The 55,601-nt window shown below is 40.9% G+C and overlaps 3 protein-coding genes and 1 long non-coding RNA gene across 4 annotated transcripts; 3 read left to right on the top strand and 1 right to left on the bottom strand.

Annotated features, from left to right (window-relative positions):
* The first annotated feature begins 17,709 nt into the window (after positions 1–17,709).
* On the top strand, positions 17,710–20,377 carry LOC110773183 (rac-like GTP-binding protein RAC2). The gene is made up of 7 exons (XM_021977686.2): positions 17,710–18,136; positions 18,227–18,314; positions 18,822–18,931; positions 19,038–19,101; positions 19,259–19,323; positions 19,443–19,508; positions 20,011–20,377. The coding sequence occupies exons 1-7, from the start codon at positions 18,038–18,040 to the stop codon at positions 20,107–20,109; spliced, it is 591 nt and encodes a 196-aa protein (XP_021833378.1). The 5' UTR covers positions 17,710–18,037; the 3' UTR covers positions 20,110–20,377.
* Positions 20,378–25,924: 5,547 nt separating this feature from the next.
* Positions 25,925–28,470, top strand: LOC148295664 (uncharacterized). Its single transcript, XR_015834769.1, has 3 exons — positions 25,925–27,239; positions 27,842–27,906; positions 28,057–28,470. It is a non-coding gene; the product is annotated as an uncharacterized LOC148295664 (long non-coding RNA).
* A 9,771-nt stretch (positions 28,471–38,241) lies between these two features.
* Positions 38,242–42,687, bottom strand: LOC148295665 (putative F-box protein At1g67623). The gene is made up of 2 exons (XM_088250561.1): positions 42,514–42,687; positions 38,242–38,862 (listed from the first exon to the last, which is right to left on the bottom strand). Exons 1-2 carry the CDS (start codon positions 42,685–42,687, stop codon positions 38,242–38,244), a joined length of 795 nt encoding a protein of 264 aa, XP_088106687.1.
* A 10,011-nt stretch (positions 42,688–52,698) lies between these two features.
* Positions 52,699–53,412, top strand: LOC148295666 (uncharacterized). Its single transcript, XM_088250562.1, has one exon. It carries the CDS (start codon positions 52,699–52,701, stop codon positions 53,410–53,412), a length of 714 nt encoding a protein of 237 aa, XP_088106688.1.
* Positions 53,413–55,601: the final 2,189 nt, after the last annotated feature.

A 55,601-nucleotide genomic window follows, 5' to 3' on the forward strand; every position in this document is an offset into this window, starting at 1 on the left:
CAGCAACTTCAAGGGCTTACAACTTGGGCTTCTCTTAATCAAATTAGGACTTTAAACACTCGAAATTGAAGTTCAGAATGTCTTCTTTCCAGCCATATATCATTTGGGCCAATCCAAGGTCGGAGGAGGAAGTTAAGGCCAAAACAAATTGCTAACTCATTTTGCGCGCTGATAAAATCCATCCTGAGCATGGCACTGTGTTTGCTAGGTAATAGACTCCATATTTATCCAATGGGGCTGAATTTTGGATATGTTATAGTACACACCCATTGGAACAACTTTCATGAAGAATGTTGCATCATCCGAGCTATGTAGGTTGCTGAAACAAAGCTTGCAATATGACCTACGAAACTGGACTGGCAGGGGGCTGTAGCCAAAATTGAGTTTGTCTTTAAGCTCTTCATCCATTCATCCAAATTAGGCCCTAACATGCATGGATTGCATCATTTACTATCCAAAGCCCTCATTATTACCTAAAGCTCAATGAACTGAAAGATAAACACAAAAAGGATTAAAAGCACAAGTTTAACTCAAAAACATAACCAAATCATAAGCTAGAAGGGTACAAAATGATATACAATTATGAACCGATCAAATACCCCCAAACCTAGATTTTGCTAGTCCTCGAGCAAAACAACACAAAACAAAGTTAAAAACAAAACAAGAAGTTAACTAGACCACTTTCGTAGGTAACTCGATTGCATTGAGCGAATGCAACAAGCCTTTAAACCTCTAGGCATCCCTAGTAGGAGGAGTTGTGTCTCCTGAGGGTTTAACAGTTACGATACCCACAAACGTTTTTCTAACTCTACAAAACAAAATGGTTAGAAAACTTATTAGATTTGTTAGTTCTTAAGCAAAACCAAAACCAAAAACAAACATAAAAATAAAAACAAAACACAAAACACAAAAAAAACAAAATCAAAATAAAAACTCAAAACAATCTTTCCGAACATTTTGTGAAGAGAAATGACTCATGCACATGACTTAAACGTTTTGACAATAAAAGCTCAATTTTAGACATTATTCACAAAGCGGCAAAGTTCAAAACATAATATGCTCAAAGTGTAGTAGTGTGATAGCCAAATGCAACAAATTCCCCAATCTTAGTTTCCACACAATTTCAAAAACCATACCAAGCACAAATGCAACTTCAAATCTCACCAAAGTTGTCCTCTCACAAATGAATCACTCAGAAGAGGGCTACAATGCAACACTCAGTTATAGACATGGGATTAGAGTTAAATCATAAGGTACTTAACTCAAAAATAGGAAGATGAAGAACTTGCATTAATATGATCTCAAGAAGGAGGCCAAACACTTAAAAGTAGAAAAATGAATGCAATTCAACCACATGACATTTAAGATCAATTTAGGTCTTTATTATAGGTTGTAATGGGGCCAAGGGTGTAAGGTGAGTGAGAAATGAAAGGTATGGATAATACAAAGTCCAAGGAACTCACAATGTAAGAGCATAAAAAAAATTGTTTAGAAGACTTCGAATCATCACGATTAGATTTTTTTTCTTTTACATGATCAAAACTCCTTATACCTTCATTTACAATGATTTAAACTCCTTTCCAAACACCAATGAAACCCAAAAACAAAATTTCATTCAACTACCATTTAATCATAACTTTTTTCTTTTCTTTTCTTTCACCAATTGTGTGATTTTCTTTTTTTTTTCTTTTTTTTTCTTCTATGTAATATCCCTTCCCAAACTTAGCATGAAAAACACATCCGAATTAGAGCTCATGAGTTCCTTAGAAAGGTAAATATTTATTTTTCGGGCTAAGGCGAGGAAATATAATTGGTAAAATGAAAGAAAAGGTTTACATGTAGGCTCAAAATGGTTAACAATGGAAAATCATGCTTAAGCATGCATAAGGTTAGCTTGAAAGGCACAAACGATCCAAAGAAGGCCTTAATATCATTTCTTTAAATGTCATGAAATCAAATTGCATAAGAATGAATGACTTTTAAGTGTTCAACCAAATCAATGAATAATGAGATCAAACAACAACTTTGATGACAAGAAAATAAGAGTATGTGTATAACACTCATGAAATGAAGCACAAGGCTCAAAAGCTCACATTTATGGTTATATAAGTCTAATTTATGCTTGATACAATTCTTTGGGTCATGCAAATCCTTTAATTGGAGAATTATGAAACAAATGGCAAGTGCAAAGAAGGTTTCGAACATATCATGCTAGAACGATGCCAAATTAATCAATTAATTAATTTTTTTTTTTTTTTACAATAAAAATTTACAAGGAAAAAAAATAAATAATAAATAAAATTCAATTTTCATTTAAGTCATGCAAACATTTATCACAATCTCATCAAATGTGTTCGGAAAGTGAATAAAATCAAAATCAAAATAAAAGCAAGACTTAACAAAATAAAATAAAAATAAAAACAAGCAAATAAAAAAAAAATTAAATAAAATTAAGGAAAAACCAATTTTACATGCTAAACTCCAATACCCCCAAACCTAGAAATGAACATTGTCCTCAATGTTTAAAAATTAGGAACAAGCAATGTCATAATAAGAAATGAAAGGTACTAAAGTAAATATAAACCACACAAAAAAAAAAACACAAATAAAATAATTACAAAAATAAAAATTACAAAACAAACAAACAAATAAACAAAAAAGAAAAAAAATGAAACAGTAAAACACTCGAAACAGAAAGCCCTAAACAGACAAAACAGTAAGCCCTAAACAGACAGTCTTACGCAAACCAAAACCCAAACAATTGAAAGCCCAACCCAAAAGAAAGTTAACCCACCTTGAAACCTAAACAACGGTGAAAACCCGACCCACAATGAAATCCGAAGCCCACACGTTTTTTTATTATTATTTTTTATTTTTAAGAGAACATGGGTCATGATGTCTCGGTTCAGTGTAAGGGACCAACTGACAGGGCGAGACACGTGTTGACGCGTAGAGGCGCCGCAGACTCCACAAGCAAAAATTACGGGCTCATGGAAAGGCGCGAAGACTTTACTGAACGCGTTCGTTCAGAAAAGACACGTCGTGATAAATGAGTTGGGTATGGTTGGAAGGCGAGAAGGTTGTGGGACTCAAGGAATGCTGGAGATTCAGAAAATGCTCAGATGCTGTAATGGCTAGGGTTTGTCAAAGACTAAGTCTATAAGAAAGGGTGAAAAAAAAACGAAAACTCAGAAACACACAAAAGAGAAAAGAAAGAAAGAAGAAAAGAGAGTGAGAAATCAAATGGCCTCTAACTACCCATTTTCGTTGGATCTCAACCTAGCTCCACCGACTCAGACACGAGGCCAAGCAGCGGCACCAGTATGGATGCCCTACTTTGCTTCCGCACGGGGGCCTGTGACAGTAACTGACTCAATACTCCTGGACAACGATGTTGCCATTGGAGTGGCTAGAAATTTAGTGACTCCTAAAGATATACGTGTTCTGGGGACAAGGGATGACAACCGGGTCGTGAGCGATGCCCTGGCACTGAGCGTGCAGAGTACAGCAACAGTCGCAAGTTTGGGTCATCGCCTACTTGCGAAGTCCCATGAGGTAGAGGTGCTCAAAGCTCAGTTGGCGGCGGAGCGAAGTATGGTTGAAGATTGTCAGAGTGCTATAAAAAGCTTGAAAAGGGAAAGGTCAAGGATAGTGGAGGTGAATCGACACCAGCTAGAAGTATTGCGGGACGAGAATAAAAACCTATCAAAGATGGTAGAGTTGTATTCTCGCGACATGCGAAAGCAGCTGGAGGACCTAGACCGACCGGGTAAACGCAAACAAGCAGATCGCGAGAGTAGTTACGCTCAAGCTAAGATTGCGATCTTTGGGAGCTCAAGTGGTGAGCCCCAAGAGGCTGTGCATGAAGCCCAGGAAGAGGACAGCCAGAGGGCCAAACTCAAAGCTCCAATGGTCGAGACACCGAGCACTGTGAAGAAATGACTTCTACTGCATTATTGATGTTTTTATTTTAATTTATTTTATTTTTTTTGGTTGTTTTTGTCTTTATTTTGTTTTGGAAATAAAAGAGTAAATTTGCAGAAGGAAAAAGAAAACGGAAAAGAAAGCACACTTTCCAAACTTAAATCAAACGAAGACGACAAACGGAAATGGAAGCACAGTTCCCTAACTAAAATAAAATAAAGATGATAGCCGAAAGGGAAAGGCAAAAACACAAAGCTCTAGAAAATGAAAGTAACGGGCAAAACAATAAAACACCAGAAAACACGGAAAAAAGAAAAGTAAAGTGAAAGTAAAGGTGCTCCCCCTTGAAGCGATTAGGTCGAGCATGCCCGGGAAATCCGAAATGGTGTTGGCACCTTCATCAGCATATGTCTATTTAAAGCACGCCTCTACAAGCGGATGATACCCAGCATTTCTTCCTGCAAACTCAAGGAAAAACATCAAAAAATCCAGAAACAAAAAAAATGGCATCCTCATGCACTCACCTTGATGATCTCGACCTTGAGCTGTCCCTTGCACCTCCGAATGCCCAGATAAGGGCTCCTCCAAACCGTGTCTTCCCAAACTCCATATATCATCACGGTACGGCCTCAAACTTTGCTGAGGCAATACCGAACTTTTCTGAGGCACTGCCGAACAGAGCAGTGCTGCTAGGAGGCATGATTAGCAGCAAGCTCACTCCGACAGATCATCTGCATGTGGCACAGAGGTCTGACAAGGCAGCGGTAGAGGAGTCCCACAATTTAACTGTGCTCCACGCGGTCTCCGCTACCAATTTGGGCATGCGCCTACTAGCGAGGACAAGGGAGTGTGCCGCGATGAGCGAGGAAATAGCTTCCTTGAAGGCTATGGTGGCGGACTTGCAGAAGCGGCTCTACTGTGCCAATCAGCACGTGGAAGCACTGCAAAGAAAAAATGAGGACCATGTGGAGCTGCTGCAGATTCTACAAGTGCGAGAAAATAGAGGCAAGCCATGAAGATGAAGATGAAGATGAAGAAGTTGTTTTTATTTTTAATTTACTTGAATGTTTTTTTTTTTTGTTTTTTTTTGTTTTTTTTTTTTGTTTTTTGTTTTTTTTTTTTGTTTTTTGTTTTTTTTTTAAACTTTTTATCTTTTTGAATGCAATGTTTGAATAAAAATGTGTTTTTAACACTCAGAAATAAACTAATTAACCACACCACGTAAATAAATAAACTAACCTAATAAAACAACAAAAAAAACATAAAAGAAAACAAAGAAGTTCCAAATTGCAATTTACAAGGAAAAATAAAAACCCAAATTTCAATTTTCAATTTTTTTTTATTTTTATATTTATTATTATTGTTTTTAAAACACACAAATATACAAGCAACTCACGGATGACCAGTTAAGGGCCTCAGAAAACACAGCCAGGGGATCCGGGAAGGTTGGAGGGGTCACAATGGTCCCGCTTAAAACCCAAACTTCTTAGACACCGAAGGTGTCGCCTATAGAACTCCTAGACACTGTATTGACGGAAGTGCTCACTGGAGTTACCATAAGTCAGCTCATATGAAAAATCTTTTTAAAATTTTTAAGATAAGAAACAAAAACAAATTAAGATAAAATGGAACAACAAACCATAAACGAAAATGAACTAAGTACTCTAAACAAATTCAAACAAACAACATAAATTGTTGTACTAAAAGAAACAAACCAAGAAACCAAAGAAAAAAAAAACAAACAGCACTTTCTATCACCCGTTTATCACAATTTGGACAGATTCGTTTCTATGTTTTTCAGCTTCGACCTCTGTTCAGTTTTTAGGCTATAACTTTCCAACCGTAAGTCCAAATTTCATGTTCTTTATATGGTTGGATTCAGCACAGAAAAACAAAGAACTCAACGCGTACCAAAAGGTAAAAACAATGACGGAAATAAACATAATTCAAAGAAGAGAAAGGATTGAAATGCTCCCCCTTGAAGCGATTAGGTCGAATGTGATGCATTTGGAGGTCGCGACTTCTCCCACTACTCCACACTTCCTATCTTTGAAGTTGCCATCTCTCTCCATTTTTATTGAGCTATTTACATTGCTAAAACAAACACATACAAAAACTTGAAACGGAATTAAAGGATTACAAAATATATAAAAAAAAAACTAAAAATGAAAGGGAAAAATCAACACAAGTCCAATTCCATGCTTCAAAGCAACAAGCACCAATGGGTTGTGTAAGCTGGGACTTAAACCCAGTTCTCTTGCTTGTTGGGCAATTGTCCTTTTCTGTTGGACTACAAACACAACTTGTCCATTAACGTCATTAACTTTAAAACTTGAAATTGTCTAGTTAAGAAAAAAAAATAAAGTAGGAAAGCCAAATAGAATCAAACAATGTTACCGATCCCCGGCAACGGCGCCAAAAACTTGTTGTGTAGATACAGCTGCACCAAAATGGATTCAGTTGCATCCTCAACTTGTGATACTCGCAAGTGCACGAGCCGTTTGGTAGTATAGCATATGTAAGTGCGAGGTCGATCCCACGAGGATTGGTGATTGAATGATCCAATTCATTTTTCCTACACAAAACAGAAATGAAAAAGAAAGGAAATAAATAAAACAAGGAAGAAAGAAATAACTAACTCAAGCAGATAAGTTCCCAAGTTCAATTAGATTAATGGATTGATTCTAGCTAAAGTATGATTAAGCCATGGTGTTTGGTCATAACCTTGTGTTCCTAATTCCCTAATTTGATCATTTGTTGTCTAACCTAAAATTAAGCATTAGGAACCCATTAAGCATAGAAGAACAATTTAAACAACCAAGCATGTATCTAATCCCTGTTGTCGAATGTCCATACATACTCTTCCTATTCATAGTTCAATTCGAATTAAAGCATGGTGTCTACTCTTAATTCAAACCAAGATAGCTAACATGCAAGCCTAAATGGTGATCAATCATTCAAACTAGCATATTAACTTATAAGCATAATGAATAAGAACAAAAACCATAATTGAAACTTGGAAACTAATCAAACTTGAAACTAAAGAAAAGAATGTACATTACAAGAAAAATAAATTACAACTAAGAAAACATTAAAGAAAGCTAGAATTGAGAACTAGAAAGCAAAACTAAGAGAATTTGAGGGAGAGAAGGGAAGGGAGCTCTAGAGAAGTGTTTGAGAGCTCCCCCCCTTGGGGTGTGTTTACAAGCTTGGGAAACCTCACTATATATAGGCCTAAGGAAGCTGAAAATCTGAATTAAGTATGGCTAATGCATACAACACTTGTTTTATAAAATCTGAAATGGTTGATGCACTTCACTAATGCATACAACACTTCCATTATAAAATCTGAAATGGTTGATGCACTTCACTAATAAATCCCACCAGCAGCCCTAGCTCATCTTCATGTCACCATGACCAAGCTTCCAACCAGAAATGATAGCTCATACCTAGCTCACCATGACCAAGCATCCAACCAGCACATGCTGAGGTCAGCATGACCAGCAACTTCAAGGGCTTACAACTTGGGCTTCTCTTAATCAAATTAGGACTTTAAACACTCGAAATTGAAGTTCAGAATGTCTTCTTTCCAGCCATATATCATTTGGGCCAATCCAAGGTCGGAGGAGGAAGTTAAGGCCAAAACAAATTGCTAACTCATTTTGCGCGCTGATAAAATCCATCCTGAGCATGGCACTGTGTTTGCTAGGTAACAGACTCCATATTTATCCAATGGGGCTGAATTTTGGATATGTTATAGTACACACCCATTGGAACAACTTTCATGAAGAATGTTGCATCATCCGAGCTATGTAGGTTGCTGAAACAAAGCTTGCAATATGACCTACGAAACTGGACTGGCAGGGGGCTGTAGCCAAAATTGAGTTTGTCTTTAAGCTCTTCATCCATTCATCCAAATTAGGCCCTAACATGCATGGATTGCATCATTTACTATCCAAAGCCCTCATTATTACCTAAAGCTCAATGAACTGAAAGATAAACACAAAAAGGATTAAAAGCACAAGTTTAACTCAAAAACATAACCAAATCATAAGCTAGAAGGGTACAAAATGATATACAATTATGAGCCGATCAATTGCCGTGCCACGCAATTCGGCAGATAAACCTCAGCCCCGGCCTTGGAAAGGCCGCAGTGGAGGTCGCGTGCGACCAGGAAGGAGCCCCAGATCTCCTTCAAATCATTCTCTGTTTCACCATCAGGGATCACAGAGAGGTTGTGCGCCAGAAATAGTGGAAAGGAGCGAGTGAGACACACGCAGAACTGCGACCCAGTCCTCTCGGCCAACTCATAGAAGAATTTGAAGCAGAAGGCCGTTGCGTTGTGCTTCCTGGGGGCCCTAGCGAGTTCATTAACCAGCGGCTCAGTATCTGCAATTGTAGCCGCCCCCCTCAGTTCTGGAAAGTAGGCTTGAAGCCAAAACTGAAAGGTCCAGAGTGGACTGCCGTGCTTCAGCTTCATCCTGTCAGTAACGACGTCATGAAGCGTACGGTAGATGTGGCCAAGGAGGAATGGCCGAGCGCCAGCCTTCTGCCCTGCGCAAGATAGTCGGCCAGATGGGCAAACTCCAAGGTGACTTTGTTCGCCTAGGTGCAGAACACGAACTTGCATAGCCAGTATAGCAAGAACGCGGCATGCTCAACTTCGCCAAGAGGGGCGATGGCGTCGTCTTCGGCGCTATCCTCCACGCTGAAATTGTTGTAGAAGCTGAAGTAGTTGAGCATATTTTTTTCCTTAGCCCCGGGAAGCTTCGCGACCGTAGGCCAAGCGGCTTTGAAGCTCCTAGACCTTGGGAGCAATCAATGCGGCGTTCACTTCCACGCCGAGAGGTACACCAAGTTGTCTTTCAGGTGGACTGCTAGCCTCTCTGGCACGCCACCCTCCAGAGAAGGGTCAAGGACACAAGAATCACTGGCGACGCCGTCGTCATCGGTCCAAGGCATGATGATGTTGGGCAGAACCGAGCCTTGGATCTCTCAGCAAATGTCTTCAAACCCAGTTTGGAAGACTTGGGGCCGAGCTTCAACAGATGAAGAAGTGCTGGATGCCATTGAAACGGATTGAAGTCAAGTGTTTTGAAGAAAAGTTTGAAGGGAAAGCGATGAACACAAAGAACGCCGGAAAGCCGAAAACCCAGAAAAAGGTTTGAGAAAGTTCGTAAGCTTTCTGAGAAATAGAAGAAGCGACTAGAATCGTTGGTTACGAACAAAGAGCCACTGAGTAGGAAGAGAGGAGTTTGGAGAATTGGCGTTCGAGAAGATTGAAAAGTTGAGAGGGAGTTTTGGCAGAGTTTGGGCGTCTGAAAATTCTGAAAGCGTAAGAAAGAACGAAGAAAGCTGGGATTTTATATTGGCGCTCGAAGTCGAAACGAACAGGCGTGGCTCTCTCAAACGACGAAATGGCCTGATGAAACATTCGAACGCACGATGACGTGTCGAAGCCCTGGAGCCCGTCGTTTCAGTTGATGAGATGAAGCGACGGCTTGCGTGAATCGAGGCAATGATAGCCTAAAATACGTGCTTGCGTATTAAAAGCGCCGACTGACTTGCGCATTTAAGGCACCAACTGTCAGTCACTTCATAGGAATGCAAAGGATCTATCCCCTGGAATCCATTCGGCTTTCGTCCATGCTGCGACCGAAGAATCCGAGAATGTATGGGCAATGTTTGTGCCTAATAAATCTCGACCGAGGAAGCTGACCAAAGGAGACTGACCGAAGGAACTTCCTCTCGGCCCTAGCATCTATTTATGGCCGAACGTTACAGGTCATCGTTCGCTTCCTTTTGTTAAAAACAAAGGTAGGCTTATAATTCAAAGTCATCACGGCTGAGGACAAACTCCTCAGATATACGGCCAAAGTAGGAAAGTCAAGTGGCATCACCACGTAGCATTGAGGTCCCACGCTTCATTTAATGAAGTAATGCCTCTGATCACAGCAGAAAGCCCATGATCCATGTAGGAGCATTTAATGAGCCAAGAAAGAGGGGACGTGATTGAAGTCAAATATGGCGAGTAAAATCAGGGATTAGGTGCAAAAATCCCATGATTTTGTAAGACTAAGCCACCAACCATCAGACCAGGGCATTAAATGCTCCTCCAAGGCCCGAGACGCAGAGCCCACCATCAGAGCAGCGGCCGAGGTCTATGGGGGTCACACCACCATCCTTCACATTCCCAAATGTCGATTCGACTACCCACTAGCTCTGATCAACCTGACCATGCAGATTTTCAACCTCTTTGTCGTCTCAAGAACTTCCCTATAAATACCAGGCTCCAACTATGTTTGAAGGGTTCAACACCAAACACAAGCCTCCCACGGAGCAGATTATATTTTCCTGTCATTTACTTCTTGTCATTTACCTTCTTGTAATGTCAATTCAATACTTTTACTTGCTTTCTTAGGAGTAGTGGCAGTTTGTAGGAAAATTCATTCATCAATATATCATACTGTTCGGTTCATTTTTACACATGATTTTTCATGTTATTCACCCACTATTTTGAGTTAGTTCTTGACATTTTATAGCTTTTTACTTCCTTTTTGTGTTTTCTTAGATTTTACCTTGGTTGGAATGAAAATGAGCTAAAAGTGCATTATTGGTTATAAACTTTGTTTTTGTTCATTTTCGTAGGTCAACTTCTTGGCCTGGGATCAACATGCTCTGGTGCTCGGATGAGGTCATGATCTTCATGAGACTTGTTCCAATGGATGTTAACTACAACATATCCAAATTTGAGCTCCATTGGACAAGTATTGCCTATCCAACCAATCCAGCATGTTACCACAGCTCTGGAAATCCGGAATTGGCCAGCTTTTACCCCCATTGTGTCATCTTGATTATTCTTGTTACCATAACACTTGGTAACAAGAATTTACCTTAGTAGATGAGATATTTTCTGAAGCATTTGGCATCTTTGTGAGGACAAGGCTTCATCATTTGCAAGGGGACAAGAAGACAATGGGTGAAGACTTTGCATTAGAATACTAAAAGTAAAAGCTGGAAAGGAGGAGAGAGGGAAGCAAAAGGAGTGCAAAGAGCATCAGCCATTGCAATCAGAATCATTCCACAATTTGCAGAGATTTTGGAGCTGGAGATGAAGCTTGGAGCTAGGGAGCTCAAGGAGGAAGACAAGGGCAACAAAGCAAGAAGTGGAAGAGATTTCCACCATTGAAGATCTTGAGCTCCCATGTTCACAAAATCTGTAACTTCTTTCTAATTTTTTTTTGAGTTTGTATTTGGAATAAGTATGAGCAACTAAACTCCATAGCTAGGGCTTAGGTTGAAGCCCTAAACATGATTACCTTATTGTTTTGATGCTTGAGTGTATGAATTTCTAGATATTGTTGATGAATTCCAATTCACCAAATTAATCTATCCTTGATGTATGTTTTTCTTTGATTGATCACCTTTGAAAGCATGCTTCTTGAGATTGTTGGGATTATGTGTATCTTCATGTTATCCTAAGCAATAAATGGATGAAGTAAGAATCATCCATGTGAATTGGTTTCTTGAATACCTAATGTAAACACCATGCTATTAGGATTCTTGTGATGTTCATATTCTCTTTGAACTTAATGGGTTTTTCTTGTAATTGAATCAAAGTACTAAGCACACCTAGATTCGATTATAGGGAAGGCACAAGTATTGTAGCACTCGTACTGCACTTTACGTACATTAGAGAGAATCAATGCGTCTTGAGCCACTCGTACTGGTCTTGATTGCGAACATCTTCATCAATACATTTAGAGTTCATCACTTGAGTATTCATGAACTTGGGTAGAATTGTTTAGGGTGGATTCCGAAACCCTAGTGTTTGTTACTTGGTACTTTCACATTTAGATAATTCATCTCTGCCTTTCTCATTTAAATTCAAAGTCCATTTACTTTCATGCAATAGAAATAGGTCACTTGAAACAAATCAACCCCCCCCCCCCCCAATGTGTGTGTGAGTTGTGTGTTCGACACGTGGTGTGTCTTTGTTACTGAATTTTATTTGTTTCCGTAATTGTTTTGGACTTTTGGTCCACGTTGTGTTCTTTCATTTTCTGTGCTGATTCCAACCGTATAAAGAACGTGAAATTTGGATAAACGGTTGGAAAGTTATAGGCAAAACACTGGACAGAGGTCGAAACTGGAAAAACAGGGAAACGAATCTGCCCAAAACGACCGGTCGTCACTGTTCACGACCGGTCGCACTGTTCATTTTCACTGTTCACAGGCACTGTCCAAATGGTGATAAATAGGTGATAAAAGGGTGATAGAAAGTGCTGTTTCTGTTTTTCTTTAGTTTTCTTGTGTTGTTTCATTTCTTTTACATTTCTTTACTCATTTCTAGTTTCCATTTTGCATTTGTGCATTTGTGGTGTGTTAAATAAGTGTTCTTTACGTACTCAAATTAGAACTTATAGGAAGCCGACAAGTTCTTCGTGGGATCGACCCCGTACTTACATAATCTATACTTCGATAGATTCGTGCACTTGCGGGTATTTTTAATTGGTTGTTTGCACATTAATTTGTGTCCTTTTAGGAATGCAACACATACAACCCTTAATTTTCAAGGCGCCGGAGCACCATCTTTGTTACTCTTTCGTTCATCTCATATATCATACGACCGTTGCCACCTAGCGACGCGCCGGAGCACCACCTGAAAACCACCATCAGCTCCGCCATTAACGGCCTTGTAGCTCAGGCCGTGAACCTGACGACCGAGATCAGTTCCTCTCTCGGACACAATCGTTTGATTGGAAGTCGGACTCAAACAGACGCATCACTCATCTATCCATCCAATCAACTCATCCTCAAATGCACGATAAACCGTGCTGGCACACCCGCATCCAACCACACCATACCAAAGAAGGACGACCCGTGTTGACGCAAATCCACTCGGCCCGGATCACCAGGCCGTGAGATTTGCGAACGCCAACAATTTCACGGGATGTGTGACTCCCAATAACACAGGAAATAGCAGAAGAGGACAGCGTAGCAGTAAGCAAGATCATCAAAGCCTTGTGCCATTTGCATCTGCACTAGTGTACTGATCTGGACATGGCGTTAAGCCATCGACAAACCCTAGAATTCCATGGCCACTGAGCAAGAGCTCCATCTGAAAATTCCAGGTAACGTAGTTTGTATCATCGAGCTTAACTGTAATAGTGTTGCTAACACTGGGAATCAAAGAAGAAATTGGAGATTGAGGAAGAGCTAATTGTGTAGCAGTAACCATTGTCAACGAGAAGGCAAAGAAATCGAAGAAGAAATTGAAGAGTGTTGGAGAATAATAGAGAATTAGGGTTGAAGAAGGAAGAAGACAGCGGAATTGAGGATTGAGAAATAAGCGTTGGCCTTTGTGGCTCTTAATACCATGATAACACTAAAGAAATATGAGAATAGTTTCAGAGAATTGTAGAAGAAGAATAGGATTTTCTGTTATTATGTTTTTTCTAATAATGATCGTGTTACAATCACAGTTTATGTAACTCATTAGCCTAACTAACTCATAACAGACCTATAACAAAACTCTAAACTCAGCTAATCACAATATGACACTTGTCACCATATCATAGGTACAAGTGTCTGTAATACTCTATCAAGAAGAAGAAGAAAACAAAATTTGAAATTATTCATTATATATAGCCATTTCAAATATATATTTATCTAGTTATTTAAATCTCAAATATATTCTATTAGTTATTGTTTTAAACTAATTTAGCTTATCGAGGCACAAAGGAAAAACTAATGGCATTGTTTACTTATTTGGAATGGGTGATCTCTTACCCAACCCATTCCTTCTCTCTCCTACTCTTGACTTCCCCAATTTTTGCCTTTCGCCATTTCAAGTAAGTAATGATGTAGGATATGGGTGAATTGAGTATTTGGGTAATTTAGTGGAAGCAAAACAATGGAAAAACAGAAAATAGGTGGTAAAAGACGCCTTGACTTCACACCAAGGAGTCTCCAATCTCTAGAAAGTAAACTTGTCTTAATATCTCAAATCTCAACTCCATAATGAATTACATGATATGGGTATTTATAGCAAACTAAAACCTAGAGACAATAGGATTAAAAAAAAAAGAGATATTTAGTCAAATACCCATTCTTAGCACTAAAACTATAAATAAACCCTACACCATTTAATTTCTATAAACAAACCCAAAAAATAACAATTGGCCCTATTGAATTTAATTTTGATTATTAAATTACTTTTATGCTCTATTGAGTGTTTTGGGCTTTTTTATATGTTTTGGGTTGGGTTTGTTTTAAGAAATCAATGGTAGTTTTGTAATTTAAAAGAAGTTAAAAGCCTTTTGTTATGTTGTAAATGGGCTTTGGGTGTGTTTATAAAGTCCATTTCATATAGGGTATTTTTATAATTTGGGCTCCTATATTGGGTATAATAGTGAATCTCCCAAAAAAAATCCCTTGCTAAAATAGAAATTCTAATGTAAATAAAATAGGGAACTTGTAAATCCTACTAAAATATGGAAAACTTAAAAATCTTAATAAAATCTGGAAAACTTAGAGAACAAGTTAGAAACTAATCGCAGGAATAAAAAATTGCCTGATTTAAAGACCAAATTAAATGACTTCCTCTTCCATCTCTTTCTTTTGTAAACCCTAATGGGTTTGACAAAGATGTCCTCATCAAGTAAACATGCCATAACTTAGCCTATTGTCAAATCTAAATCTTTTTTTTATTTTAAAATCATTCCATCCAAGTGGAGTAGATTATTGTTGCTTCCCAATTAGATATAATCAACATGCTCTGTTATTTACTGTTTGTGAACTTTTCATTACTTCATTTTTGAATAAGTAAATGTATATAGATTTGACAAACAATCTACCGTTTACTTTAATGTCCCTCACAGTGTATAATTATATTTAATTGGTTTAATAATCCATATCATTCTAAGGGTTTACAGTGGTACATTTTGAGTGCATTACCCACCGTTGAGCTGGATCCCCCAACTATTTCCATGACTTTTGGTGTTAACGATTCTCCCTTAGCTGGCCGTGATGGTACCCACGTAAGTCATGATTTTTCCGTTTTGGTTTTTTTGCAATCAGTATATATATATACTATATATATTTTTTAATGCCCTTAATTTGCATTTAGCTATTTACTTATGTCACATTGATAGATGTATTCATTTTATTTTTCTCATTTTTGGTTTCAATTCATTATTGTATGAACAGAAAATCAGTACTTGCTTATCAGTCTACATGATCTGACATACTGATGTTGTTATAATTTGCAGCTCATCACTGGAGGAAAAATTCGTGATCGGCTATCAGCTGAAGCGGAAACCAATCTCGCCATTTCCAGGCTTATCAGAATCATATGAAGTTCAAGGGAGGGGAGAGCTTCAACTAGGTTTGTTCCTTTAAGTTCACAATTATTTTCGCAGTTTCTTGTTTTCTTCCAAGAGACAACTTGTCAACCATATATATATACGACGTTTTACTGACACGGCTCTCTTCACTCGCATCTCTACATTTCATTGTCAATTACGTTTAAACATATTCTCAGTTTCATGATGTGTAAAACAGGTATTTTAATTGAGAATATGAGGCCGGAAGGCTTTGAGCTGTCTGTCTCACCACCCAAAGTCATGTGAGGCACTGATTTTTGATTTATTGCTAAGTAAATGTGATTTTGTTTACGTATATATGGATTTCCTAAATCCAGGGCTTTTTATTATAAAGAAAAAGATAGAGGTTCTGGAAATATAATGGTGATAAGTTTAATTTAGTTTTTAGTTTTTATTTTCAAAGAGGGAGAAATGAGAGGATAGTGAGAAATAGAGATGATATACGTGTGCGATGGAGAATAAAATGTGGAAATTATAAATGATATATGTATGGGATGGAGAATAAAATGTGCAATGGTTCATACAATAATGGCATGTTTACTAATCCATAATTAGATTAGGAGAAATTGAATTGAATTGAGGAAGAGTTGGATTGAGGAGAATTAGATTTCGGATTCCTAATGAAGTTGTTTACTGAGGGGAGTTAGATTCCAGATTACTATTGAAGTTGTTTACTAAACCATATGGAATTGGGATAAGAGTGGTTCTAATTACTAAAATAACCTCATTGTTGGGTGAAAGTAGATGGCATATTTGGAATTTTGAAAATTGTGTGAGAATATAATGGGTAAAAAAGATGAATTCCTAATGGGTGAATTCTCCAGGAATTAGAATATCACCTCTCACCCAAGAATTGAATTCCTTAATAATCAGGAATTCTTTTCCTAATTTTGTGTGGGTCCCACTTACTTTTCAATTCCTTGATTTGAAGTAAACGCAAGAATTCTCCATAAGCGGAATTAATTCCTGATGAGAATTCCAATTCCTGATTAGTAAACACATCATAAAACTAAAAACCAAATTTTAAAAGAGAAGCTTTTTGTTCCCCCTTTATTTTCATTCTCTCTCTTTAATTTAGAAAATAAAATAATTGAAAACCAGAACATTACCGAATGGGTGCTAAGTTCCTCGTTATATTTACAGATTGTTGCAACTTTCTGGTTCCCGAACATTACAGAATGGTGCTAATTCGTAGTCACATTACTTATCATATGATGCTTTTATTTGTGCAGGTTACACCAAAGGCCATTCGTAAAAGCACGAGTAAACGGCAAAAGGAATAAATCTCGCCGTTCGTGCAGTTTTGTAACTTCATTAGGTAACGCTTAACTGGTCCACTATCTTATTGGGGCCCTTTCATGGCGTTTGGCGTTTGCCAAAATTTGCTCGAATCAATTGCATGGGACAGTGACTTGGAAAACAGTGCAGCAAATGCTTATATTATAGTGCTCTTAAGTGTGACTGGCATTGCGTATTGTCTATCGGGAATTGTTGCATTTGCATTAAGTCGAGAAAACGTGTGTTATTTGTGAAATATAGTTATGTATCTATATATATAAAGCAAAAGGTAGATAATGGTAAAACATTTAAAATATCAATAAAATATCTATAATACGAGAATAATAAGTTTGCACTCAAAGAAACACATATTCTTTGCAATGAAATATTATCACCATTTGACAAACACAAAAAAAAGAGTTCTGATTTTCTCACTCCTCTTTTATCAACTTACACTCCCTTTGTTAGAAATTGTATGTTTCCACTCCTCTTTTGTTCACTTACACTCTTTTTTTTGTTATAGTAAAAACTATTAAAAAACAAAAAGGAGTGTAAGTGGACAAAATGGAAGTGGGAAAATCACCACACACAAAAAAAAAATCAACATATATTGAAATATTCTCATCCTCAACTGACAGTGCGTGATTAGGATATTCAATTTCAACACATCTTAAGAGAAGCCAACTTTGCAATTGAAATTCTTTCTATTACCGGATATGACTTGGAGGAACATCTTTGGATGGATTGTGCGTGCCTCTTCAAGTTTGCCAGCTCTCCATTTGAATGTTTTTAGGTGGTGGAGTTACCTTTGTTTAAAAAAATTAAAAATTAAAAATTAAAAAGAAATTGTATTAATTTGTTAATACCATGTAGATAAACTTGAAAGTTAAAACCAAGTGGTGCTTTTCTCCATCAAAAGAATCCGAAGTCAAACATACAACAACAAAAAAAGTATTAAGCAATATTATTTTTTGTATAGGTAAGTAAGCAATGTTATATTTCCACAATACTCATGATTAAACCTCTCCCTTCTCCCATACTTAACCAACTAACACCAACACCAAACACCAAACTCCTCCTTTATTGGTCTTTAGCCTCTCTGGCCTCCCCTTAAAGAAACAGAAAAGCCAATGGCAATCATAGTAAAACAATAAAGCAGCAAAGCTAATGGAAGTGGGTGGTGTGGTGGTCCTCTCCTTATTAAATGTCACCTTGCCCTCCATTTCTATTCAAAATTCAAATTCAACCCAGCTCCCAGATCCCTAGCCTCCCTCTTCCTTCCTACTTCTCTTCTCTTTTCTCTAGTTGCTCCACTTAACATTTTTTTAACAGAGAAGCTTATAGTTGAGGAAGAGACACAGCCGAGAGGCTTGTGTCAATGGAAGCGGACAGAAAAGAGAGAAGGGTAATTTGGTAATTGAGAGCAGAGGGTGAGTGAAGCAAAGAAAATGAGCACAGCTAGATTCATCAAGTGTGTCACTGTTGGAGATGGAGCTGTTGGGAAGACATGCATGCTAATCTCTTACACCAGCAATACCTTCCCCACTGTAAGATTAAGCATGAATATATGCTAATCAATGTTTCATGGTTATTTATTTAAATTGTGATCTTTCCCATTTTTTTAATTTATTTTATAGGATTATGTGCCTACAGTGTTTGACAACTTTAGCGCTAATGTGGTGGTGGATGGCAGCACAGTTAACCTTGGATTATGGGACACTGCAGGTAATTAAGTAATTGCTTTGCTTCTGTATGTGGGTGCTTTTGTTCTTGAATTACTTGCTACTGTGGTGAAGAGATTATCAAGGTCATATGTACTTGTTGAAGTACTGACCTAAACTACAAAGAAAAAAAAAGACTAAGAATAAATTTCAATTGAGTTGCTGCAATGAATCATGCTAGATGCTCTTTCTGATTTCATAGAAATTACATAAGGATAGAGATTACAATGTTCTTTGTTCATATGCTTTGGCAGTTTCTGGCTCTGTCAATCACTATCTGGATTTTGCATAAATTAAGTGGTTTTAGTTTGATAACCTAACTGCTAAGAAAAAGAAAAGAAAGAAAACAAAAGAGAGATTGTTTAGTTTGAACATCTGATTTTTTGAACCCGTCAATTTTTGCATAAAATGATATGGTTAGTTTGACAAACTGACTAGAATACATCTGCAAAAAAGATTACTTGTATTTTCAATATGCACCTGCTTATTGTATGTGCTCTTCGGAATTCAGGACAGGAAGATTACAACAGGCTGAGGCCTCTGAGCTATAGAGGTGCTGATGTGTTCTTGTTGGCCTTCTCTCTCATCAGCAAAGCCAGCTACGAAAACATTGCCAAGAAGGTTTGTTTAACATTTCAATATTTTGATTTATTCTTTTACTTGTATTTTTGTACTCTCAGCCGTCAGAATCTAATATGCACATCAACTTTTATTGTTTAACACCCAGTGGATACCTGAGCTGAGGCATTATGCTCCAACAGTCCCCATTGTGCTTGTGGGAACCAAACTTGGTATGTGTTATTTATAGTAGATAAAAGTCATGAAAACCACAAAATGTGCGTATATTATTTATGTGTGAGTGTGTGCGCGTTTCTGTGTTTTTGGTTGCTTGTGTATGAGCACTAGAGTTTGATCTTGATGTAATTCTGATAGTAATTTTGGCTGCAGATTTGCGGGAGGACAAAGAGTATTTGATTGATCATCCTGGTGCTACACCAATATCAATTGCACAGGCAAGTTACTTACACAACAAAGGGCATAGGAGTTGATTGTCTGCCCTCTTTATCTTGCTTTCTAACAGACGACTTCCTACTGTCAATTCTTAAACTTGTTCTTCAATGTTCTTGAGCAGGGTGAAGAGCTGAAGAAGGCAATTGGTGCTGCTGTGTATATAGAGTGCAGCTCCAAGACTCAGCAGGTTTGCTTAATTTCCTAGTGCTTATTATTAAATATAACACTATAATTAGCTCATTATTTGAATTTGATCTGATCTTTAAAACTCCTACTAGGATTACACAGAAAACTCAAATTATTTGGTTATACTTATAACTAGAACTTGATCTGATGTATCTATTTAAAATGCTGCTACATTTTCTCAGTTCTTATGAAAACTCCTTTTCTCGAAGAGTTTTTTTTTTTTTTATTTTTAATGTAGGGAATCCCTTTCATGTCTAAAGTCATGGAAACAGACTGTATTTTTTGCTTTTGGTAGCAAATATCATGCAAAAGACCAAAAGTTTTCTCTCTGCCTACAACTTTAACTGTGATTTAAAAGTATTGTTTCCTTTTACTCTGTTTACAAATGATTAACCAGGCTTTATAGATGGTGTAGTTAATCAATAATCATTACACTAATTAAGAATGTCAAGGCTGTGATTAAGTGCTCAAACTAACTTACTGTTCTCTGGCTTGAACTTTAGAATGTGAAGGCTGTGTTTGATGCTGCCATCAAAGTTGTTCTGCAACCCCCTAAACCAAAGAAAAGGCGACGGAAGGCGAGGCATTGTGTGTTTCTCTAAATCTTCATGTTACTTTTCTCTCTTGTAACAGCCAGAGTTCCTCTTCTAAGTCCTCATGTTCCATTTATGCCAGTACTCTTGGCATTTGTTGTTTTTCATTTTCTGCTTGTATTTTCCCTTATGTAATATTATTGTGTTCCATACTTCTTGTGGACTATAAAGAAGGCAAATATGTTGTAATCTCAGTGCTCAAGCAAAGCAAGATGGCACTGGACTGAGGCAGATAGTGGTCTGTATGCCCTATATACCATACAGAATTTTTTTAATTTTTTTCCCAACCTGTGAAGGCCACACAAAGCCCACCTTACTATCCCTTTCTCTTTCTTGTCTACTAGCCTCTCTCCGCGTGCGTGAAGCCTTTCTTTTCTTTAATCAAATAGTGACTTCTCTTGAGTAAAGTATTAAAACAAACATTTTTGCAACAAAACAGTAAGACAAATGAGAAGAATTGTACAGTTAAGATGAAAACCGGAATACAGAAATTATGTAAGAAACTAGACAGAGACCCACTGGCCACAACAAAGCAAAGATTATTTGAGTTTTGATTGGACGGGGGAAAGTAATAGATTAAAAAATAAAAACATTAATAAAAACACATACTTTATAATAAATACCTTAGAGCATGTACAATCGTGCTCTCTATTTTTTAGTTACAATTTAGATAAAAACATATAAAAACTATTTTAGGAACAATCATACTCTCTAGTTTAAGGAGTCATAAATGCTATAACTCTTTTTTTAATTGGGTTAAAATTATGTATTAATTGCTATTAATGGCTGATGCAGAGGAGGGAAAAAGGATGTGGGTTTTTTGTTTGGTTGGATGTTGAATTTCCACCTAGAGAGAAGGCTCTGGTGAGTTGGCTACTTAGACGATTGAAGGAACTTGAAAAGGACGTTGGGCATAGTCAATCAAGAGAAAGGAAGTTAATGGGTTGGCTTATTCTTTCTTGGGGTTTAGTAATGTTGTTGTTCTTTTGGCAATTTCTGTAAAAGTTCCCAAAAAATGTGGGCATTGCAATGGAGGAATTAGGTAGATTTTAGAAGGCTGTATTTTGTAAGTGTATGTAAAATATCATGTATTGGTACGTATGTAATGATGGAGGAACATGGTTTGATTTTGCAACCAGAGGAAGGTCTGGATTGGTACTTATGTAATGAATGTGGTTTTTGAAAACAATATGGTACTTATCAGTTTTTGGATTTTGGTACTTATTCTGTAATGATAGAGTATACAAATCAACTTATGTAATAAATACCTGGAAACAGTTCATAAAATTGAGCTAAATTGCAACAAGCTGGAAACAATTTATAACACTTAGGCCATCCTTACAATTTATAACATCCATCAACTCCTCACAGTTTATAACATTAGTTTAAATGTGGACCTAAGATCAAAATGAAAGGTGTGTCCTTAACAGTTGGACTTGCAAAATAATAGTTCAATCAAAAGCCCCGCTTGAAAGGGTTGTCCTTAACACTTGTGCTTAACAGTTGGACTTGCAACATAACAGTGCAATGAAAAGGTCTTCATAAGAGGCATTTTAACAAAACACAGAAGCTCTCAAAAAATCAGAATCTCCAAGGCTAATAACCATCCAACAAATCCTTCCGATTGGTAAATTTCTTTCTCTTGGCAGGAGATTTGAACTTCTTATTGGTAAATTTAATCCTCTTTGCTGGAGACTTGAACCTCTTTTTTTTTGGCAGTTTCAGAAGATGGGGCAGTTTGAGAAGCTTGGGCAGTTTCAAAAGATGGGGCAGTTTGAGAAGCTTGGGCAGTTTCAGAAGGTGGGGCAGTTTCAGCAGCTTGGGTAGTTTCAGAAGCTTGGGCAATTTCAGAAGCTTTTGGAGTTTGAGAAGATTGGGTAGTTTGAGAACACTGGCCAGTTTCCAACCTTCTTCTGACCTAAAAATTGAAGCACAAGGCAATATTCATCAACTACATCCCATACCTCTTCCTCTAAAAGCGTATAAAAGAAAAGTCACTTACAGGTTGTTTGGATGTTGATTGTCTTGTAACCCTTTTGGTTGATGTCGTGTCAATTGGTTTCTTCACCTTTGGTTTAGATGGGACCTAACATAAGAAGAGAATCACTTGAAAATAAATAATAAAGATCCAAAAGAAATATGCATTGCCAATGTTTTTTGGGAAGAGACAAACCTGACAGCTAGTGCCTTATGTTGCCTTAGGGCAGCTCCTCCTATTATGGCCTCCTTGTCTACAAAGTGAACACTTGGTTTCCAAGTTATACCTCTGCAACTTGGTGGCTGTAGGATTAGATTTGCGTGGTTGTTCACCTGCTGACCTCATCCTCTTCTTCCTTGGTCTCCCAGGTTGTTTGTGATAAAGTGGTGGAATCAAAGGAGGCCTATCACACTTAGGCCACAAGTCTTCACTTGTCATTGGGTGAACCATTGGACTGTAAGCTCTCAAAAAGGCTTCCTTCTTGTAACAAGCATCAACATAAGCAATATGATCCCCATTTAATTGCCCAATGGCAACACAAGCATGCTTGCATGGGATCCCAGTGATATCCCATCTCCAACATGAACAACTATGCCTTGCCAAATCAACCACAACCTGACTTCCATCATGGTTTTTGACCTCATATAAACTCTCCCCAGCAAGCTTAGGAATGCACCAAGCTGATTCTTTCTTCGTTTTCTCCAAAATACCAAAAATCCTTGGACCAATGTCATGTTTCCATCTTTAACAAGATGCTCTTCTAGTTGCCATCAACAACATAATGCAGTATCTAATCCTCTCTAGCATGGTTAAAATGGGTTTGTCTCTGACTTCTGCAAGGGCACCATTAAAAGCCTCACACATATTATTCAAAAGGATGTCACACTTGGAATGAGTTTTAAAGTGAGCTCTACACCATTGTGATGGATCTAAGGCCGCCACCCAATCAAATGCAGCTTGGCTCAACTGTCTCATCTTTTTCATCTCAGCATCCCACCATGGGATGGTTGTGCTCCTTGCGATTTTCTCCATTTGTAATTTCAACACCAATCCTCTGTGACCAGCAAGCAAAAAATTTGCTTCTAAGTGTTTGAGGCAGTGTCTGTGCTCAGCGTTTGGAAAATGATCATGTACTGCATCAATCAAGCCTTTTTGCTTGTCTGTGATGAACACATATCCTGAGCTGTTTTTGATTCCAAGGTCCTCTGCCAACAGTTGACAAAACCATGACCATGTTTCATAATTCTCCACCTCAGCCACTGCATATGCCATAGGATACATGTCATTGTTAGGATCCACACTAACAGCAGATAACAATTGTCCAGGATGATGACCTTTGATATGACAAGCATCAAATCCTATCACTGGCCTACATCCCTACAAAAACCCTTGCTTAACTGCAGCCAAGCAAATGTAAATCCTCTCAAACCTTGGCCTTTCACCCTCCAACTCACATTTGATAATGACTGTGCTACCCACATTTGTCCTTCTTAGTTCATTAGCATAATCCCATAATAACTCATACTGTTTTTCATAAGTCCCCTCAGTTATATGGATGTTGCCTTCTGCCTTGCCCTATATATTTGGGATTTAGAAGCTATCACAGACAAATCTTCTTGTACATGTTGCTTAAAAGCTCTCATATCCCAATTATGCAGTCTAGACAGTTGAGTAGCTGTTGAGGATAAATGTGAACCTCCTAACACAATTTCACCACCACTAATTAAATAATGGGGTTTTATTATTTTAGGTTCGACCCATTCGAGACACAAGTCTCTTAATTACAATCCCTTGCTTCAAGGGAAAACCTTTTGATTCCATCATAAAGAAACAGAACATGTGTGTTTGGTTTTGCGGCTGCTCCCAAGTCCAACCTCAAGGTGCCTACGTATCCCTCGCGGGAATCAAGCCACACGTAGTTCAAAAAATTGCAATGAATGAATGACTCATTGCAAAAGGGAAAATTTGTATGAATTTGATTGAGAAAGTGTTTGAGTGAATTTAGCTGAATAAACCAGGGATTCAATTTTGATGTGTGTTTGGGGTGAATTTGGTTAAGAATAACCAGGGATCCTGTTTGGATTTGAGATTTGGGCGGTTGCATCTAGATTGAATCTCTAGATTGCCTACGTACCCTTTTGAAGGGATCAAACCAACGTAGTTCGGAAATGATTGTTTTATTGAAATACTAGACTGCCTACGTACCCTTGATGGGATCAAACCGGCGTAGTTCCAAAAAGATTTGTATGGAGATTTGATTGGTGGGAATTTGGTTGCGGTTGCGTCTATTGGTATGCTAGACTGCCTACGTACCCTTCATGGGATCAAATCGGCGTAGTTCCAAAAAGAGTGGAGATAGATTTGTGGGACTTTGGTTGATGTAACCAGTGATTCAAATTTGGTTGCGGTTGCGTCTATTGGGGTGCTAGACTGCCTACGTACTCTTGATGGGATCAAACCGGCGTAGTTCAAAAAAGATTTGTATATTAGTGGGTAAGTGTGGCCCAATAATTTAGAATTTGTGTCTTTGAGACAATTTGGAGATTTTCATAGGTAGATGACCTATGGGAAAATTGGAAATTAATGGGTAAGTGTGGCCCACTAATTGAGAATTTGTGTCTTTTGAGACAATTTGGAGATTTTCATAGGTAGACGACCTATGGGAAAATTGGAAATTAATGGGTAAGTGCGGCCCACTAATTGAAAATTTGTGTCTTTTGAGACAATTTGGAGATTTTCATAGGTAAATGACCTATGGGAAAAATTGGAAATTAATGGGTAAGTGTGGCCCACTAATTGAGAATTTGTGTTTGAGATATTCGAATTTAATCTCGTTTGGAATTTGCATGAGTTGATGACCCATGAGAAAATTCGGAATGGTTTTGTACCATTTTTCTTTTTGTCAATGTCCAAGAAAAATAATGAGCAATTTTGATTAGCCCACTAATTCTCCAAAATTGATATTTGCATTTGGACCCAAATATGGCTATGAGGATTTTTTTTTAAAATTAATTAATTAACCATATAATGGGAAATTTGGGCCTCTATAAATTCAATGGATAATTTGGGCCCATGAACAAGAACTGGTTCTGTGGTCTTTGTGACAAGAGAGACCAGCGTGCATCTCATCCTTGAAGTGGATCAATTATACTCCAATTGGGACTTCAAGAATTGGAGACTCAAAGGAATTGCAACCTGACCTGGAAAAAGGCCACGCCACCGCCCAAACTTCTCTCTACTTAGAGGGCATCACGCTTTTATTTTTTTATGTTCAGCTTTGACAAAACCTGCTCCCTATAGTCAAAACATCTGAGAGCCATCAGACTGCTGTGGAGAAAATATTGATTGCACCTTGTCCCGTGACCCACCGACTGCTGCACCCTTTCTTATTTGTGAGTCTTTCCTTTCTTTGTGTTACTGTGGCAAACCCCTTTTTTATTGTTATACCTCAAAGCAACACACAGAAACGTCATTCCCTTTGTTTTTGATTGTTTGCAAATAGACAACAGATGAGGCACTCAAGCATGGGGTGCACAACGTGGCTTTCCAAGCTTTTCCTTCTACTTTTTTTCTTTTCTTTTAGTCTGTTTGTTGCTGCTGTACGCAAGCAACACCAAGTCAAGCCAAAAGACTTGGCTGTCTCCATTTTTTTGTTTCTTAATCCTTTACATCTGTCTGCAAACAGTACCAAGTCAAGTTCAAGAAAAACAAACGTGGCTGTCGTTTTCTTCTTTTTTTGTTTGCTGTTGCTATGTCCAGCAACACCAAGCTTGTGTAAACAAAACCAACGTGTTGCCTTCATCTCTTTTTTTTTGGTTTTGTTTTATTTCATCTACATGCCAGCAACACCCTCCTCCAAAAGAAAAGGACATGGCTGTTTCACCTTTTTTTCCAGAAACGCAAAGTGGCTTCTTTCTTTTCAATTTTTTTCTACTTGTTTTGACTGTATGCCCAATAAGAGAATGTTGTGACAGAAAACATGGCCTCCTTTTCTTGCAGATCTCCATTTTTTCTTACTGCCAATTCTTTTCTCCACGACTAACACCCTTTTCATTTTTTTTGATGTAGTTTGATCAGAGAGAAAAATAGAGGCTTTCTCAAGCAGGGATGGAGAGGATTGGTCAGAGAGTCCAAGGGGTAATTCCCGTTTTTTTGTACCTTTTGGAATTAACTCTTAGAACACCATCTTGTTTCAAAAGATTTCATTTTGCTCGGCAGAGCTTTGTCGAACAGGGATCCTCTCATGGATTTGCTGTTCATACATGTGATTTAAGGGTTGCCACCCATGGATTTATCATCCAAGAAAAATATTTGAGGGTTGCCACCCATGGATTGATTTGAGGGTTGCCACCCATGGATCTTTCATCCAAGAAAATGATTTGAGGGTTGCCACCCATGTATCTTTCATCCAAGAAAATGATTTGAGGGTTGCAACCCAACAAGGAAAAAGAATCAGTATACCTGTGAAATTTTTGGTCTCTGTGCTCTTGCCAATTTTTTCCTCCAGCAGTCCTTTTTTTCTTCTGTCCTTCCTTTTCTTTTTTTCTTTTTTTTATCCCCGCTTTTCTTTGCTGCCGTCCTCCTTATAAGCTAGCTAGGCCTTGTTTGGTAGGCCTCACTAGACTGGACTGGACAAAATAATACTTCAAACCCATGTTTGGTTTAAGGCTGGACTAACTTAAATGAGATTATATAGCCCAAACAGTAAAAAAAGGGCTCACTCGCCCTTCTAATATAGTGCGGCTGAAAATGGGTTCGCTAAATAGTGCTCTCGCTGAATAGAACAAGCGAGTCCGACACAACACAAACCAGTTTCTTCTTCTTCTTGTCCTGCTTCGTGATATCTTGGTTCAGTGTGTATCGACTCTGCCACACAATTCTTCCATTAACCTTCACGAAGGATTTGATTGCAAGAGTGAGAAGCACTTGAAATATTTCTCCATTCTGAGGGCGCCATCCATGTCGGTCTTGATTGCAAGAGTGAATTTCTTGTTTCTGATGATGCTTTTAGGCCACCTGAAATTACAGAGCCTATGAATGGTGTGAACAACATGGTCATCAACCAATTGAACGACTCTGTTTGTACTTGAAGTGGGCTTTGTCGGTTTTCAATCGTGGATATCAGCGACATCGCAAATTCCTGAACCCAAATGCACGAAAGGTTTGCTTGTTTCTTTGTCTTATTTTGTTGCCATTATTGCTGGTTCAGAGTCCATTGGTTTTGTTCATAAGATTCATAGGTTTCAATCTTTAAAGAATTGGGTTTGGGGCTTAATGCTTCTGGTGTTGGGCAAAAGCCCATAGCACAACATGCATTCCAACTGTTTGCTAAAATGTGGCACTTAGTTGGGTTATGCAATGGGGTGGTAATGCAATTCTTGATTTTGATCTTGGCTACCACATGGGCATTCGAGACAAAGGTAGTGGTGAGTTTCTCAAGAGTTGCTTCATTGGAGGACTAATGACATGCTTAGTCATTGGTTTGGCACCAAAACATGCCAAATTTTAGTCTTTCTTGCGGTTGTGTTGAGTAGTCTAGCTTATCTATTAGATAACGTGTCCCCTTTTTTTGTGGTTGTGTTGAGTAGTCATCGGTTCGTCACATTACATTAGTCATATATGTGATATGAATCATACACTCTGTGCTTTTGAACATTCAAATTGAGATAGATGTTTTTTGTATGTCTGCAATTGACATTGACTTTTAAGCCTTACATGAGTTTGTTGATTTTGATTTTTTGGTCTCTTACAATCCGGATTCAGGTGTTTTTAGATGGAGTGGAAATCCAAAGAAATGTAGGCCTCACTGAAGATCAAAGCAATAAGAAGTAAAGTTTTATCTTGTTATGTTCAGTATTCAATTACTTTCCATGGACGGTCATCATTGACTAGGTTTCTAATTTATATTGTTAGCTTTGCCTGATGAAATGTAATCACATATTTAAGATAGATTTTTTCATTTTTTTTCACTTTGGTAGGTGGCTTTTTGTGATTGAAGAAGACATCAAGGGCTTGCATTGCTTGCACTTGTATTTTGGCAATGATTGAAACTTTTGGATCATGACTTCTGAAGAGAACTAGCAAAATACTAGACTTATGCTAGTTACAATTAGGCCCAAGAATTAGTAGTTTGTAAGGACAAATGAGAGTAAATTTGTATTCCACTTATATTGTGAAATGAAATTTTCCTACATGGGTATTGATTTTTATTATTTATTCTTGAATGGGTGTTGAAATTTACATATATAATGGCATTCAAAAATTGCTATGAATGGGCTTGATGGCATTTTTGGAATGCTTTCTTTGTTGATTTGTTAGGACTTTGTGGAGAAATTCTAACTTTGAATCTACATGTAAATTTGGTATCTAGAAAGTATGTTCATAGTTTTAAGATCTTATTAAATTACATTTAATTATCTAAAAATTATTATATTTAAATATTTAAATAATTATTTTTTAGTCCGACACAGCACCAAACATAGGTCTTCACTATTTTTACACTCCAGCTTCTTAGTTCGATGCAGCACCAAACGTAGGTCAGTACTTAATCCAGCTTAGGCCAATCTAAACTAATCCGAGACAGTCCCAGGATTTAGTCCAGTCCATGACAGTCCGCCGTACCAAACGACCCCCTAGAGTCCTCTTTTGTGCAGGATATTTCAGTTGAAAACTGAATAACCAGCCCCCCCAAAAATAGGAGCCACGAACCTCTCTTAAGAGTTTTTGTAGGTTTAGACTCCCATTTTTTTTAAAACTCTTTTCCTATTGATGGCTGTCAAGTTTTATCTCTGCCCTCAATTTTAGGCTTGCTAGCTGTGGCAAAATTGTGGGACTTATCCAATCCCTTGTTTCAATTTTATTTTTTTTATTCTCTTTCTTTTTCCGTGATTTTTTTTTTTACTTCAATAGTAGCATATCTCTGAGCTAACCATGTTGAGTTAGCATGAAAGTTGTGCTCAACTGTCCCACAATCATGCACGTCAACCAACTTCTTCACTTGAACCCATTCACTACCATTCACTGCTGAAGCAAAACAAACCCAGTTGCAATTCCCTGCACACACTACCCTCACCCTGTCACGATCATTGCATTTGAATTTAATCATCCTCCTGTTTATAATGGAATAGTTCCTAATTGCTTTCCTAAATAAGTCAGTGGTTGCAAATCTTAAACCCAGCTTAAACACAGGGTTGCGCATATCTGTTTCTGGCCTAAATTCTTGAAATTTAGGCAATTTCCTCTTTCTTTTCTTTTGGTTCCCATTATCCGCATCATTTGAGCTACTATCCAAGCTCTCAACATCACTTTTAGCTACATCAATTGACTCCCCATCTTCTTCTACAGGGGCATTTGGGTCTTCAACTACTTCAGGGTGGTCTACATAATTTTCAAATGCTTTATCATCCTTCATTCCTGTCTTCCACATCAGTCTCACCTATATCAGCCCTATTACCCTCATTGTTCAGGGGCCCATCATCATCACTTGAATCCCACTCTTCAACTGTGCAAGCAGGCCCATGATCCTCAGTAAAAGGCCGCCCATCTTTATCATTGTTAAGTGGCCCACTGCCTTCATCTATGTTTACTGGCCCATCTTCCCTACTCTCATTCAATGCCAGACCTTCCTCTTCACTATCCTCATTCAAAGCCACACCTACCTCTTTGTGTTGTACATAAATTAGCACCACTCTCTCATAAGAAAGTGGTACCTTATCACACAAACTTAACAGCTCACCATCTGTCTCTAGATCCAGTAACTCATCATTTACTACTCCTTTAAGTGATACTTTCCCCATGTGCCCAAGCACTTTCACTTGCTCCCACATCTCTAACATATTTATATACTCTATAGGACACCAATCCAAATATCCTACAGACCCTCCACTATAATACCACTTATTCTGTTTGTTTTTCACAATTCTACCACTATGATGCACTTCAAAAGTCACTAACTCTTTGTCCTCTACACACAAACAAAAAGGAGTTTGTCTTTAAGAACAACAAAATAGTCTTCTAAGCCAATTACTAAAAGCAAGACAACAAACATTGTTAGATTAACATATTCAAAGCCAACCACAAGAAAACAAAATAGGGACCACATCAGGAAAGGTATACTGCATTACAACCCACTCTCCCGACAGCAAATAACATAAAAAGACCTAAAGACTATCCATTTGTATACAACGCGCATCACTATCAGCTCAAGGTTCTTTTCCACATAACACGACAAGATTCATTTTCAGAAAACATGTCACTTTTTAGAAGAATCGCTTACCGTACAAAGGTTGCGCTTCTCCTGCTTCTCGCCACACTGGCATCATCGTCCACTCGCGTCGCTTCTTCTTGCCTTTAACTCTTCAAAACCAACTCACGGCGCTCTCTCTCTCTCTCTCTCTCTCTCTCTCTCTCTCACCAGTGCTCAAACCCTCGACCTAAAATCCCCAAATCTCAATTTTCCCTCCCAAGTTGATTTCCTCTTTTCATTTTTTAGTTTTCTGAGATTATAGTCGCTTTTAGTTAGAGATGGGTCCACAAATCCACATAGCAGGCCCAACGATCGTTTTAGTTAGAGGTGGGATCCACAAGTCCACGTCACAACCTCAGATTGGTTGGAAAAAGCCCAGCTCAGTTGAATTGACCAATATACCCCTGTCACGTCAGCATTTTAACGGAATTTGGGATGGCGTTGACAAAAAGAGGTAAAGTGACACACGAAGCCTTGGTCAAGGGGGCAAAGTGGATCACTTTAACTTTGAGGGGGTAAAGTGAGAATTGACCAATGTTCCAAGGGGCACTGTAGCAGTTAAGCCTAAAAAAATATATATATATATATATATATATAAATAGTTAGCATTAATTAAAGGTTTAAAATACTCATAAAATAAAGCAGCATTAAATTATAGGGAGTCACTAGGAGTCTTTTCTCTCTCCTTAGATTTAGGAGCTCCTACAAGTCACCCTATTTTAGGAGGTGGATAAAGAACATGGTTGGAGTTGTATTTTTCCAATAAGTCCCTAAAATTTGTCTAAGGATGTAGGTTAGGGAGCCCATTGTAGATGCTCTCACATTCAAAACCCTAATATAAAAAAACCCAATTCAAAACTAGCAGAAACACCAATCAGCACCCTTAATCAATATCCAAAACTAATTTAAACAAAATATCTAAAATTGCAAGCAAACACAAAATGGCGCAAATGATATTTACCCACCAAGTGACGAGAGGAGACAGAGGCGGGGTAATCTCGTGGAGAGTGGAGGGATTGGTGGTGGTTATGTGGAAGAGAAAGGTGCTTCAATCAAATAATAGAGAAGGAGAAGATGATTGACGAGGAGGAGAGAGCAGAGATGAGAGGGAATCAAAATTTTGCAAGAGAGAGGAAATGAGAGCTCGAAAGAGGGAGTTGATCGAATGGAAAAGAAAGAAGAGGCGACTCTGATATTTCCATGGGTTGTGATCAAGGTATTAAATGCCTATATTATCGGTGATATTATCCCGATAATATCGGTTTCAGGGACGATAATTTCAACATTTTTATGAATGATTTGGGCAATATATCGCGATATTATCGATAATATTGCGATATGAAACCCAAAAAGTACATGTAATTTTTTGAAAAGCCTCCCCTGTTGCATAGAGGGATTCAAACCCTTCCCCCTCTGTTAACAGCCACAACGCCTTATCCATCTCGATGAGGATGTGTTTGTGATTATATTTTCGGCGTGTAATATTTATAACGTCTTTAAAATGTCTGCAAGCTAACATTTATTCTCTAGGATAAATTTCGATATTGAAAAAAACACCAAGGGGATTCGAACCCCTCCCATTTTACTCCTTTAACACCTTAACCACCATATCACTTACGTTTTTGTGAAAATATGCTAAAATATTTATATATATACATGGTTTTGTTTTGAATTCTTTTTGCAAGAAACAAATTTTCACATGAGATGAGAATGACTACTCTTCACAATATACTTACTCTACACATAGAGATGATGAAGATAGTGAAAATTTTGAATCTCATAGGAACTCTATGTGGTACTAAGTCACTCATGTATCTTACCATGCAATGTATAAAGTGTAAAATATTGTAGTAATTCATTATATATAAATGATTATGATGTGTTTAATCTTCTTTCATTAATTACTACATATTTTCTATACTTACAATGTTTGCCAGCTCGCTATATAATCAACTTAAATAAGTTAAATCCATCATGCAATGCATTTCCTTCCAATTTTTTGTGATAAACTAATAGATAATTGACTAAATAAACATCCTGCAAAGTTTCAATAAAAATTTCCAAGTTTTTCTTACAATTTCCGTGGTTTTTATTCAATTTTTATCGATATCGATAATATCCCGATATTTCCATCAACATTTCCGTGTTTTTGGACTACCAATATTTCCGATATCATCGATATTTTAGACCTTGGTTGTGATGTAGTGTAGCCAATTCTAGTGATTTATAAGAAAAGGCAGTTCTTTTAGCATCAAATCTATTAGGCAAAGATCTAAGGAATTTCTTTATTAATTTTATTTCGGGGATCTTTTCACCTAGGTTGTGAGAGGAGTTAGCTAAGGCACTAAACTTTGCATAGAATTCTTGAATGGTTTCTAAGTCTTGCATTTTAAGACTCTCAAACTCAACACTAACCATGTCTAACTTAGCTTCTTTTACTTTCTCATCTCCTTCATGAGTAAGCCTAAGAATATCCCAGGCTTCTCTTGAGGTTTCACAGTTTTCAATGTAAGCAAACTGTTCAGGGTTCACTGCAACAAATAAGGCATTCAAAGCTTTCCTATTTGAGTTAGCTAGGGTCTGTTCTTCAACAGTCCAATCATCCTCCACTTTTAATTCACGTTCCCCAAAGGGATTAATGGTGGTTGGAGGATTCCAGCCATCTACGGTCATTTTCCAAGCCTTAGAATCTAAGGCAAGTAAGAAAGCACGCATCTTGTGTTTCCAAGCAGAGTAGTATTCACCAATTAATAATGGTGGGTGAGCCACAGAGCAATGAGCTCTATCTCTTTCCATAGAGATGACTTAGAGTCGGATCTACACTAATTAAAATGTAGTGCCCGCTCTGATACCAATTGTAAAACCAGCCCTAAGCTCTAAAAGCCTACAGAGGGGGGGTGAAGTAGGCTAGAGGTCAAAGACCTACCAAATTAAAAATCAGGTTCTGTTAAGTCATACAAGCACACATACAATCAATTTCGTGGTTAAGAGTTAAAACAATTAACAGCGGAAAGTAAATAACACACGAGAATTGTTGACCCAGAAAACCCAAAAGGGTAAAAAACTGGGAGCACCAAGCTAGGAGAGATCCAATCCACTCATTAAGAAATACAAGAAATGAAGGAAGACTTAACTCAATCTATTACATATAGGCAGCTTCAATCAACCTTTCAGCAAGCACCATTTCTTTATCTCTTAGCAGCAAATCCTCTCAAGAGCACCAAGCTCAAGTTGCATGTAGTTTGATGTATGAAGTGAGTTATGGTTTCACATATTCATCTATCTCAATCACAAAGTATGATTGAGCTAGACAAATGAAACCTAAGTGTTGTGATGATTAAACTAGAGGTAATGAACTTGAAGCATATAGTTTAATTCAACAAAACACCAATGAAACAAAACAAATGTTCAACCGAAATCTTGTAAGTGTTTACTTGGAGAAAGCTATAGGTATATAATCAAACATATACTCACAAGTAACATATACTAGTTGAACAAATAATAATGAACTCAAACAATGAAAAACATTCAGCCGTAAGGAGTATAACTCAACTTGGGGAAGTGTTTATGTGTATGCAATCATCCACATAGCCCTCAAGTGTTCAAGTGTGGCTGAACCAGTAAATAGGTTCTTGAATGCTCAGAGGCACATAAGAAGTTTTTTCAAAAACCTTTGAAACGATTCTGCTAGGCAAGGACAAAGTGAGATGCAGAAGAGTTTCTAAAAATAAAATAAGTTAAATTTTCTGCAGACAAAGACATGAGTATATAGACTAGAAACAGCCGCAGACAAGGATGAATGGAGAAGACATAAAACACCTCACGGTGGACTGCTCAAGGAGAAGAAGGAAGGATTAAAAATAATCTCCCCATCCAATGAGCACAAGATCAGATTCCATAGATTACCCCATGCTCATGTAACCGTTGGGAGTAAAAACATCCACAAGGAATAAAAGAATATCTCTCTTGAAAACCAGTTTCCAGAAGGGATAAAAGAAATAAAACAAGTCATCAACTTGATGAGTTTTGGGACAAGGAGCCGCATGTTTCTTAGAAGTAGAGAAAGTTTATCTTACATGCTTTTAATAAAAAAGTCATCAATGTTGATGAGTTTTGGAATAAGGACCCGCATGCTTTGATGAGAAGAAATAAAAAAGGCCAAGTTGATGAAATGAATGAGGTTAACACCAAAGCCAACCACATATAAAAAGTTTCAAAGGTGAAGAAGGATTTGAACATTCGGTGGACTCTTCCAAAGAGAGTAAGGAGGAAACTCATAATTAAATGCAACCCATGGCCGTAAGTGGCTATTGAAAAGAATAACATAAGTCCCATCACTTTTAAAAGTTGGTAGACAAGAAGATATTTTGTAAAACCAAGATGGGTATAGGTTAGAAAACAAATGATATGCTTTCTAGGAAGCAAAAAACTGTTTGAGAGTAAATAAAATATTCTCAAGTGTTTTGTCAGATTTTAGGAAGGGAAGAATTAAGAAATATGTCAAAGCAGTAAAAGACTGACGCATAATGGCAACTGAAAACAGACTGGATTAATACAAGTGAGAATGTATTAATCCAAGTGATCTATGCATATGATTTTACCTTTTGAACTGCAACGAGGAGACTTGGAAGCCCTTCAACCCATACTGATTCTAACCTAGAATCTAATTAATATTACAAGGGTTTTGTTGGTTTAAGAGAAGAGCCAAAATACAATAAAGGTCCAAATAAAAACCTTACACAAACCTCATATTACCATTTTAGGAACAACAAGTCCTGTGAGGGAGATCCAATCAATGCTAAAAACAATCCCATTCCTTGTAGGCATTTTGTAAAGAGAAATTAAATATGTTGACAGAAAATCATGTAAACATACTTCAATTAAAGCATACCCATTTTGCCTTACAACAGTACGCATAATCAACCAAAAGCAGTTTCCCATATTTTTTTCCTTAATTTTCTTCACATCTTACAGCTTGGATACATATAAGATACCATCTGAAGTGTCCAAAGCTAAATGGTTATACCTTCAGGAGCGCACACAAAGTTGGAACAAACGCAGTCAAAATGAACTTTTGGGCATGTTTTTCCAAACAAACTGACTGAAAATAACGGAAATGAACGTTGTCCAGCGACGGTTTACTCCATGGTGATTCCGTCCCAGTTGTAGCTTGGGACAACACATTTTGCATACTCTCGGAACAGGTCAAATCCTTTACGTGCTTCTGCTTCCCTCATCTGCACTGCCTCATTCGACCCCCTGAACCTTCGACAACCTTTTCCTTTCGCAAGCCTAACCCTCAGTTTCATTACTTTGACTGATCGAAGGTGTAATTTCGCTTGACTTTTCTCCTTCCCCAATGTTTCTTCATACCATCTTAGACGTATCTTCCGACGTTTTATTTCTGTCAACAACGCATCGTACCGCATCTGGCCGGTACGACCTGCATCATCGTGGTCCTCAGATGAAAAGTTGATGGATTTCGCAGGTCCTACAGGAACATCTTATTCAATTCTTATTCTTCTGTGGCACCATTTACGGTTTATGGTTCAGCATAGTTCAGGGTTTATGCTGAATGATTAATTCATTATAGTAGATTTGCAAACACTTCTTCATATTTCATAGGTGTCCGGATTAGAAAATTACAACATACATACTTGAAAAGCCAAAACAGAACAAAATTTATAAATATATACTTGAAATAGCTGGAAGATTTCCAGACGCAAAAAGTTTCTTACTTCTTCATCACTTGAACTGCCAAATTCAGAAATGAAAGAACTAACAACAGTAGGAGGATCTTTTTAATGCCCTTCACTATACGGATGACTTCAGCATACACATTAAGTTGCTTCACATCCAGCTGGTTTTCAATTTCAGATTCAGTTGGCATGTTGCCTCCAGTCACCCATTCATAGCCGCTACACCTTGTAGCTCCCTAAAAAAACATAAGAAAGTTACATTTTTCATTTTCGGATTACAATGTCAGACCCAATTCATCTACTCTGTAGCAGTTTTCGTTGGCTTAGGCAATGGCCGATCTGAGTTAGTGTTATTGGCTTAGGGAAGATAATACTTACATATGATGTGAAGCACTTCCAATACGGTCAGCCCATATTCCTTTCAGATTTCGAAATTAGCATAACCATCTCAGCATTGCAGTGCCGACACCTCTTTGCTTGAGTGTTTGTTGAAGAATTCGACATGGCTTTGCCAGAAGGGAAAATGAAGATGACAGAAGATGACAACCCTTCAAACAATTTGCTCAAAACCCCCAATTAATTTTCCTTAAAATCTGAAAAGGAATGGTTTTTTCTTTTTTGGGGAGAACTAATATGGAGTTTCAAGTTTCAATTGTCCTGTTTTGGTCGTAACAATCCGTGACTGTGAGCGGCAAATTCAAAATTTGCAGGAATGTTTTTTTTTTGTTAACCCTAACCCATGAGCGGGAAAGAAAAGAATTGGTTTAATATTTTTTAACCTTAAGCATTCGACAGTAAACCCTAAACCTTGGGGGGCAAGCCCCTACACCCTTGAAGTCGTTTACAAATTGAATATTTAAGTGGAAACGATTAGAAAATATTAAAACTGGCGTGTGGCGGCATGGGAGCGCGCCGCGTGGCAGTCAGGCTTGTAGCTCCCTACTCCAGCGCCTCCACTTGGCATTTCTTGTATATTTTATTCAGTTTTTTTCCCAAAAATTGTTAAAAATACAAGAAAATTAAGGAAAAAATTGGGAAATTTCCTAACTCTGTGTGGGGATGAATACTTCATACGGAAAGTACAAACCCTGGTTTAGGAGCGAGTGAAAAATAAAATTTGGGAACCAACCCTATATTCGAATGATGCAAATGAAAATCCTAGTACACTTTGTAAACCCCACACTCTCATATGTTCGATCACATTAATCCCGTATCCAAATTTGTTTGTCCTTCCCTTTTTCCGGATATGTCATCGAAGGAAATCCCGTCCCGATCGTTGAGGAATTTTTCGGGATTTTTTCACCTTCAATTTCGATTTTTAATTGAATATTGAAGTGGAAACGATTAAAAAATATTAAAATTGGCGTGTGGCGGCATGGGAGCGCGCCGCGTGGCGGTCAGGCTTGCAGCTCCCCACTCCAGCGCCTCCACTTGGCATTTCTTGTATATTTTATTCAGTTTTGTCCCCAAAAATCGTTAAAAATACAGGAAAATTAAGGAAAAAATTGGGAAATTTCCTAACTCTGTGTGGGGATGAATACTTCGTCTGGAGTTTTGAGTTAATATTTGGCAAAATATTTTTTGTGAAAATTGATATGTAATTCTTGATGTTAGTGAACAGGGATTTCCGTACTATGGGATTCAATATTTTTTTTTTTTGGGTGCAGAAATCCTAAAAATTGCTGGACAATTCCGAAAATAATGGGGGAATGTCGTAGATGGTTATAATCAAATTGGGAAAAACCCTCCACTTATTTCGTAGATCCACATTGCGATACTTAAATAATTATGTTAGTGAAAAGGGATAACCGCATGACTTAATTATTGTTGCAAATATAGTTTCAAATGCAGGACAAATAAGGAAATGAGGGAGATTTTTTTGGGGTATTTATGGGATCATCAGAGTATCTTAGAAGATCAAGGATGTGTCAGACATCCACTTGTCAACGAAGTGAGTGAAAGGATAATCCCTTTCCGGGTTGACAACACGCAACCTCCCTCCCATATGTCTGGCTGTCCTCTTTAACGAATGACTGTTTGGGGGATTTGAACCAGAAATTCCACATTTGAGACCACTTACTGAAACGATATAGGACCCAAATAAACATACTTCAAATAAAAACATTACAAACTTCAGACAGTTTCACCTTTACATAAAAACACAAAAAACCAAAACAACCATTGATTAATAAAACACCTATCATACCATGTATATAGACTTATATATCAAACGCAGTCATGAAGTGGAGTTCGCGCTGGATGCAGAACAGCTCCCTCTTCCATTTGCAGGGTTCACAGCAGTTCCAAGCATCTACGTTGTCCCAGTCTTGGGCACTGCGGTCCCCGAACTGATACCACTTCCGATTACCCTCACAGTCAATGCAGTCTTGAAAAAAATCTTCGCCTGCAGTAAACTTTTCAAGCCGAGGAGGAGTTTTGGTGCCAGACATTGTATACCGACCCAGTCGCAAGGTTATTGAATCCCTGCAAGCTTTTATGTTCAATTTCTTCGTTTTGCTGAGATGGCACAAAAACTCCAGCCCATTCTCCTTGCCGTCGCTAGGGTTCAACAGCCCTAGCAAGCCAACAAGGTAGGAGGCTTCCTCATGCCCTGCCATAGCCGCCACCCGCAGGTTCTTCATGCCCTCATCATCATTCTTCACGAAGAAGTCATGAATAGCTTCTCTGTAAATGATTTCTGGATTGTTATGTTGTTTGCACTTTTGCAAGAACTCAACAATTTTCCCTTCATCTTCACCGTACCAGTCCTGATGCCATTGGTACTTATCCACTGACACCGTTGTCCAAACCTCAGGATCGTCGAGCGTTTGTTTAAATAACTGTTTGTGCTTGATAAATCACGGCCATAAAGCTGGCCGAAGGAACCTCTTCTCTCGGCCCTGGCACTTGTTTGTAAAACTAAAACGCGGCATTTCGCCAGGGTATTTCGCCTTCCTAAAAATAAAAGAAGAAATGCTAAGGCATGATCATCTCGGCCTCAAGCGTAGGCCGAGGCCGAGGCCGAACAAAATTGCGGCCAAGGCATTAAAGTCAAATCATCACGTGACAGCAGGGTCCTAGGCTTCATTTAATGAAGTAGTGCCTGTTTAATGCAGCAAACCCATTGGCCACAAAGAAGCATTTAATGCATGAGGGAAGGTGGGAAGTGACTGAAGTCAGGATTTGGTGAAGAGGATCAGAGTGATTAGACGTGGACATTCTCACAAGAATTCTGACAGCCTGAGATATTGGTTCACCAGCTTTCCAGGCCATAAATGCGTCTCCACGGCCAGAAGCTCAGAACCCACGATCAAGAGCAGCGGCCGAGATTCACCGGGATTTCTGGGGTCACACCACCATACTTCACGATCCCAAATGTCGATTGGACACCCACTTGCGCTAATCAGACTCCACTATGCGTAATTTCAGCCTCGATTACTCATCCAGGGACTCTTCCTATAAATACAAGACTCGAGCTACATTCAAAGGGTTCAACACCAAAACAAAGCCTCCCACGGAGCAACTTATTTTTTCCTGTAATGCACTTTCAATATCTTTACTTGCTTTCCTAGGAGTAGTGTTAGGTTGTAAGGAAAATCCATTCATCAATACATCATACGACCCTTGATTTTCAAGGCGCCGGAGCACCATCCTTGTTGTTCGTTCACTCACCCCATATATCACACAACCGCCGCTCCCTGAGCAGCGCGCCGGAGCACCGCCCAAAACCCACCACCAACACCATCACTCAACGGCCTTGTAGTTCAGGCCGTGAACCTAACAGCCGAGACCAGTTCCTCTCTCGGCTACAATCGTTTGACTAGGAGGACAGATCAAACAGGCGCACCAATTATTCATCCAACACTCATCAACACATCGACGCACGGTAGACCGTGCTGGCACGCCCGCACACAACCGCATCGCACCCAAAAGCAGGAAACCCCGTGTTAACGCACATCCCCTCGGCCCAGAACTCTAGGCCGTGAGATTTGCGCGGCAGACACTTTTGGCACACCCAGTGGGACAACTGTCAAAAACTTATTGTGGAAACTAGGGCACAGGCAAAGCTCAAAAACAAAGCAGTCGAAATGACTTCTGAGACTCCTGAGTCCACCTCACCAATCACAAGTATCGAGACCGAACATACGGTCGGGATCTCAGCCGGCGCTCCAGTAACGACGGGTCGCACGGCCGAATCCATGCAGGAACAGGCAGTGGTGGAGGAACTGATGTCCAAGCAGGCCTACAGGATAGAAACATCCTTCATGGCCGCGATGGACAGGTTCTCCTCAGAACTGCGAACGCTCTTTCAAGAGAGGATGTCGGTGGCCTCGCCCGCAACACCTCCCAGAGCCGGACCGAGGAGCCAAGAACGCGACAGAATCGAGCCTTACGGCGAAAGCAGCAGCCTCGGCGTCTCAGCCCACACCCAAGCATCAGGCTACGGCCAGCATTCTTTGCCACCGACAAACAGCTGAGGGCAATCCCAGCCTGTGTGGACGAATTCTGGACCAACCTACTCGGCGGAGACAGCGCGCGGACCACTCCATGCTTTGGCCGTATCACTAGGGCACGGTAGCTTCATGCATCCCGTGATCCACCTGCTCGGCTCAGTTCATACTGCCGCCGTCCACACCCATCCTGGCCCAAGCAACGCGTCCGCCGTATCATCACAACAGTATGGTCAGGGCAGCCTGACCGTCTCACTACCTTTGCAAGCGTCGTCGTGTCCGTTGGGCTCTCACCTTCACTATGGGTCGGCCGTTCCAGCAACAACGCATACGCACCTTGGTCAAACCCATGGTGCTCATCTGGCATCAACCAGCTCGGTCATCCCGGCCGAGCCCTTTGTTCAAATGGCCCAGCAGGCAAGGCCTCAAAACGAGGTGCTACAGGCCACGCGGCCGTATGCAGCCCAACAGGAGGCACCACCTCAAGGGATCCGGCTCGAAGATGTTCGGCGGATGATCGAAGACGGCCTAGCTCAGAGGCGGCCGGACATGCCAAGATTCACGAGGCCGTACCCGCCAGAAATTGACCGGACCCTCCTCCCCCGGAACTATCGATTGCCAGAGTTCATGCTTTTCTCTGGGGATGGGCAGACCTCCTCCATTGAACACATCGGCCGTTTCACGGCCCAGTGTGGAGAGGCCGATTCAGACGCTCAGAGACTCCGACTATTTGTTCATTCTTTGACCGGCGCGACGTTCTCATGGTTCATGAACCTTCCGCCGAATTCAATAAGGGATTGGTCTGATATGGAACGGGTGTTCCACGAGCATTTCTATCAGACCAACCGATAGATAACGGTCACCGAGTTGGCAAGAATGAGCCAAGCATCGGACGAATCACCTCGCGATTACCTACAACGGTTCAAAACATGTAGGAATTGGTGCCACACGAACCTACCAGAAAGGGAGTTCGTCAAGATGGCCGAGGAAGGATTGGAATTCGAATACCGGAAGAAATTCCAGGGAATCGAATTTCGGGACATGCATGACTTGACCAACAAGGTGGACAGATATGCGTCTTTGTTGAAAGAGGAGATGCAGAAGAAGACGGCCTCAAAGGGAACCTACTACAGGAATCCCATCGTCAGCTACGCCGAAGCAGACGGCTCCGCAGAGGCCGAGGGCGATGAGGTCGAGATGAGCTCGGCCGAAGTCAGCATAGACAAACCCTTCGTTTGCAGAGGGCTTGTTAAAACTGACAATAGCCGCACAAAGGTCCCCGATGCCAAGTTCGCGACCTGAGAAACGAAGGCATACACTTTTGATTTAACGAGGGCCGAGGCTATCTTCGACCTGCTGGTGGCCGAGAAGAAGGTAAAATTGTCCTTCGGCCATAAGACTCCGAAGCCCGAAGAGCTCAAAGGGAAAACATTTTGCAAGTACCACAGTTCTTGGTCTCATAATACCAACAACTGCGTTGTCTTGCGAGACGTTATCCAGAAATTGATAGACGAGAAGAAGCTCGAGTTTCCGGAGAAGGCGGCCATGCAGGTCCACTCCAAGCCGTTCCCTCCACCTGTCATTAACATGGTCGACGCCCAACTCCCGACCGAGGATAGAGGAGTTCGCGGTTCGGCAAAAGGAAAGGAGCCTTTGGCCGAACTTGAGCCGGCCCTTTGCGAACGATGCAAGTGTAAGATCGGCTAGCCCAGGCCGCAAGAGAACAAGAGGAAGGCCGTCGAGCCATCTCGAACGACCGTAAAAAGATTCGGTGGTCAGTACGGTCGTCAGCCGACCAACAGAGCTGTTTTCAGCCGACTAGGGCCACAAAACCCCAGCGCCTCGGCCAGCCACGAAGAAGAGGCCGCTACAAGGTCGATAAAAACTTTCAAACCACCAGTCATAAAGGATGACCGTTGGTACCATGCACGGCCTGGGGGCAGGGCCGAACCGCTGACGAAGAATGAAGAGGCAGGTTCAGCAGGCCAGGATGCAGACAACCGAGGTCGAGGGCTTCAAACGCCAAAAGAAAGTGGCAACCGCTGACGGGCTGTCATCCAAACCAGTTGTCTCCCCGGCCGTGAGGGCAGCCAGCACCAAGCCTTTGAGGGCGTGGCGCCCTAGGCAAGACGAAAGGCCCCGTGGTTCGTCGACCATTTCAGCCCAGCCAAAGGCCGGGGTCATGGAAAGAACGGAAGAAGGTGTCATCGACATCTACCACGGGAAGGATCCCCCTTTTTCGGCCAACGGTCTGTCCTTCCTCAGAGAATTCCATAAGGACCATTCGGCCGTGGATCTGTACGGTATGACCCCTGAGAGCCGAGAAATCGTAGAATTGGCCCTCAAGAACACAAAGGCAGAAGCGTTCCTCATCACCAGCGGTTCTGACTCGGCCATTAAGGCCGTATACCAGGCAAACAGGGAGTCCAGAGCAAGAGGCCTGCCAAGTTACCAGCCCGACCTCGGCGGATTAGAGGCTAAAATCCCCTTCAGCAGGGGCGATTTGGAATATCTCCGCTGTACTTTGCCGTGACGCCGGCAGACACGTTCTTTGGTCTGACGATTGAGGAAAAGGGCCGAGTAAGCCGTCTAGACGATTACCTAGCAACCAGGGACGCATTGGCAGAGGCTGGACGGGCCCTCAAAAAGGAGGTCGAAACCTCAGAACCCCCTGAGGTCAAAGCGTCCACAACCAATAGTCCGAGGGCCGTGAGACTTATGGACGAGGGTTTCGGAGATCCTCTCTTTGGGCATGAGGCCGAGGACGACCCCACAATAGGAATCTCCGATGAAGAATATGAGGGAATCCTCGGGATGGTCGAGGAAACAGCTCTCGCCAAAAACGGCTCTGAGACCGAAGAAGAAGCCGGTAGGGGAAACTCGCAGGAGCCGGAGGAAGTCGGCATCAACATGGTCCTGGTGCTGCCATTCGAGTTTTCAGCCCCAGGAGGGCAGACCAGCGGCTTAGAGGATGACGTGCCCGAGGAGCAATTTGATCAGAGACCAAAAACTAAGGAAGAATTGCTGGCCGTAGCGTTTAACGAAGTAATACCAAGAGACGAGCCGAACAAATACCGGCACTTGAAGCCGTTGTATATCTCGACTCACATAGAGGGTGTGCCCATATCCAAGGTTTTCGTTGACTGTGGGGCGACGGTCAACATCCTTCCCTATTCCTTAATGAGAAAGCTGGACAAGTCGAAGGAGGACCTCATCCCCAGCGACGTGGTCATGAGTAGTTTTGTCGGCGATAAGTCAAAAACCATTGGCGTATTGCCCTTAAAGATTACCGTGGCCGATCAGACGAGGGTCGCGGCCTTCTACGCGGTCGAATCAAGCGTCGACTACAACGTATTACTCGGCCGTGATTGGATCCATCAATCTGGGTGTATACCATCTTCCCTTTTCCAATTGTTATTCTTCTGGGACGGCCAAAAGGTGTCTATACACCCGGCCGACGAAAAACCTTTCGAGGCCAACGCCGTGCAAGCTCGGATTTACGACGACGATGTTGGATGGGTTGTCCTCATCGGCCACGATGCAAACGGCCGACCAACCAGAACGACGGCCCAGAAAGTGCTGGAGTTAGGCGCCGAGAATATCCGACAGGATTCGGCACGCGAAGTGTTAATCGACCTCACCAGCCTTTAAATGACAGACAAGGCCACTAAAGAAGAAGGGGCAGCGGCCGTGAGGGATTTGGTAGAGCGTCTGCTGGAACACTGGGCGGCGGAATCCTTACGGCCAAATTCACCAATCAACATGATCGAATTCTTCCACGAAGCGGACGAAACGGACGCATTGACTTTGGACGACCTAGAAACGGCGCCCGCCGAAATGGAGGATGACTACCCTGAAGCCCAGGACCCTTTGTTAGAAATTAATGTAGGGTCCGAGGCCGAACCACGGCCTCTTTTTGTAAGCCATCTATTGGATCCTAAGTTAGCAGCCGAGGTTATCGACTTGCTCTATGAATATAAGGATTGTTTTGCTTGGGATTATCATGAGATGCCTGGGTTGCCAAGAAGTTTGGTCGAGCACGAATTAAGAATCAAGGAGGGGTTCAAGCCTTTCCAACAGCCGCCAAGGCGTTTCTCGACCGAGGTACAGCTTAGGGTCAAGGAGGAGATTGAACGGCTCCTTAAAGCCGGCTTCATACGAACGGCCCGGTACGTTGAATGGCTGGCCAATATTGTACCAGTTTTGAAGAGGTCTGGGGCTTTGAGGGTTTGCACCGATTACCGAAATCTGAACCTCGCGACCCCCAAAGATGAATATCCCATGCCTATGTCAGATCTCCTGGTGGACGGAGCCGCAAAGCACAAACTCCTGTCTTTCATGGACGGCCATGCGGGTTACAACCAGATTTTTGTAGCCGAGGAAGATGTTCACAAAACGGCGTTCAGGTGTCCAGGAGCAATCGGAACCTATGAGTGGGTGGTCATGCCGTTCGGCCTGAAAAATGCCGGCGCAACATACTAGAGAGCCATGAACCTTATTTTTCACGACCTTATAGGCCGAACCGTTGAAGTCTACATCGACGATGTGGTTGTAAAGTCCCCGTCCAGAGCCGACCACGTAGGACATCTTCGACAGGCTTTCGACCGGATGCGAGCGCACGGCCTAAAAATGAACCCGAAGAAATGTGCTTTTGGTGTCACCGCCGGGAATTTCCTCAGTTTCTTGGTTCACCAACGAGGAATCGAGGTAGATAAAAATAAGGCTACGGCCATTATGGCGGCCCCTCCGCCGAGGACTAAGAAGGAACTGCAGTCCTTCCTCGGTAAGGTGAACATTTTACGGCGTTTCATATCCAATCTGGCGGGGAAGATTCGGCCGTTGTCTCCCTTGCTCAAACTCAAAGACACTTAGCGGTTCGTATGGGGAGCAGAGCATCAGGCGGCCCTCGACGACATCAAGAAATATTTGTCCCAACCGCCGGTCCTTATGCCGCCGAAAAGGGGGAAACCATTGAGGCTTTACATTTCGGCTTCAGAGGGCTCTATCGGCTGTCTGCTCAGAACAACGAGTCTGGACGCAAGCAAGCAGTGCACTATCTAAGCCGCACCCTCAACAAGGCCAAATTGAACTATTCGCCGATCGAAAAACTATGCCTAGCCCTTTATTTCGTGGCCACCAAGTTGCGGCATTATATGCTTCCTTCGGTTATTCAAATCATCTCTAAGACCGATCTCATCAAATATATGCTTACCCGGCCGATCATACGCGGCCGAATTGGGAAGTGGACGATGGCATTGTCCGAATTTACCTTTTAATACGTGGCTCAGAAATCGGTCAAGGGTCAGGCTTTGGCTGATTTTCTGGCTCATCACCCGACCCAGGGACAAGAAGAGGAGTTGGAGGTCGAGATCGGTATGGCCCGAATGGAAAAGAATTTTTGGACCATGTACTTTGACAGATCTAGCACCGAGGCCAGGTCAGGAGCCGGAGTTGTGATTGAATCTCCTCAAGGGCAGAAGTGGCAGTTCGCTTTCCAACTCGATTTCAAATGCACTAATAATCAAGCTGAGTACGAAGCGCTCATCATTGGTCTCGAGATTTTGAAAGAAATGAAGGCAACCCGTGTTTTGGTCTACGGCGACTCTCAACTAGTGATTAACCAGTTAACTGGGGAATACCAATGCACGAGCGAGAATTTGGCCGTGTATTATGTGACGGCCCTTAACACGGCCGATGGATTTTCTAGAATTTCCTTTGTTCATATACCGCGCACCGAAAACGGCGAGGCCAATGAGATGGCCCAGGTAGCGTCTGGCGTGAACATCCCAAGCACCGACCATGATCGCGTGATAAGAATTGAGAGGCGTACCTTGCCGGCCTTGGCCGAGCGAGGAATGACAGCACAAGTGTTTTCGGCCGACATCACCGACGAGATCGACACGGCCGAAGCCGATTGGCGCTACCCCATAGTGAAGTATCTGCGTAACCCTTCTGGCAGCCATGAAAGGACTACACGGTTCCAAGCTCGGTGTTATTTGATTTATCAGAATGAGCTGTACCGAAAGGGATCAGATGGTTTGTTACTCCTATGTCCCAGTGCCGAGGACATCAAGGTCATCATGAATGAATCTCACGAGGGGATTTGTGGTGCTCACCAGTCTGGGGTCAAGATGAGGTGGTTGGTTCGGAGGCACGGCTATTACTGGCCGACCATTTTGAAAGATTGCGTCGAGTATGCGAGGGGATGTATCAAGTGTCAAATCTACGGCCCCATACAAAGGGTACCGGCCGAAGCCTTTCACCCGGTTACCAAACCGTGGCCATTCAGAGGGTGGGCCGTGGACATCATCGGCAAAATCCATCCGGCCGCATCCAACCAACACGCTTGGATTTTGGTGGCGACCGACTATTTCACCAAATGGGTCGAGGCCGAGTCCTATCAGTTGATATCCAGCGCACAGGTGGTCAAATTCTTTGACAATCACATCGTTCATCGGTTCGGTATTCCAAAAACTATCACGGCCGACAACGGCCCGGTATTCGCATCGGCCGAGACACGGGAATACACCGAAAAAATGGGGATCAAATTGATCCACTCAACACCTTACTACCCTCAATCTAACGGACAGGCCGAGGCAAGTAACAAAGTAATCAAGGGCATCCTAGAGAAGATGATCGAGGAAAAACCTAGGGCGTGGCACGACTTACTCCCCGAAGCTCTTTGGGCTTACCGAACCTCAAAGCGGTCGGCCACGGGCACATCTCCTTACGCCTTAACCTACGGTCACGACGCCATCGTCCCGATGGAGTTAAAGGTTCGGTCTCTCCGTGTGGCCGAGCAGCCTGAGCGTGAAGGGGGGGGTTATGCACAAGCCATGGCTCAGGAGTTGGAAGATTTGGAGCAATCTAGACTCGATGCCTATAACCTGATGCAGGCACAAAAGCAAATCGCGGCGAGGGCTTACAACAAAAGGGTTAAGCAAAAAGCTTTCGCCGAAGGCGACCTAGTATGGCGAGCCGTGCTTCCTATTGGGACAAAGGACCCTCGGTTCGGCAAATTTTCGCCCAACTGGGAAGGACCGTTCATTATCAAACGAATTCTTGGCCGAGGTGCATTTCAGTTAAAGGATAGAGATGGGGAACGGCACAACTTGCCGATCAACGGCCAATATTTGAAGAGGTATATCCCGTCATTATGGGAGACGGCCGCAGAAAGGTTATGAGATTTGCAAATATCAAAGTGGAGTATGCAATATAACAAAGACAAAACTAAAGGAAATCATACTTCATTTTATTCATTTAGGTTGAAAAGGGGGGTGCGTTTACAAGGAGACGGCCAGGTCCTAGCCGAGTACAAACACACATAAGAAAAATCACATCCTAAAATTTACGCGCTTCGGCTCCTTGGTCCTCTTGCAAGACAATCAGACGCCTTCCCCCGAGGCAGGACCTTCGCCACCTATATCGTCATCAGCCATGGCCAGCCTGCACCCAGGGCCTCACTCCAGGCCGTGGAAAGCGCATGGGCCGTCACTCCGGACACGGAAGGCCACTGCCACTCTAGCCGTGGTAAGCAGTCGCCATTCCTGCAGTGGCAGCGGCCGTCGTTCAGGCCATGATAGCGGCCATCACTCTGGACATGGTAAGCGGTCGTCATTCCGGTTATGGTAGGAGCCATCACTTCAGCCTTGGTGAAGGCCGTCATTCCGGCCATGGATGTGACCCGAGTATCCGGCCGCATAAATTCGGCCACGTCGAGGTCATTGTCCCAAATCTTCTCACCCTCATCAAACTGCCAAGTCATCTGGACCAGGCCAAATTGCCAAGTCATGCGACTCAGCAGGTTTGGCTCCCTGTTTTTGAGGAAGCTGCGATAAGGATCATTAGGGCAGTTGGAAATAAGGGAGGGCGAAGCCCAGGAATCAAAGAAGGGTTCCAGAGCGATTAAAGCAAGAAGGAAGTTCGCTGGATAATAATTTTAAGTTTGAGGAATGAGGGTTAAGAAACTGGGGAAGAACAGTATGAACCTTCGAAGAAAATGAACTCAGAAATCTTGGGAGCGTGAAGGGAAATGTGAAGGAGTTTGGGCTTTATACTGGCGCTGGAGTTCAAAACAGAGGATCTCGAAAGATGAAACGGCCTGACAGCGCACTCAGAGCACGCGAAGTTATGACAGTGACCGTCGTTTCATTTGACGAGGCGACGTGACGCCCTGGGCAATGATGGCCTACACGACGTGCTTGAGGCATTAAATGCGCCGACTGGCCTGCGCATTTAATGCCCCAGTTGTTAATCACTTCAGAAAGGAATGCAAAGGGTCCATCCCTTGGAATCCATTCGACCCCTACCCATGCCGAGGCCGAAGAATCCAGGGATGTGGGGGCAATGTTTGTGCTTGATAAATCACGGTCATAAGCTGGCCGAAGGAACCTCTTCTCTCGGCCATGGCACTTGTTTGTAAAACTAAAACGCGGCGTTTCGCCAGGGTATTTCGCCTTCCTAAAAATAAAAGAAGAAATGTTAAGGCATGATCATCTCGGCCTCAAGCGTAGGCCGAGGCCGAGGCCGAACAAAATTACGGCCAAGGCATTAAAGTCAAATCATCACGTGACAGCAGGGTCCCAGGCTTCATTTAATGAAGTAGTGCCTGTTTAATGCAGCAAACCCATTGGCCACAAAGAAGCATTTAATGCATGAGGGAAGGTGGGAAGTGACTGAAGTCAGGATTTGGTGATGAGGATCAGAGTGATTAGACGTGGACATTCTCACAAGAATTCTGACAACCTGAGATATTAGTTCACCAGCTATCCAGGCCATAAATGCATCTCCACGGCCAGAAGCTCAGAACCCACGATCAAGAGCGGCAGCCGAGATTCACCGGGATTTCTGGGGTCACCCACCATACTTCACGATCCCAAATGTCGATTGGACACCCACTTGCGCTAATCAGACTCCACTATGCGTAATTTCAGCCTTGATTACTCATCCAGGGACTCTTCCTATAAATACAAGACTCGAGCTACATTCAAAGGGTTCAACACCAAAACAAAGCCTCCTACGGAGCAACTTATTTTTTCCTGTAATGCACTTTCAATATCTTTACTTGCTTTCCTAGGAGTAGTGTTAGGTTGTAAGGAAAATCCATTCATCAATATATCATACGACCCTTGATTTTCAAGGCGCCGGAGCACCATCCTTGTTGTTCGTTCACTCACCCCATATATCACACGACCGCCGCTCCCTGAGCAGCGCGCCGAAGCACCGCCCAAAACCCACCACCAACACCATCACTCAACGGCCTTGTAGTTCAGGCCATGAACCTAACAGCCGAGACCAGTTCCTCTCTCGGCTACAATCGTTTGACTAGGAGGACAGATCAAACAGGCGCACCAATTATTCATCCAACACTCATCAACACATCGACGCACGGTAGACCATGCTGGCACGCCCGCGCACAACCGCACCGCACCCAAAAGTAGGAAACCCCGTGTTAACGCACATCCCCTCGGCCCGGAACTCCAGGCCGTGAGATTTGCGCGGCAGACAATAACTTGCAGGTTGCCGCCATGTTGTACAAATCTTCAGAGGACTGCTTTGCAACCACGAGCAGCACCTTAAACCATGCTAAATGTGGAATATCCATCTTGGTTGTTGGAGAAGAGGGACTGAAAAGGGTCTGTGGAGAAGAGGACTGAAAAGGGTCTGTGGAGAAGAGGACTGAAAAGGGTGTGTGGAGGTTTTAATAATAAAGGTGTCGTTTGGGGACGAAGAAGGAAGTGCCGTATATATCTTCAGAGGCGTGACCCACTTCACAATGGACGAAGACAAGGGTTTAGATCAGTTTCAATTATATTATTCGTTTCCCAAGCGCTGTGACTGAAACGACAATTGACAGTAGTGGCTGAAGCTGGAGGGACTCAATTGGTTTCGCGCGCTCCCATATTGAGAGCATTTATGATACCATTTGTCACCGGCAGCAGTCACAAAATTATAAATGCTTTTCGTCATTATTATTTTGCTAAAATCACATCACCACTTTTGAAGCAAATGACTTTGTTACATTTGAACATGACCAAGTACTCAGTTTCATTTTGCCAACCTTGACCACATAATATCAACGCACCATTAACAGTAAAGTAAAGATCACATTGTATATGATACTAATAATGCAAAAATGACATCAGAACGAGTGAAGGTAACTTGCATTTTAAAATTAACAACTTAGCAGTTGCTTCTTGCCAAATATGGAACTAAATATGAACGCGTATCACCAATACAGAAAATGAAAACTGTGTTTATGATACTGATAATGAAATATGACAGCACACGTTCTCAAGGTAACTTACATTTCAACCACGCCGCAGGAACACTTAAATCTCCGCAAATATGATACTTAATTTGTCTGATTATCACCTTTACAGAAAATGAAACTAGTGGCACCATTTACGGTTTATGGCTCAGCATAGTATCAACAACATTTGGTGACAGTTTCGTACAGGTTGTATTTGAACCCACTAAAAGTAACTTTGTATTCAATTTTAAGTCAAAAGGGGGAGTTGCATCATAAATAAGAGTTTGTTCATTGGGAAAATTAACTTATGCTTCGTATGTAATTTTTGGGAAAACTTAGTCTTATTTTCTCCTTTCAAATGACACACTGAATATTATTATTGTTATTTCCTTGGTCAAATTATATATTTCACACGAATAAGCAAACCTCATATTACCATTTTAGGAACAACAAGTCCTGTGAGGGAGATCCAATCAATGCTAAAAACAATCCCATTCCTTGTAGGCATTTTGTAAAGAGAAATTAAATATGTTGACAGAAAATCATGTAAACATACTTCAATTAAAGCATACCCATTTTGCCTTACAACAGTACGCATAATCAACCAAAAGCAGTTTCCCATATTTTTTCCTTAATTTTCTTCACATCTTACAGCTTGGATACATATAAGATACCATCTGAAGTGTCCAAAGCTAAATGGTTATACCTTCAGGAGCGCACACAAAGTTGGAACAAACGCAGTCAAAATGAACTTTTAGGCATGTTTTTCCAAACAAACTGACTGAAAATAACGAAAATGAACGTTGGCCAGCGACAGTTTACTCCATGGTGATTCCGTCCCAGTTGTAGCTTGGGACAACACATTTTGCATACTCTCGGAACAGGTCAAATCCTTTACGTGCTTCTGCTTCCCTCATCTGCACTGCCTCATTCGACCCCCTGAACCTTCGACAACCTTTTCCTTTCGCAAGCCTAACCCTTAGTTTCATTACTTTGACTGATCGAAGGTGTAATTTCGCTTGACTTTTCTCCTTCCCCAATGTTTCTTCATACCATCTTAGACGTATCTTCCGACGTTTTATTTCTGTCAACAACGCATCGTACCACATCTGGCCGATACGACCTGCATCATCGTGGTCCTCAGATGAAAAGTTGATGGATTTCGCATGTCCAACAGGAACATCTTCAGCGTTCTTATTCTTCTGTGAGATAGGGTCTGGATTTTTTGGTGGAGTTGTTATAAGTATGGGGGGGATTTTCGTAGGTGAACCCATGGTGAGTTGAGGGTTGTTTGGACCAAATGGTGGTGCAATGTGAGGTAGAATATATAACTTTTTTTATTTATACAGTAGTCCCCTTACTAATTTTCCCGCCAACATGAATTTGTTCACTTGGACTGGGGAGCCGCCACTTGAGATACCTAATTTCCGTGGTGATGTCATATTTGCATTATTAGTATCATACACAGTTGTTTAATTTTCTTTACAGGTGATAAGCACACAAATTAAGTATCACAGTTGCTTCAAAAGTGGTGATGTGATTTTAGCAAAATAATAATAACGAAAAGCATTTATAATTTTGTGACTGCTGCCGGTGACAAATGGTATCATAAATGCTCTCAATATTCGAGCGCGCGAAACCAATTGAGTCCCTCCAGCTTCAGCCACTACTGTCAATTGTCGTTTCAGTCACAGCGCTTGGGAAACGAATAATATAATTGAAACTGATCTAAACCCTTGTCTTCGTCCATTGTGAAGTGGGTCACACCTCTGAAGATATATACGGCACTTCCTTCTTCGTCCCCAAACGACACCTTATTATTAAGACCTCCACAGACCCTTTTCAGTCCCTCTTCTCCACACACCCTTTTCAGACCTCTTCTCCACAAACCCTGTACAGTCCTCTTCTCCACAGACCCTTTTCAGTCCTCTTCTCTACAGACCCTTTTCAGTCCCTCTTCTCCAACAACCAAGATGGATATTCCACATTTGGCATGGTTTAAGGTGCTGCTCGCGATTGCAAAGTACTCCTCTGAAGATATGTACAGCATGGTGGGAACATGCAAGTTATTTCAACAAATGCTGAATGATCCTGAGGTTTGGACAACGGTGTCAGTGGATAAGTACCAGTGGCATCAGGACTGGTACGGTGAAGATGAAGGGAAAATTGTTGAGTTCTTGCAAAAGTGCAAACAACATAACAATCCAGAAATCATTTACAGAGAAGCTATTCATGACTTCTTCGTGAAGAATGATGATGAGGCGCTGAAGAACCTGCGGGTGGCGGCTATGGCAGGGCATAAGGAAGCCTCCTACCTTGTTGGCTTGCTAGGGCTGTTGAACCCTAGCGAGGGCAAGGAGAATGCGATGGAGTTTTTGTGCCATCTCAGCAAAACGAAGAAACTGAACATGCAAGCTTGCAGGGATTCAATAAGCAATCGACTGCGTCGCTATACAATGTGTGGCACCGTCAGTCCTCCTATGCTTAAAAAATTTACTGCAGACAAAGGATTTTTACAAGACTGCATTCACTGTGAGGGTAATCGGGAGTGGTATCAGTTATGGGCCCGCTGGGGCGACGACTGGCACAACGTAGATGCTTGGAACTGCTGTGAACCCTGCAAATGGAAGAGGGAGCTGTTCTGCATCCAGCGCGAACTCCACTTCATGACTGCGTTTGATATATAAGTCTATATACATGGTATGATAGGTGTTTTATTAATCAATGGTTGTTTTGGTTTTTTGTGTTTTTATGTAAAGGTGAAACTGTCTGAAGTTTGTAATGTTTTTATTTGAAGTATGTTTATGGTTTTGGGTCCTATATCGTTTCAGTAAGTGGTCTCAAATGTGGAATTTCTGGTTCAAATCCCCCAAACAGTCATTCGTTAAAGAGGACAGCCAGGCATATGGGAGGGAGGTTGCGTGTTGTCAACCCGGAAAGGGATTATCCTTTCCCTCACTTCGTTGACAAGTGGATGTCTGACACATCCTTGATCTTCTAAGATACTCTGATGATCCCATAAATACCCCAAAAAAATCTCCCTCATTTCCTGATTTGTCCTGCATTTGAAACTATATTTGCAACAATAATTAAGTCATGCGGTTATCCCTTTTCACTAACATAATTATTTAAGTATCGCAATGTGGATCTACGAAATAAGTGGAGGGTTTTTCCCAATTTGATTATAACCATCTACGACATTTCCCCATTATTTTCGGAATTGTCCAGCAATTTTTAGGATTTCTGCACCAAAAAAAAAAAATATATTGAATCCCATAGTACGGAAATCCCTGTTCACTAACATCAAGAATTACATATCAATTTTCACAAAAAACATTTTGCCAAATATTAACTCAAAACTCCAGACGAAGTATTCATCCCCACACAGAGTTAGGAAATTTCCCAATTTTTTCCTTAATTTTCCTGTATTTTTAACGATTTTTGGGGACAAAACTGAATAAAATATACAAGAAATGCCAAGTGGAGGCGCTGGAGTGGGAAGCTGCAAGCCTGACCGCCACGCGGCGCGCTCCCATGCCGCCACACGCCAGTTTTAATATTTTTTAATCGTTTCCACTTCAATATTCAATTCAAAATCGAAATTGAAGGTGAAAAAATCCCGAAAAATTCCTCAGCGATCGGGACGGGATTTCCTTCGATGACATATCCGGAAAAAGGGAAGGACAAACAAATTTGGATACGGGATTAATGTGATCGAACATATGAGAGTGTGGGGTTTACAAAGTGTACTAGGATTTTCATTTGCATCATTCGAATGTAGGGTTGGTTCCCAAATTTTATTTTTCACTCGCTCCTAAACCAGGGTTTGTACTTTCCGTATCTTCATTTTCTGTTATCTTCATTTTCCCTTCTAGCAAAGCCATGTCGAATTCTTCAACAAACACTCAAGCAAAGAGGTGTCGGCACTGCAATGCTGAGATGGTTATGCTAATTTCGAAATCTGAAAGGAATATGGGCAGACCGTATTGGAAGTGCTTCACATCATATGTAAGTATTATCTTCCCTAAGCCAATAACACTAACTCAGATCGGCCATTGCCTAAGCCAACGAAAACTGCTACAGAGTAGATGAATTGGGTCTGACATTGTAGTCCGAAAATGAAAAATGTAACTTTCTTATGTTTTTTTAGGGAGCTACAAGGTGTAGCGGCTATGAATGGGTGACTGGAGGCAACATGCCAACTGAATCTGAAATTGAAAACCAGCTGGTTGTGAAGGAACTTAATGCATATGCTGAAGTCATCCGTATGGTGAAAGCCATTAAAAAGATCCTCCTACTGTTCTTAGTTCTATCATTTCTGAATTTGGCAGTTCAAGTGATGAAGAAGTAAGAATCTTTTTGCGTCTGGAAATCTTCAAGCAATTTCAAGTATATATTTATAAATTGTGTTCTGTTTTGGCTTTTCAAGTATATATTTTGTAATTTTCTAATCCGGACACCTATGAAATATGAAGAAGTGTTTGCACATCTACTATTATGAACTAATCATTCAGCATAATTACGAAATGAATTTTAGAACGTTTGATATGCCTGCATCTTGACCTTCACAATCTTGTTTGCCGTAAACAAGAAACATTCCTATTTATTCCACATTTGAAAACACAGTGTGGCAGGTCCTGCGGTTTATGGTTCAGCATAGTATCAACAACATGTGTTGACGGTTTCGTACAGGTTGTATTTGAACCCAATAAAAATAACTTATTCTTTAATTTTAAGTCAAAAGGGGTAGTTGGATCATAAAGAAGAGTTTGTTCATTAACAAGACTCAAAACTACCTTTTCAAAACCTTCGTACAAACGGGATGGATGCCCTCAAGCATGCGAAGAAAGGTCTTCGAGCTTCCCTTATATGATAG

This window comes from Prunus avium, chromosome 3 (assembly GCF_965620075.1).
Source record: "Prunus avium chromosome 3, drPruAviu1.hap1.1, whole genome shotgun sequence".
In the NCBI taxonomy this organism is placed as follows: Eukaryota; Viridiplantae; Streptophyta; class Magnoliopsida; order Rosales; family Rosaceae; genus Prunus; species Prunus avium.

Bases quoted from the DNA above. Each gene is read 5' to 3' on its own strand.
- LOC110773183 (XM_021977686.2), top strand. From the start codon at position 18,038: ATGAGCACAGCTAGATTCATCAAGTGTGTCACTGTTGGAGATGGAGCT. The intron at 18,137-18,226 runs GTAAGATTAAGC...TTTATTTTATAG, and splicing joins CCAGCAATACCTTCCCCACT to GATTATGTGCCTACAGTGTT. The intron at 19,324-19,442 runs GCAAGTTACTTA...GTTCTTGAGCAG, and splicing joins CACCAATATCAATTGCACAG to GGTGAAGAGCTGAAGAAGGC.
- LOC148295665 (XM_088250561.1), bottom strand. From the start codon at position 42,687: ATGTCGATGACACCTTCTTCCGTTCTTTCCATGACCCCGGCCTTTGGC. The intron at 38,863-42,513 runs GTTGCCACTTTC...AAGCACAAACAG, and splicing joins TGGATGACAGCCCGTCAGCG to TTATTTAAACAAACGCTCGA.
- LOC148295666 (XM_088250562.1), top strand. From the start codon at position 52,699: ATGGATATTCCACATTTGGCATGGTTTAAGGTGCTGCTCGCGATTGCA.